Source organism: Ischnura elegans, chromosome 10 (genome assembly GCF_921293095.1).
Source record: "Ischnura elegans chromosome 10, ioIscEleg1.1, whole genome shotgun sequence".
Classification (NCBI taxonomy): domain Eukaryota; kingdom Metazoa; phylum Arthropoda; class Insecta; order Odonata; family Coenagrionidae; genus Ischnura; species Ischnura elegans.
Window position 1 is genome coordinate 14,027,001 of NC_060255.1, and position 72,089 is coordinate 14,099,089.

Genomic DNA, 72,089 nt, shown 5'->3' on the forward strand with positions numbered 1-72,089 from the left:
GTTGAGAGATACAGGGAAGAGATGGCAGAGGAAATGGTGTTGAATAAGAGGATGTCTACAAAAAAAGTCTCAAAAAAATTTCTGGGAGGATGAAAGACAGAATTTAGGTGTGTGCAGTAGTTGATTGTTACGAAAGGCGCGGCTGGGAATCTGAATAAAAAAGAATGGGAATATTTTAAAGGATTGTTATTAGACAATTTCAATTCATGACGAACCTTTGTTCTACAAGACATAAAATCCAAAGTAAGAGCAGGAATTGCGACAATCTACCGTTTTTAGATGTTTCATCGTTGAGAACAAGAAATCATTATTTTTTATGATTCGCTTATTGACGTTGTTTACGTTTTAATACTTTTTCTCCGAGTTTGTCGTCATGGGATCTCTTATCTCCCCCTAAGGCTATCGACTGTCGATACCAAGACCCTTTTGTGCACAGACGTTCATAAATTCACTTTTTATGAATTATCCATGCTGTCTCCCGTGCAATGCATTCTCAACATCTTCATTAGGCACTAAGTATAACGAGCAAATGAATACTCTCACGTATTATGTTTTTCTTTACCCTCAACACTGAAAAATACACCCGATTCCTCCATTTCATGAATATTTTAGCATTCACAAAAACCATTCACGCCACGCAGAACCCCAAAATTAAATAGTAATATTTCTCAAGCGTTTGCTCAAGAGCACCGCTCATTCTCCGCTGGCCAACGGAAGTAATCAGACTCATTATACTGCCGTAAGTATTATCGACATGAGTGACTTAAGCATAAGCCAGTTATAAAGACAACCGCCGAAGGGCACGGAGATCAAAGGCTTGCAGTATCGGCTTCAATCTTGATGTTGTTGACGCTGTCTTTGACGAACCGCACTTTTGGTTGACCCCAGTCGGTCACAAGAGTCGCTGCCTTGAGGGGCATTGCATGTCGTAAGCGAAATTAAATTCTTTGTCTTATGATTCAAGTATCTAGTCAAAATTATAATGAAATATGAGCGCACGATTACATGCCGATCAATGAGCGCTGCAACCCATGATGCACGGAGATGATTTTTATCAAAGAATGACGCATTTCGAGTGCAGAAATATTAATTTTTAAAATTTATTTTATGCATTTATATAAAATAAATTGATAAGGTATTTTTTGTGCATTAATGTGTTGTAATGACTATTTTTGAGTTACTGTTGCCATAGTGATGAAGGTGGGAAACAAAGATTGATCGTTGGACCGGACATGACAAAGGGGGAGAGAAGTAAAAAGAAAATTGTGGTGTAGGTTGTAGCATTTCGGTGAGCATTAAAAATTCATAGCTGAGAATTGAGAAAAATAAAGGGCAGAGGGACACCAATTGAATCGCTTTGGCACAAAAAGAGTTTATATGTAAAAAAAATGCAGTTAGAAGATCTATGATCGCATTTTTATCACTAATATGATTTTTTTTAAGCATCGCAATAGCGCTTATAACTGCATTACTTTAATCCTACAGGTCCTCTGGTGACCAAATCTCGATCAATGTATAACTCAGAGGTCTCTGTGTCCGTTGTAGACCACTATCAACCTCTGACGGGTCTGCGAGACTCGAGTCTTAGAGATTAATCTCAATAATGTGTCCACTGAAGGGATATTACTGAAAAATACGTCGCTATTAGTATTTTGAGACCTATGACCAGTCTCATAAGAACGAATAAGTTTAACCGATTCGGGCGTGATATAGTGGAAGCTAGACGTATTAAAATGAAAGGTAATTGGCACTTTACCACAATTATTCATTCCGTAGGACACACTTCTGCTCACAGAGCCATCACCTGGTACAAGAAATTATAGTACATGAGAACATTATATTTATATCTTTGAGGAAGAGGTGGTGGAGGATTTAATAAGGAGTGGGGAGACGTATGTTTGCCATACCTTCCTCAAACTTGACAAATCCTTCCCCACCTCTTCCACAAAGATATAAATGTGATTTTCACATTCACTGTAATGTCTTTACCTGATAATATCTCCGTGAACCGACGCGCGTCGTCACCATCATCATCATCATTATCACCGGTCAACAATCCTTGGATTGGTTTGACGCAGCCCTCCACTCAACTCTCATATCAGCCATTCTTTTCACACCTACGTATTTCTTCTCTTTCACATCTTTCTTTACTTGTTCCATGTATTTCGTTCGAGGTCTTCCTTTTCCGTTCTTACCTTCCACTCGTCCCTCGACGATTGTCTTCATCAGACCATCATGTCTCAAGATGTGGCCTACAATGTTGTTCTCTTCCTATGATTTTCATGAGGCATCGCTTCTCTCCTAATCTTCTTACCTATTCTATATATATTCTCTTCTAGTTACCAACTCGATCGGTCCAATTGATCCTCATTCTACTGTAGCTCCACATTTCGAAGGCCTCTTTCCTTGCTTTCTCCGCTGCTGTAATTGCGAACGCATTAAATAGTTAAAAGTGCAACTGCCAATATATAAATATCAAAAGCACGAAATTGTTTCGTATTCTGAGACTTTTCCACGAGAATTTCAAAGTTTGCATGTCTACTGGCAACAATTAAAGTCTCCCACGCTGACTCCGATAGTGGTATAACCCCCATTTCCGCTTGTGAATCGACCCAGATGCGGATTAGGCTGGGAGCCGCTAGAAACTTGGAGGCTGCGCGCTAGACTTAGATTCCTTGAACAATTGAGGGTAGATATATTTAGAAGCGACACGGAGAAAATCATCTTGGAGCCCAACTATATTTACAGGTCCGATAGAAGCGATAAATTAAGAGAGACATTTTTCCGTACCGATAAATATGGGGATTCGTTTTTCCCCCGAAACATAAAGGACTTTAATAATTAATAGTCATGTTTTTCTTTGAGTATTTGCTTTTTATGCGTAGACGGCTGGTGTCCTAAAACCCTCTATCAGACGCCTTTTAATACTTTCCATGCGGATGACTCCTTAAGCAGTCCTACTACCTCCGAGCCCATGGTATCGTAAATGACTGCTTATACCGTCACGGGGCCTATGACGGTTCTTTCGATTTTATAATATACTAGCTGACCCGACAGACTTCGTCCTGTCAAAAAAATTTGTAATGTGGCAGTGTTTTGTTCCTACCTTTTTTATATTCTTTGCAAAAAATTATCCTGAACAGAACCGTCACCCTGGTAATAATTCGGTGTGAATTAAAAATAATTAAATAAAACACTATAAGCATTTAAAAGTAAGTAATTTTAATCATGTAAATCATAATTATTAACAAAAAAAATCAGTGGATTCAATGGTATTAATTTCACTTTACCATTTGCGCAACACAATCCATTGGCTTCGTTTTTGTATTTTAATGCTTTACAATGTGAGCAAACCGAGTTCATAGAACCAATAACAACACATTGGTAGTTACTGTAGTCAATTGACACATCGTAACTGAAAGCAGCTCGATTCAAATTTGCGCGATTATTACTTGAAAGTCGTGCTCGCGCTTCACGTGTTTGTGATACCCTAATTCTTTCATGTTCATTTCGGTCGTCACGTTCTAGTGCAGTACGATTAGATCGGTAATTAGCTTGGTTTGTAGCATTTCGTGTTCTTCTACTTAAATTGCCTCGTCTTATAGGAGGCATTATTAAAATATTGTGTCACATGCAATAACTTTTTTTTCATAGGTAGATAACAAAACACTGCAAACAAAACAAAAGCACACTCAGTAGAGTATAACAGAAAATCCAAGAAAAAAAACACCGGCAAAGGCGGCAAATCGACATTGACAGTTGTTTTTTTAATTTGTTTTTTTTTTTTTAATCTGATATGACTTGAAGTCAAATCCTTTAAAGCCATACCAATGTTTTATTTTTTTTTGTCGCCTGCCGAAAGTAAAACAAAAGAAATAATATCGCGAATCCAACCAAGTTGTTATTATTATATTTTGTGACTATTCAATTTGGTCGGGTCCGCGATCACTTTTTTTTAGTTTCGGAACGCGACATTAAATCCTCCAACGACGTATTCTGTGCTCCAACGCACACACGCACACTGTTTTGATAGATATGATTGAATTTGAACTTTGTATAGCGGTAAGAAAGTGCAAATTTACTTTTTGACGTTAGGAACACACCTACATTTCTTAGATAACAGTGAGTGCTCGTAATTTAATATGAACTTTATATAATAGCAATAAAGCTCAAATTGATTCTACGTTTTAGTTAGTAAACGTTTGTATGTGAAAAAGAAAAGGGCTGTTTTTAGGGTTTTCCCGGCATTTATTCGATTTTTTCTCGCCGTAAGAACCATCCTTGGACTTCAACGAACATTTTAAAAAAAGAATTGGCCAAATTGGTCCAGGCGTTGTTGAGTTATGCGCTTACCAACACATTTTGCGATTCATTTTTATATATAAGATATAATATAATGTAAGCTATGGCGAATGACTGCTTAAGAAGCCAAGATTTTTTTTCGTAGAAATATAATTATATGACATAATTTTACGGTAATCAGTCTTTTAAACATAAAATTAGCGAAATAATATATTCGCCATTGAACATGAACTCAAAATTAACACCCGCACAGAAATTGTTAAGGCGGCTTGCGAGGTAGTATATAGATATAGACCCTAACGTCTCAATCTAGAGACTTTTATTCTCTAATGGACACGAGGCTTTAGAGTTGTACCTGTAATAATTGGGTCCGACCTTGGGTCCGTTCATACACCGACTATACACACCGTGCAACAGAGCGGTTGCGAACACCTGGAGCAACTTGCCTGCAATTAACTCTGCCGGGACCCGATGAATCGAGGCGTAATCTAGCGAGGCGGAAATATTGAAGAGTACTCGACGCGAGCGCTTTTAAATCAGTTTTTCGCCGCGCACAAAAGAAGTCATCTGGGGCCTCGTCAAAATATTCCGGCCCGCTATCAACAGCACCCACGTGTGAAATTATCCGCATTCAAATGTAAATTCGACCACTCAAGAGATGAGGAATGCAGAACTTGCACAAGGAAAGCCTCGTGGATATGAGATTCTTTGGAATTACTTTGTCGCTCCAACAAGGGCAGGTGGGAGACCTTAAACGCTCAACGTCAACAATTCGGATGTCGGAAACGTTTCCTAAAATATTTGGCGCATTTCTCGGCATGGGCTGAAATCCATAAACACTTGTAGAAAGGCTCATTGACATAATGCTTAATAACATTAATTTTAATAATGTCACGACAGAATAACTTCAGTAGGTGTAAAATATGCATAACTGAATTAATTTATGGCAATATCGGAGGAGAATGAACGGTTTGAAATCAGACTAATTTAATCTCATCATGAATAGGCATGTGAAATGTCGGTGGTGGGGTAGAATCGGTGGTGGGCAAAGGGCCATATTTGAACTTCATCATATGCTATTGTTATGTCTCCCATTAAGAGTCGCAGTGGGAGATTTAGTCGACTGCACGACACAATGATTATCGTGCATGTTTATTTTTAGAGAATGTAATCGATTAACTTATGTTTCCTTGGAGAGCTTAAGAAGAATTCCGGGAGCCTCCCCCTTCCATCATGCACATCCCTCTTCAATGCACAATAAGACCTACTCCCTTTCATTCTATCTAAAAATCCTATTATTTTCCTTCCTCTCCCTGGCTTAGTTACCATTTTTCCATCTAACACTGTTTTCAACATCCCCTTCCCGCTAAGTAACCGCTCCATCCATACCTTCTGCCTCCTCCGTATCTCATCTAAACGCTGCCTCTCTTCACCCAACATGTCCAGCACTTCGTCGTTTCTCCTCCTCTCTGTCCATTTCACCTTCTCCATTCTTCGCCATCGACCCTAATTTCACGGAGTTGGAACGCGTACAAAGAGAGCTACCTGGTACGTGAAAAGTCAGCACAATTGTCTTATTAGTGTTACTGACCTCTTAGATATACTCGGATGGGAATCTGTGTCAGACCCTGCACCGAAAACTACAGTAAACCTACTATTTATATTTAAGGAAGCTAAGAGCCGCAAATCGCGATTTGCGGGGCACATAATACGAAGAGAGCAAGAGGCCCCAGTAAAACAAGTTTGGGCAGAAAACCCTGATGGAAGAAGACCCTAAAGGAAGACCGAGAAAAATATGGAAGGATGAGGTGCTGATTGATATGAGGAAAATGGGAGTCAGCGAGGCGGATGCAGAAGTCAGAAAGAGTTGGAGGCAGACAGTTGGCGAGGCTAAACACAATTTAGGGTATAAATGGCCACGGGAGTTAGTGAGTGTGTATATTCTAGAGGAGTTTATTTTCCGACGAAGTTAGCCATCTCTTACGAATGTCAACATATTACGGTAGATCAGAACATAAAAATAAAATCAGAGAAACCACCGTCAGTCAACCAGTGTAGAACAGATAGATTCAGAATGCCGCTTTTTCCACGACCGATAAGAAACCATAACGGCAGCGTTGGGACTTAAAAATAGGCTAGCATAATTTTAGTTCAGCCCACTAACTTATGTATTTCTAAAAGTATGTATCTGAATTTTCCTAATATTTCTAACAGCACGATTTGCTCATATACCATAGGCAGATTGACTTCATGAGTAGTAGGCAAGTTTTACGTATAAAATCGTTTCAGGCTTGATTTTGTGGAATATTGATATATCCATGATAAAAAAACACAAATGTTAATTACCACACTATTTAATTTAAAATTTAACGACCGACCATGGTTTCAGCACTTTGTGTCATTTTCAATTTTTTTTCGGTGACTCTCAGGGTATATTGTAGCTGTAGATGCATATTTTGACTGCTGCGTTGTTTTGTTGAAAACCTCTCCTCATTACGAGTAAAACGCTCGCAAAAGGACACGCATAGTTGAACGGGTAGGTACGCAGCATCAAGGCAAGGAAGGCGAAATGGAAGCTCGCTCATTTCGTGCGTGCGAATGGAAGGGAGGGTGGGGGGGATGAGGGGAAGGCGGAGAGGGGGGAAGGGAGAGTGAATTCATGAATGGCGAGGGGAGAGTTAAAAGAAGCGATCAGCAGCATGGAGGCAGAAAGTGAATTCTATCGTAGAGCACTGAAAGGGAGAGTCTGTATTCTCGCTGCCAACTCTTTCTTGCCAAGGGCGAGGGAGGCTTTATAAATAGATACCACTCTGGCGTGTAAAATGGCGCGAAGTTCGAAGCTTAGGGGCCGTATTCTTAGTGGACCCTACATATCCGTCCCTACATAACAAAAGGCCCCTACATGCGTTTCTCAGTCGACCCTTTATAAGTGGTGGGGGGTGATTCCGTCGTCAAGTTCTCTGAGATGGCGTAGATAATGGTGCAGCGCCAATTTTCCACTTTGGTGGCATAATGGGAACTAACTATGAAACTAAGAAAAGACGTCCGATAATTTTCGGGCGTTTTGTTAGGGCTACGGCTCAAGGTAAATAAACAGTCGGCCAGCTCGTGTCGGTACCTTAATTATCGCTACAAATACTCTCATATCGAGCCAAAAGTAGAACCTTATTGTCTTTAAATTACTTCAAAAGCGGTCTGTACAAGATAGTAATAAGTATGGAGCAAATATGATCATTGACGTGGGAACTTACGTTGCATCATCAAGGTTCGCCATTCGCTTTCACCTTCCGTAGTTGACTTAATTATGTGGCAAATGGTGGCATGAAAATACGTTTTCTATGGCTTTACGTAAACGAGGTATTGGTTTCCCAAAAGTATACCAAGTGCCAATCGTGAAAAATATTATTATATATTCGTAGAAATAAGGCGCATGTATACCGCTATATTGTTCTTATTAGTTCAGTCAATTTTATAATTTATCTAACTTGGTGGCTATAATGTGGTACTATTACCTTTCCGCAGTACTACCGTACATTTTAAAATGGTTTGTGTGAGCTCGTCTCCCTTAATATCCATTTTAACGTAGATTGGAAGTGATCAGCAGACGATATTTGGCCGCCATGTTTTTGTAGGGTGTACGGCTGGTTCGGGTACCCTACATCAAGTAGGGCCCGTTTAGTTCCAAAATCGGCCATATGTAGGGCTTCATGTGGCGTATGTAGGACGAGATGGGTTTATGTAGGGGCTAATGACGTATCCAGGGTCGGTTGGCCCTACAGGGTTGTTTAAGAATACGGGGCAAAGACCAAAAATCTTGATAACTTCAGGGACGAATATTAAAAGGAGGATCCCCAAGTCGGACCCCAAATGCGTTGTCATCCACGGCGCATTGAAATTATTATTATTATTATTATTAAAGTATTCTGCCGATTAAGGTAGGTTTCCATGGTGTGCTTGAGAAGAATTCCGTGGGCCTCCCCTTCCATCACGCACTTTCCTCTTCAAATCAGGCTGGGTCCCGCGATTCCATCCGAGGCTCGTTCGAATGAACTCCATGTTTTCAGGGAAGAGATAGTTGGTAGGGTTTCCCAGTGTTTTTTACGTGACACCATCACGTGGACTACCTTTCGTCTGGCTCCTACCCTTCGCCCTATCTGGCATGGGTGGCCCTACCGGGAATAATTTAGAATTAATAATAAATTACAATTAATTATAAATTATTCCCTACCGCAAAAAATTTGTAATTATTTTAATTAAAGCCAGTGCAGCTCTAGGGGTCATAGGAACGCGCAAGCCTTTCCACAGCGACAAGGTCGTAGCCCAAGGGAAAGGCAAAATTGATACTAATGCATTTTTTTTGGATCGAATGGAATATTTGTATTTTGCAATGCATCGAAATATACGCACATTTTTGTACATTGTGCACCTGCCGATGACGGCCTAACGTCGAAAAAAAAGTCGTAGAGAAACCAATTTTACGTGGAAAAATAGAAAGAGTTTCTATACAAAGAGGTTTTTTAAAGAATGCAGAGAAAATTTAAAGTTATTCAAGATTAAGAGTATACGTGAAAGAGATAATCGGCCACTTTGTATGCGTCCAAGATTGAAGGGTAAATTCAGTGATCACTTGATGTGTCTGAAGAACTGATATCGATTACACCGCTCGTTTCCATGCTATTCACCATTCATTTTAGGTGTTGAATGTGGCTTGTTGATTGCCTAGATTGTGTCACTAAGATTTGGATTTGAAAATGTAGGAGTTATTTTTTAGACCAATCAGTTGACAGGAGCAATATCGCTCTTCATATTTCACCTCCCTGTACTTCGCAACGTTGCCACTATTTGCGCAGCATAATGGCTGCTCGCTCTACAGAAAACCAGAACTATGTTCTTTAAACTTAAATAATGACGCTAACATATTGGTAACCCCTTCTAAAAAATATATATATATTGGGCATTGATATCTATTCTATGCTGTGCTAATTTTTCAACGATATATTTCAGGCCAAATTTGAGATAAAATTGTTTTACAAGGGAAGGTCATCAATCTCCCATAAAGACAGTGTATTTCAATGTGAAAATCCATCATTTTCAAATCCATAAATCTTTTTTAAATGGCTGATCACATAGTAATATTTTTTCACTATTCAATGGGAAAAATAATGAGCAACAACATGTGTCAAAATGAGAGGAGGTTTTCGGACATGTCTGAAATTATGGTTCCTCCTTAAAACTAAGGCCAAAAATGCTCCAAAAACATCAAGCCTGAGTTCTCACACCTTTCGCTTTCATCCCAAGGTCATTTACCGGCAGAGAGGGCGAAGAATTTATAAATGGATTACTGATGTCGCGTATGACAGCGTGTAATCCCAAGGTTACATACGCCAATTTGAGCTCAGGCATGCCCGAGTTTCGCGAAAGGCTCGAACCCAACGACCGTGGGGAGAGCTGTGGGATTGGAGGGAGAATTAAGAGAAAGGGCGACCTTTTCGGGCTTAGAATTAGGGATATTATGATTAAACGTAATCAACCTGTTGGGTTAGATTTACATGCATCATTTTAAGAATACCCCGACTGTTCCCGAACCAGATACTATGGGAATTACTAACAGTTGGAAAATTTTGTCTTTGAAAATGCATGTGCACGTATATTTTGGCATCATGCGTAATATTTCTATGACTGTGCGGTGTGCATGTAGCGGTCCTCTAGCATGTTTGTGTTTGATCACCCCTTGCCAAACACCCTAGAGGTGGCTCTCAGGGTATTATCTAGATGTCCCAAATTTTGAACCTCCGCACAGTGGTCCGAAATCGGAAAACACCGGACAAAAGTACAAAATAGCGTTTTTTGAGGTAGAGACTTGAAACTTGACGCATATGCTCAAAAATAATTGATGATCATGAAACGATAAGTCATTTTTTCATAGATCTCATCCGTTGCAAAGATCAGAGGACAAAAGAGGAAAAAACTTAGAAGTTAAGCTGCTGGTAGAGTTTTTGAAGGATATTAATGAAGTAAAAAACATTATATTCCAGTAATATGTTATCTACCTTTTCCATTATTTTTAAATATTTTGGTTGATATCGATGCGGTATAATGTTGCAAAATGGCGGTTAAATTTTTATGGCAAAAGCTGACATAAAGTAGACATTATCTTTAGTTTGAGAAATTATAGTTCTCCAATTTTTACTGACAATATTTAGTAACTATAGCTTAAGAATATAAAACAAACATCTTAGAAAAAGTTTGCAGCTGCAAAAATGAACGCAATTTTTCAAACGCGCTTCACGTCCCGACTCCGCGACGTGAAAGCTTAGAGACTCGTTGATACAGATGGATATTTCATGTTGTTTGGAACTTAATTACTTAAAATCGTCGTTTTATGCACACTATACAGTCTCTATTGGCCCGAAATACTTCATTGAAGATATTACTAGGATATTGGATCGATATACTATAAAAGATACAGTGTCCAGCGTGATACGGTGGAAATATTTGATATCCAGCTTATTAAAAATACTTGTCTGTTTCCACACTCTTTTATTTTCACCGACCATGGTTTCGGCAACTTATGCCGAAGAATAAAAGAGTGAAATAGAGAGAATAAAAGAGAATAGAAGAATAAAAGAGTGAAAATAAAAGTGTGGAAACAGACAGGTGGTTTCAATAAGCTTAATAGATATACCTACTAGGTTACTGAACGCGTAAATCTGGTAAATATACTTTGGTTTCATGCCAAAATAGAGCCTCTGCTACACAGACCTTCCAGTTTTTTTGTCATTCCACTGCCCCCGCACTACGAACCATAAACTTCTTACAATAAACGATGAATATCAATCGGAGCAACATTCTTCGAATTATTGACAGACCAGACGCAAAACAAAATGACAAACCGCAGTTATACTGCAGAACTGCATGCGGCGACCCGTTGGCATTGGATTACTTCCTTTTCATATCCTCTCGTCCTTCCGTTTTTGGCTAGTGGTGTGCGTTGTTAATCTTCTCAATAGTTCAGTTTCCAAGGTGAGTTATTTTTCTCTATTTATTAGGTCGGGGCTTACAAAATGTGGTGCTACAAAAGAATGATGAGGATCAAATGGATCGAACGAGGTCATATTAAGGAGAAGAGTAGGAAAGAAGAGAAGCCTCATGAAAATCATAAGAAGACGGAACAACCTTTTAGGCCACATCTTGAGACATGATGGCCTGAGGAAGACAATCGTCGAGGGACAAGTAGATGGAAAGAACGGAAAAGGAAGACCTCGAAAAAATATATGGAACAGGTAAAGAAGGATGTGAAAGAGAAGAAATACGTAGGTGCGAAAATATTAGCGGATAGGAGAATTGAGTGGAGAGCTGCGTCAAACCAATCTTAGGATTCTTGACTAGAGATGATGATGAATATAATACCTACGATTCGCGCTTAACAGTGGAAAAGTGGAACTAGGTTTCATTCATTTCCACTACATCACGCCTCAATCGGTTGAATTTAAATAACTATCATAATTTTCCAGGAGAGAACATAAATATTGTGGAAATTAGAGGTTAGCGTAACGTAACGAACAGAAGCGTAATAAGTACAGGTGGCATGAATGGAATGGATAAAACTAACGTCCAGTGTTGTACACGTAAACACAACACTGTGGCAAGGGTCTCTAAATGAGGAGTAAGCGCTATCATTCCATCTCTCCCCAAAAAATTAAGACTTCCTTCCACTTGTCTTCGCTACTATATACACGGCCAGCAGTCCTAACAAATCCCTCCACGAAGAGCCGTAACCCCTGTTGTAACGCCCCAGCCAGCCGGAGTGCTCCGTGGAGGTAGGCAGCGCGCGGACGGGCTGATTAATGGGCTGGCGGAACGAGAATATGCCCAGCCGGCCCTCAGCCTTTGTCCAACTTCCAGGGCACGCGTTTATAGCCCCCGAGGGTATTTTTTCTACTGGGGAAGACGAGTACTTCAAGGCACGACACGCACCGGCTGGTCAGTAGGCGAGCTCACGCAAACATTGGTCGGCTGATGAGGGAAGCCTGAATGCAACGCCGGGGAACGGTGGACAGAGCAGAGTGCCAACAGGCTGAGCAAAAAGAAGCAGGGGATGATTTATCTTTCAATATGCTTGAGTTTTAACTGCGGGTATTCTACCAGGTCTAAGGTAGGCTCCCCCATGGAGCATTTTTTCGTATCCCTCGCCGGTCCTCCAGCCCCAAATTCAACTTCACCCTTTAAAATCACCTCTCTGCAAGGATTACTCATGTTACTATTAAAGTATGCTACCATTAAGGCCTATTTATACCATAGTCCTCTTGATTGTTGATAATACACTACAAAGACCCTATGAGGGAGTAGTGTAGAGAACCGCCATCCAGAGGACTCTGACTTGAACTATTTAATGAGTGAATACATGAAAGATTTTGGTGGACCGGAACGGGACAGGTGCGAACGCAAGAACCAAATTAGAATAGGTTCTCTTTCCTCTTCGTGCTTTCAAACAAGTCGGGTGATTACAAGGTGCATTTTCGTGATAATTCACGCGTTCATATATTAAACTCGTACGTGACATTAACTCGCACGTGTTAATCTATCGAGTAACCAGGCCTTTAGGATAGGTTTTATATAAGGCGTTTATCAAGCTAGGTTAGCGCGCACAGATTGGACCTCTTTCATCAATTCACCATAACCTTATTTCCTTACATTTCGTCTATAATTCCTATTCTTTTCATCTTCCTTCCCAGCATACGAAGCATTCTTCTCTCTGTCACTGTTTTTAACATCATCTCTCATCTCATCACTTGCTCAATGAAAACCTTCTGTCTTTTCCGTACCTCAACCTAAAATCTTTCTTTCCTCGCACACCATTTACAGCACTTCGTCGTTCCTTTTCTTATCCATTCACTCGCCACATCACCCTATCCATTCTCCAAGTTGCACGATGGCAACCATGACGACCTTAACAACCTCACTGCCATGAACGATACCCGCCCCTGAGGACCAAGTACCTACCTATAGAAGACACGGTCTCCGGCGTTACCTTGTGGAACTGCTTCATCATAAAATAAAAATACTTTCTTCCATTCCACATTTTATTTTAAATAGTACGACCCGGATTTCTGCATATCATGCTATCATCAGGTGATAGCACCTGACTTGTTTGATAGCACCTGATGATAGCATGATATGCAGAAACCCGGGTCGTACTATTTAAAATAAAGTGTGGAATAGAACAAAGTATTTTTAGTTTATTTTATGATACCAACCTAGTGTCCGAGGCTCATTCCATTGCACTCAATATTGTCTGAGTAGAGATATTTGATAGGGTTTCCCAGAGGGTAGAATGTTCGGTAAGCGGTAAAAGGAAGAGGAGTATGGGATGAGGATTTATCACAAGAAGACCAAGGTTATGCGGTTTTGTGATGCATCAAGAGCGAGGAATGTGAGACTTAAGATAAAGGTGGGTGTTGAAAAACTTGAGCATGTTTAGCAGTTCAACTATTTCGGCAGTACGTTAGAGGAAAACGGATACAGTAGTAAGGACATTAAGAAGAGAATTGCATTAGCAAAGGAGGCGTTCGTGAACAGGAAGGAGCTTCTTTAGTTTTGTAGAAGTAGTTTTGACTCCGATTTCGTTTCGACCCTGAGTTTAGCTTCCCGAGTTTAAATCTATTTCGTTTCGTTTCTAAATTTCGCTCCTGGGAAGGAAAACGTGGCGGATACGTATGGGGGGCGCAGGGGTGCGCCCCTCCTCCCCCCAGCGGGGCCGCCTTCATTGCCGAACATTGCAGAACCTTGATAGTAACTTTTTTTTATCATAAGAAGGCATTGTCTTGTATATATGTATAATCAGTTTGAATAAAACTTTGCTTGTAACTTCATTATTTTTCATTACGATAAAATTATAGGTAGCTCAGCATATCTTTTGCGCCCCCCGTTGAGTGATTTCTGTATCCGCTACTGGAACGAAACTATTGAAATTTTGACTTTCGTATAGTTTTTATTGCCATCCCTGTTAAAAAATCTCCGACTTACAGACCTGGCCCTCAGGAGTGTAACCACGTGATCCCGCCCTGGGTATTCGAAAACGCTGCGGGATGAGCGATCGGAAGTTAGTGGCGGAGAAGGAGGATGAGGGGCTAAAACTGAGGAGGGGATGAGGACGAAAACAAAAGCAGGGAGAGATGCGAAGGACGAACGGAAAGGGAGAAGAAAAATGGTTGGTTGACGGGCGATGACGGCAGGATATGGAGAGGGCGCGTGGAAACTTCTCAACGGGTTGTAAGGGCGAATGGTTTAAGCACCGGAAGCCATCGACGGACACGAAAGACCACGTGGGGAGGACGCATTGGATACGTGAAGTGTATTTGCTATTGAGATGCGAATGTGGGGATAATGGAGAGGGTGCCACGCATGAGGGAGGGCCAGATGAAGAGACGCAGCGCGTATTGCGAGGTATAAAAAAAGCGGGCGATGAGGAGGATATCAAGGCACCAAAACCATGGCCAGAAAAGAATTTTCGGTGAAGGAGGTGGTTTACCTGGGGAAGGGGTGTATTCTATGGATAGTAATTTAAACACTCCAATATATTACTCCACTACCGACCATAGTTTCGACATTCAATGTCATTTTCAAGATGTTGATCTGCTATTCTATTGCTATTGTTTCGACACTATATCATTTTCAAGATCAACATCTTGAAAATGACATTGAATGTCGAAACTATGGTCGGTAGTGGAGTAATATATTGGAGTGTTTAAATTACTATCCATAGAATACACCCCTTCCCCAGATATATATTTAAGTGTTGAAACTCCTATTCGTTTTTATATTTTATCATGGACTATAGCGGAGTCCACTACCTGACGGCTGTCCAATTAGGTCTTACACAAGTTGTACGGTGAAATATTTTTAACGTAGGTAGAAAAGTTGACGTAGAGAATGCAGCGATTAATTACATTGATGGCACCTGTTACCATACTTGACGTAGCTAGGAAAGCATGAAATATTTAACCTCTCTAAAATATGGTTTTATTCTATCCCGGCGTATGATACTGGTGTAATCTTTTCACGTTTTCCACCGGCTGTATGATACTGGTGAAATATTCTCAGGTTTTCCGCCGGGTTAGTTGCTTGTACAACGTTTCGATGTACTTGTTTCGATGGCTGCCTACAAGGAAATCATCCGGTGGAAACCCCGAGAAGATTTCAACTTTCATTTCTCTGTTCTGCAGTCTATTTCTTTTATCTTCCTCACCTGGGGCCGTATTCTGTATTTCGTCGGTACCGCACCGATCGGTTTCCCTTTCAAGCCCACCGACTGGACATCATTCCGTATCGACAACGGTTTCCGTACCCATCCGTACCGACGACGGCACTTTCAGCGATTCTGTAAGGTCGTCGGTTTCAAACCAGTGGGTACGGTTCCCCCTCCTTCTCAAACAGGGAAAATCCGAACATATCCGAAGTTAGAAGTCATCTAACGTTTCTCCACCAATGAAAGAAGGGTAAAAACAAGTGAAGACTCATTGGCACAGTTTGTTGTCGTTGTTTTAAATCTTTTTATTTGCGGAAATTACAACTTATTGTTATATTAAGATAATCGATGTTGGATAAGTTGTTAACAATGCTTATATAATGTGTGGTAGTAATGCTGTACCTACAGAACCGAAGGAAACAATATTACAACATCACAATATAGTTTGCATGTGATGGAGATTGTTGTTGCTGGAATGAATTATTGAAACTATCCTAGAGATCGTAGTTTCTTTTTTTACATATTGGTTCCGTATATTGCTATTTATTCATGATTTGGTAATATAGTTGTCATTAAGTAAGTTTCGTCTAAATGTTATCAACGGAAGGTTATGCCATTGGCACCGTAGCAGACGAAAATCACATACCATGGAACGTGAACGTAGGATTAAAAAGCAAATGTAAATGTTATTTTAGAGGAACAAGTAAGGATATTGTTATAAAAATATGGAGCTGGGTGTAATTAAAAGAAGTGTAATGACGAGGAAGTAAAGAAATTGTGATTGGGTGAAATACATATGTATAAGTTGCGCATTCCAAGTGAGAGAAAATGATAATATAGCGGCAAACCTCATACTTATTAACAAATATCTTCTTTTATCGTCAAGGGAATCAATGGCTGACGATAAAATGAAATATAGTTGCCTATTACAAATGAAAAAAAAACTGATACCGTTGCGGCACACTTCATATTTAAATAAACAGATCTTATTTCTATGTCGAGAGAAACGCCTAATAATAATTGAGTGAAATAATAGTTGCCTATTCAGAGTGAGATAAAGTGATAACATTGCGGCAAAACTAATATTTAATCAAAAATATCTTTTTTATGTCAAAGGAGCAAATAAATGACGATAAGGTGAAAGAAATCCTATTATAAGCGAGTGAAAGTGGTAACATAAATGAGAGAAAGTCATTATATGGTGGCAAACCTCATGTTTATTAACCAATATCTTATATTTCTGTCAAGGTAATCAATATAGATTATGACACAGTGAATTATAGTGGCATATTCGAAGGGACAGAAAAAGATAACATTGCAGCAAACCTCATTATTTACGCGGTGATGAGATAAAAACAAAATAAAACGTACAATGCGCACCGGGGAGTTCATGAAACCCACTAGTCGATGGCCGTACTGACACCTTTTTGCTGTCGGTAAGGCTACCGACGATCTCTCGTCCTCACGTCGCGACACCGACGCGTCGGTGCCGCACCGATCGGGTTCGTACAGAATCGCACCACTGCTTCCCGGGAGTCGGTGTGACGTCCCACCCGACGAATCGGTGCCGCACCGATCGGTTTGGAGATACAGAATACGGCCCCTGAACTCTTCCAACGTAATACGACGGTAGTTAAGTGTTGTGCCTTTAATCTCATCTGCGAGCAAGTCCTCTCTGAATCTGCTTAAAAGATTCAACCTATATTTCGTTCTTCGATCAAGTAACAACTCCCAGCCTAACTAAAAAACAATTGAGGAATGGAAGCGTCCAGGAAAAGGCGTCATTCTTCGCGAGGTAGCCATTGCTTCTACAATTAAACTGCCCAATCCATTGAATCAATTATTGAGAATTATAAAGTGAACAAAATTTTCAGTGCTAACAAAAATTAAAAAAATAAGAACATGTATCTGCACAGAGACCACTTTTGTGGTTGTGGCAATGGGAAAATGTTAAAAATCATTCGAAGAATTACAAAAAAGAACTCCTTGCTGAAGTATGAAGGAAATCAGGGAAGAATTAAAATAAAGTTGAGTAAAACAGGTCATTCCTTTATATTCGCCACACTTTTTCATCTAAAAGGGGAATTATGAGGACAAATTTCAACATTAGTCCACGGGATGATTCTCCACTTGCATGTCGGTATATATGGTGCATATGAATTATCATAATTCACCTAAAAACTGTGCGAAATCAGTACAGAAACAGTATACAAAAGCATAAAGTATAATAAATAAAAAGCTTCATTTATTGGTAAATATTTGTGCAGGTAACGACCAAATCAGATAGTGCACGAGGAAAATATAAGCTGCTAAAATTTATTCAGCTTCAATTTCACCGAGCTAGGATGCATCTGATTATTAACGCGTTGAAACAATGGTGTTTTAATACATATTTCCTATGAAGCGATGGGTGTTTTTTGTCAGTTGTACATCATTGGTCAAAGGCATGAAGAAATATCATCGCTAATGGGTCTAAAAATTAATTTTTCTCTGTTTTGAAGCTAATGCTGTCAAAATGACAACCTGTTCACGTCTCATTTCTTAATAAAACTCGGTCGCCGTCACCTGTGATGGTGATTCCATCGGAATTTAGTCACTATGTGGCCGGTAACTATAGCCGGCATGGCGAAGTGGGAACTGTCATTGCTGGTTAGACGCATAACCATCTTGAAAAGCCGCAGTACCACAGAGTAGATATATAGAGGGGACATTAGGTGGCTGTACCATAGGTTTCTCTATAGTGAAAATTCGCACGGCGGCCATATTGAAAATAAGTAAAATTATGCTGTAAATTCAAACCAAATAGTGCTAACGACTCACCATCCACCGAAAAAAGAGGGTTTAAAATTCAAAGTAGCCTAATCATTTCTTTACTAATAAAGGTAGAGCAAGGAACGCCAAATCGCTCACACGAATCCGGCAGTTATTATGTAAATAACTGACAGTCTTGTTTTCTAAATCCGACCGACGATATCGAATCACCCATTCCTTGGACCTGCGCCAACACCTCAAGTTCTTATTAAACTTTTTCGACAATTTCATTTCGCATGCAAAATAATACTCGATTATAAGTTTAGTTTCTTCGATCAGCAATGTAACTCAGGAAAAATATGAAATTACCTAATTACCTCACAGGGTCTTTAGGGAAACTGAAGAAACTCAACTTTGCTTCCGTCATGCCCGCATTGTTTTTGCAGTGACTGGCTGAACACCAAGCAAAATCTTTTCTTCTCGTCTTATTTTCCACTTCCTTCATTTTCCACGTTTCTTTAAAACACTAGCACACTACGTGAAAGCATTGAAGAGTGGAGGAATTAAAAAAAAATTGTGCGACAACACTCCACGCCAAGCGCGAATGATAGCAACGATAGCAACCAAATAGCAACTCAAGCCACGTTTCCTTATTTAGAACATGGTGAAATGCGCAATGAATGCGCAATGAGCTGATTACCGCCTTAAGCCGTTTTTTCCTCTCTGTATATCCCTACTCTGTGGCAGTACGTTTAAAAATACATACATTGTTGCGAGTCGATGGGTATGAGATTGCAATGATTGAAATGAGCATGTGCAATTTCGAAAGATGCAGGAGAGAGGATAAAAGAGCTTAAAAAACTGGTTTAAGGCTTGACGTGGAAGAAAAGCGATATAACCATGATGAAATATTAACAACTACAGTAATTTACGCACTTTAAAATATAAGTAAATTCACATACATATTATATAAAGGATAAAAGAATTTTTAAAATATCACACGGTTCACAAAGCTTTCCAAGATCGGGTGCTTACCAACTGCTCCGTTATAAAAACGTGTACCCAAAACTCTTACGGACCCAAAAATCTGCAGCGTGAAACGAAAATTTCCGACGCATTGGCGGCACACACGCATATATTTATTCCGCCGACCTCGAGATCAGGGAAATGCGCCAATCCCAAGAAATAAATGGGATATTTCACGGGAGAAACTCGAGTGATTTACGCGAGGACCATCGCCGGGCTTGAGTGTTGATATTATTCGGCAGAGAGAGGGAGAAAGAGGGTCGGTATCCTACTCGATAGAACTGGAAATGGGCCCTCCGTGCATTCGCCGATTCGGCTTCCGTCCCAACCGTCATATAGCCGTCCCTCTGACTGCGCAATCGACGTCGGAGTGGGTGCTTCCAATTCGGAACGCATTGACAGCGACTTCCAGCGGGGGTTGAAATCCTGGCGAGGTAGGAAACCTAAACAATTCCATAGTCTCTCGCCCCCCTTCCCTTCCGCGAATGCTCGTCGTATACACACGTGCCCGCCTCGCGAATACGCTCTCACTATGTGTAGTAGTTTTCCGGCGATCAGTTTTAGCATTTGAGTGACTGCCTCGTTTCGACGACTCGCCGCGAACCACTAATTTGGTCCACTGTCTGCATTCGCGGCACTATGGTTCGTTTAGGCTCGTCACCGGGTAAACCGCATCGCTCGTATAGTACTGAGAAACGCTACACCGCAGCCATAAAAACCAAGTCCTCCTCATCGAATTACCGTGGAAAAATGGAATGTTGCCGAAACAGACCATGGATTTTATCCACGCTGAATCAATATTCAACTGCATTTCTGCATCGCTCTGTTACCGAGGGTAAACGAATTTTAATGTGCTTACGATACGCTTAAAGGAACGTTTACACTGTGTAACATGTTATATAAAACAAGTTACTTACATATAAAAATTTTTACGAAAAGTTACAAATCCGTGTAACATGTTCCATGTTACATTCGATTTTAAAAGGAAACATGGTGTTATACAACAAGTTTTTGGTTTCCCACACGAAGCGGTTGCGTGTAAAATGTTATACGGATTTGTAACTTTTTCGTAAAACATGTTATATGTATCTGGTTTTGTACAACATGTTACACAGGGTAAACGCACCTTAAGAATCAACTAATGTGATCATCGCTATAGAGATAACTTAGATAACATAACATAGAGAGATAACATAGGGTCCGATAGATAAAATATTTCGCGACAACGGCTTTCCACACACGAATTTCGGTGACGGCATAAAATAGATTCTATTGCAAATCTCGGTCAGAAATAAAATATTAGGAAATCCTATGAAAGATCACGCGTATCACCAATACTGCCCCTCATGATGATGCACTTAATTTAGCTGATGATGGTGATTCAGCAAATCGGCCAGCATTACGTTAATTAATTATCAGTGGAGAATTATTGACCAGCGATACACTTTGACTCCATGGTGAGGATACCACAAAATCACGTGCATACCGCAAGCGTGTGAGAGGTCAGAAAAATTCAAGCTATAGGTACGTCAGTTTCAGGAAATATTCTGAGTTAGGCTACAGCAGTCTCCTGACAAACACTCAAGAGGTGGCTCGCAAGGTATTGCGTAGATGTAGTCACACAAACAAAAATCACTTGATAGATCGCGTGAGGCCTCAGCAATGAAGTTTCCTTGGATTTTACACTGTTAATTATAACACTTCTTTTTTACATAGCGGGACCCGGGTGCGTCAGTGCTCTTATAGATGAATATCATAACCCGTCCTTTTCCCCTATTCTGGCGTCCGTTTTAAAATTCATGAGGTAACTAGGCAACAATAATAAGATAAACAAATCATAATTTGTGCCTGAAGATATGATAATTCATTGAAACCCGGGCCGCGCTATGTAAAAAAGAAGTGGTTTAAGTAACAGTCTAAAATCCAAGAAAATATATAATCGAATGCCACAAAGTTAGTAATGAGTTAGCGAATTTTGCCTCCGAAATAATTGTATGGAAAAAAATGTTCAATAAAAGTTACCGATGGTATTCAAGAAGCTGTAAAAGTAAAAAAAAAAATAAGATCCGAGTTTCTAACAGTGATTAATTTTAATAAAGACTGTTGAGTGGTTCATTGGATTCGAAGCTGTATCTTCATCCAAGTTTCCAGACAAGAGTATTCTGTATTCTCAGGGTTGTAATGAAGAAAGAGCTCGACTTTCCCTCGTTCTGAATGCAGTTGAAGAAAAACTTAACCGCCTTTGCTGTAATATTTTACCTAAGTACAGCCGCGGAGAAATCAAGGAAGACCTTTGAAATGTGGTGTTACAGAAGAATGGTGAGGATCAAATGGATCGACTAAGTATGTAATGAGAAGTTCTAGGAAGAGTAGGAGAGAAGAGAAACCTCGTGAAAACCTTTACAAGAAGAAAGAACAACCTTACAAGCCACATCCAGTAGCGGATACAGAAAAAACTCAAGGGTGGGTGGGCGCAAAAGATATCTTGAGCTATATTTACTATTATAGTAATGACATACATATAATTAAGTCACATGCAAATTTTAAGGAAGTTTTATTTAAACTGACTATACGCATAGTATACAAGACAATGCCATATTATGGTATAATGAAGTTACAACTGTGATTTTGCAATGTTAGGCAATGCGAGCGGTCCGGCAAAGGGGCCCCCTGCCCCACATATGTATCCGCCATTGGCCACATCTTGAGGCATAATGGCCAGATGAAGACAATCGTCGAGGGACAAGTAGATGGTAAGAACGGAAAAGGAAGACCTCGAATGAAATATATGAAACAGGTAAAGAAGGACGTGATAGTAAAGAAATACGTAAGTAGGTGTAAAAGTATTAGCTGATAGGAGAATTGAGTGGAGAGCTGCGTCAAACCAACCATAGGATTTTTTAAACGTGATGATGATATTGATAGCCCCGGTCGGCCGAACTTAGCGTGTAAATAGCGCTGCGAGCAGTTTTTCTTTCGAATATAAGGTAGTGTGTAAAGTGTTTACATGCATACAGTTGTGTTCTCACATTCGTATCCAAGTACACCCATTGTATGTGCATTCCGTGATCATCATCGAACGCTCAAGCTCTTAAGCATGTATCGTAACGCCGTTCGGCCTTGTATACGGCCATATAATTGTTTAAGCTCTTCTGCAATCTCGGGCATTCATTTCCACATGCTCCGCCACCTATCGTCCGCAGCCGAAAAACAGTCGCGATGTTTTTAATTACGGCATTCGTCGAGGGAGGCGCTATTCCCCCCCCCCCGAAATGAATAGCCTTTTGTGTCACCAGCATTCGATCCATAAACTTTTTCTCTCTTTCCCTCTCCAACCGTTTCCTTTCCATCCACTCCCACTAAAAAAAGCCTCCTCTCGAGAGGTTTTTTTATACTCTGCACTTCCCTCTTTCTCCTGTCGACGAATTTTCTGCTCTTATTATTCCGAAAATATCCATGTTCCGTAGAAGCGATCGGCGGATTTGAAAAGGAGCTTCGGGGAAAGGGGGGAGGGAGGGAAAAAAGGGATTGGGTCTAACTTTTCCAGCGAAATTTTCATTCGCAGCATCTGCAGTGGAAAACAAAAACATGCTCGCTCGATAACCACGTCAGCAAACACACTCACAATGCGGCGGAGAGCGTTTGCAAGTGGAGTGGTTGGGGGTGGAGTGTCTTTGAGATGCGGGGATATTTTCCCTCTTTATAGTTCGATCCGCGATTTCCCTCAAAGGGAAGTGCATTTTTTTACGTCCCAGGATTTTCAATCAGAGAAAACGTCTAACAGAGAGAAGGAGAGAGAGAGAGAGAGTTCTGCGAAGGACGCAACAATAATTGCAACCAATAGCCCACGAATATCGTCAATGATTCCATCTCGTCTCGGGAAAAAAACAGGCGTGGCCATTTTCCGAGCGTTTTCAGCGATTAAATTTGCAAAAGAGGGAAGTTTCACAACCATCCTCAGCACTAAGAGCCTCTTCAAAGGCGTTTGGAAGGTCATCACCAAGAATGAAGCACATATTTATAGGATATGAGGTATGTACTTTGCTCTTATCCATAAAAGTATTTACTTTATAAAGATTCAATATTTTCACTTCAAGCAGCATTATCAAAAAATCATCAGGATATGAAATAAAAATACTTTGCACTTTTCCACATAAATGCTTGTTTAAAAAAGGAGTCAAGATGTTTCCCTGCCCTGCAGTATCATCAGTACTATGCAGTGTGGCATGTTGACTCCTTTTTAAAGAAATATTTATGTGGAAGAGTGCAAAGTATTTTTACTTCATATCATACAATAGGTTTCCAGGGAGTAAAAGCCTCCACGATTCATTTCACAAATTTACGGCTCAAAAACGGTCTGATTGAATTGAAGCACAAAATACGCCGTATTAACTAGGACGCCATTGCACCTGGATGCACAAAGAGTTTTTTTTAGCAATTAAAGACCATATGAGCATGAAGGCTTCACACTTCAACTTATATCTCCGTTTCGCTTCGAACAACTCGCGAGAATTTTTAGCAATGCAAGAAGTGTACAAATGGATCAGCTTTTGATTCACTACCCAACGAAGGACAATCATGATAAAAATCACTGAATTTCAAGGTTTAATAATAATATTTATTAACATTAGCAGTTGTAAAACTACAATTTTTGTTTCAAAGAAAAAATGTAAATTTCTCCTGCGTAAGAACTTCCTCAAATTATATTCATAAAAGCTAGGTATCCCTCTTTTTAGCAAGCCATTTTATACATCCCTTCCCTTATACGGCCTCAGGAATTTACAACTGAACGAGGTCCAATACCTCAATACTAGTTCCAACCACAAATTTACTCTCATAGTCATATGGTTTAACACTTTGTAGCCCTCCAATACTACCATCAACTAGGAATGTAGGTAATGCCAAAGATGTCCTTCTTAAAAGGAAAACGTTACCTATTTATCTGTAAACGTTTTCCTTGAGTTGCTTTCAACCCTTTCCCCATCTTGCTTCACTCACGCGTGCTTTTGACTTACGCCAGTGCTTCTCAAGAAAGACTTTAAACTCAGATCGCAACGTTCGGATCAGCGATGGATCGATGCACTTTAATGAAAGGGCAAGGGAATTGAATCCTTCGTATCTATACCTCCTGTTCGGGAAGAACTTCCGCCTTCTGTCCCAATCCGCGAAATGATCTCGCAAAAAGGATGTTCACTAAAAAAAAAAGACGAGACATGGGCAGAACCTTAAAGCGTGGCTGCACGCATGCGGGCTGGGGCGAAAGCATGAATTGAAGCTAAAAAAAATGGCGAAACAAAGAAAAAAAGTGAGACTACATTTTTTTTCCAGTCTTGAACGTTTCCGTCTCCGTTTAAAAATTCAACCACTTCCGCAGTTCAGGAGAGATAAATATTTTCCAAAATTTTTTGCTATTTTTCACTTTTAAATAGTTGTACAAGAGATCTAAAAATTAGAAGTTTCTACTAATGTCCGCGGGGAAAATTTTCTGAACCGGGAATCGAACCACGGACCTATGTAAATAATAAACTGTCAAGATCTCTCTGCGGTGGAACCTCGTTGCGATAATTGGAAATTACTTTACCTTGTACTGCTCGACAGAAATATATATTCATCGACCACCTCCTCTGTGTATATATTAAGATGGTGGAAGAAAGAAAATATCCCTGCTACTCTGCCCAGGTCCATACATTCTGCCAATCTTCCAATTAACTTTCACAGCCATCTTCTGGGTCTTGTAAAATTCCCTAATCAGCCTCATATCCTTACAGTCTATTCTTTAGAAGAATTGTTTTCATCTGTCTAATGGCTTTTCTGGTATAGAAGGTATTTATGAAGATTTTTTTTACTGATAATGGAGCCCTTCCTAGAGGAAAGCCTTGGACAGGAGGAGGTGGAGGCAACGTTGATGTTTGGGATCTGCCAGTGTGCAGAAAACCGGTTGATGATGACCTAATTACAAAACACCATTCGAATCAATATCAAGGGCCTTGATTATGACTCACAAAACGTTGAAAAATATATAATTCGGTTATTTCCAAATATCACGCATCGTGAGCTTTCCGAGCAACTGCACAGACCACTACGCCATCTTGGTAGTTACATTCAATGCAATGGTCACGGGAATTTAGGAACCTAAATAGAATACAGGTGCTGAAAAGTAAAAAGCTATTGATTCCATTATCGGTAAAGGGATTTTTCTTCCCATTACAATTTATGAAGATTTCATCACTGTTTGATACGAATCACAAAGAAATTGTCAGAACCACTTTGTCTTCCCAGAGTTTCATCTGAAAACTAAATGGCTGGCATCTCTTATTTCTATCTATATTCTTAGCAATGTCTGTCTCATACGCCTACAATGCTTTTGCTAACTTATTCTTCTTACAAGCTTACAATCTTCCACTTTCACAACCTACAGGGCTCCTTCGCCATGTCACAGATGTTAATGAATACTGTCCAAATTTCTTTGAAATGCCATTGCCTACTGGCAAGTTGTTTATGACATCTGAATCTTACAGTTGCCGCTAGACATTTGTAGAACCAGTTATTTACCAGTATTTGGATATACACAGTGTCTCAGTGTCTGGCTTATATTGGTATACTATTTTCTATTGATTGAAGCCTATGAAACTATATATTTTCTTTGAAGTTAAAATGTTTCACCTTCGCCGCCAAAAATGAGTGACAGTTATTCTTGCTAAATTAAAGAGTTAAGCGCAAGTAAGTTCGTTCCGATTTGTTTAACGTTCTGATTATATTGAGTGTATAATATTGGAAACACGTGGGATAGGAAGGAAGAGAATAGGATTTGGAGATGGAATGAAAGGGAGTTGGCCTTATTTTGAATTTAAGACAGGAGTCCATGAAGGGAGGGAAGACTATAAGAATACTTCTTATGCATTCCATGCAAATATACCTTAATCGGTAGAATACTTTAGTTAATAAAAATTAATGCCGTACAATACTACTAAAATGCATCAATTTTCACCGTAAAGTCATCATCTAGTATTTATGAATTTATATGTTACTGAATCGTAATTATTTTTATCTCTCTCTCTGGAAATATTCTATCCATGGAAAATTTCCGCAGATAGAATATATTTTCATTCGGTATTCCCTCGTTTCAAACGGCCACAACCAAAAGCAAGAATGCTGTTAAAACAAACGAGAGACGTGTGTATGAAATCTCATTTCGCGGAATCCTCCCACGGCCATGACAGCAGAAAATTCCAAGCGTGGGAAGCGGTGGGAATTTTAACGACGACACATTACTCAACAGAGAACGTACAGATGAATGAGGTCGTTTAGTAAGATTAATTTCGGACAAATCCGCGGGGAGTGCTGCGTCTTCAAAACAGTGAATGGCTGACACGGGAGAATTGCACAATGAATGACCGTCGTCGACAATCCGAAAAGAATTTGTTAATACGATAAAATATCATTATTGCAGTCTCGATTGTTTTCTCAGAATTAAATAACTATAATAACTATAAAAACTGTGGCTAAATGTAAGCTTACATATTTTCCTGGGTTTAACCATTTTGGATAACTTCACACACCCATAAGTTAATCATTCACTCAAACCCAGGATTCCAACGTAAGTATAGACAATAATTATCTGAAAATACATGAATGAAGGATGAAACGAGAACAGAGAAAAATATATTCCGGTATAAGAACACAAATTTAAACAAATATGAAAATGGATTAATGGGAAAATCGTCAACATCAGAATATTCACCTTGATTTCACTCTGGCATGGTTGAGAAAAAAATCTAACCGATTATTTCAGGCTTAACTTGTGAAACCTTTCCATCGTGGAAAATGAAAGAATAACATTTGTTAGGTTCACTGATGCATTTGAAAAAGCACGGCCCGAGTTTGATAACATCGTTACATCGTCAGGTTCATCTATCATGCATGCAACTACTTTTATATCAAGTCCGGTGCGACATTGAGGAAATGAATCTGTCGGAAAAGAGTGTTACCGTCGCACCGGACATAATATAAAAGTAGATGCATGCTTGATAGGTGCCTCTGACGATGTAACTATGCTATCAAACCCGGGTCGTGCTTTTTCAAATGTGCGAGGGGCACTCCAAAAGTTATTAAGTATTCTACCGATTAAGGTAAGTTTCCATGGAGTGCTTAAGAAGAATTCTGGGAGCCTCCCCTTCCATCATGCACTTCCCTCTTCAATTCACAATAAGGCCTACTCCCTTTCAATCTTTCTAAAACTACTATTCTTTTCCTTCCTCTCCCTCGTTTACCTAACATTCTACCCTATAAAACTGTTTTCAACGTCCCCTCCCCGCCAAGTACTCGCTCCATCCATACCTTCTGTCTCCTCCGTATCTCATCTAAAAGTTGCCTCTGCTCACCCACCAAGTCCAGCACTTCGTCGTTCCTCTTCCTCTCCGTCCACTTCACCTTCTCCATTCTTCGCCACACCCACATCTCGAATGCCTCCAGTCTTCTCTCCTTCCTAAGTGTCCACGTTTCTGCACCGTAAAGCGCTACACTCCAGATCAGACTCTTCACTAACCTTTTCTTTAAATTCTTACATAGCGAACCTCTCAGAAGCTCCTTCCTGTTCATGAACGCCTCCTTTGCGAATGCAATTCTCTTCCTAATATCCTTACTACTTTATCCGTTTTACTCTAACGTACTGCCTAAATAGTTGAACTGCTCAAGTTTTTCATCACCCACCCTTTTATCTTAAGTCTAACATTCCTCGTTCGTGAAAAGCCACCCAAAAGGAAAAAAATTGCCGCTCAGTATTAATGTGCCAAACACAAGATGGATATGTGATAAAAATCTATCATTAAGAAAAAATGAGGAGGAAAGTAATAGTAAAAAATATATTTTTGAGAAGTGTACGTGAAGGTGACCTCGCCCTTTTCACAGGGGCAATCATGAACTTGAATGAAAATGCGTTCCTCCGTCTCGTTTTCGTCGTTCCTCTTCCACTCCGTCCATTTCACCTCCATTCTTCGCCACATATACATCTCGAATGCCTCCAGTCTTCTCTCAACCAGTTACATAACCGTGTCTGAAATCCGGAAACCCGTGCTCGATTTCCAGACCAAATGATTTTTGATGGTGAATTTCTACCTAAGTGTTAATATCTGTTAGCATATTATTTAATTCATTAGCAGTTAGTTAAGTAGTAATTAGTTGCGTGATTTGTCAAAACTGCTGAGGGCGTACTAAAAGCATTGCACAATTGTTAAACGAATTAGGTATGTAGCCGCTAGAAGCTCGGAGGCTGCGCGCTAGGCTTGGATTGCTTGAGCAAATGAGGGTGGATATCTGTAAGAATCACACGGATAACATCATATTGGAACTCCAAAATATTCCCAGGTCCGAAAAAAACGATAAATGAAGAAAAATATTTTCCCGAACGAATAGATATGGGAATTCGTTTTTCTCTCGCACGATAAAAGACTAATAAATACCTGTCGTATTTCGTTAGAGCATTTTATTTTTTGTGTAATCGGCTGGTGTCCTGACACCCCCCCCCTCCACTCGTCTATTGACGTGGATTGCGGGGTAGTGCGTAGATGTGGTTTGTATGATATTTAAAATAATGTTGCGGAATAGGGTTTCCATGATTTTCCCGTGTTCATAATCTTCCGCTCCTGAAAATTATTCTTTCTTATCAGTTCTGCCATAGGCAACCAGAAGACGCAGAGACGCACGACAGAAACTTCCCAGCTTTTTTTCATCAGCCTGGATGGCGAGGACTTTGGTCAATTCATTGAAGACCGCTCGACTCGTTAGTGTGATGACGCAATAGATGACGGAATGGTTGCACTCCTATCCCGGAAGAATTCATTCGTCCCAAGTGGACATCTCCCTTATCTCACATGGTTGGTAAAACAATTTACTTTCTTCCGTATGAATGCTATTATCGAGGTATTCTACCACACTATCGTCACTTTTTAATTGCTTTTTAACACGAAAATAAAATTTTCAAGCACACAATCCTACACTGAAGTGTGCTTCTTAATTACACATTGCATAATTCGGTTTACCAAGGAATAATAAATAATTTATTTTAATATTTGCAGGTGTATTCAAATATTAAAACCTAGTACTATGTCAACACTCTTTCGCCTAACGTAGATAGTAGAAGTATTTCGTTTTTTCGATGTATTGGTGTGTTCTTACTGGTATGCCGTCACAATTTAGTTTTAATTTCAAGAAAAAAATTAAATAAAATTTGTGGTTGATGTGGCCTTAAGCAAAACTATAAAAAATCCATTATATATTGCATAATATGTTCTATAAAAGAACATATATTGTTAATGTAAATATTTGCATGTATATACGGTCAACCCCTAACCTACAACCTGAACGCAGATTTGCATCTTAATTATCTTGAAGACTTATCATATAAAAGATACAGTGTCCGGCGTGATGCGGTGGAAATCTTTGATATTCAGCTTATTAAAACAACTTGTCTGTTTCCACACCATTTTATTTTCACCGACCATGGTTTCGGCAACTTGTGCCCTTGACAATGGCACAAGTTGCCGAAACCATGGTCGGTGAAAATAAAATAGTGTGGAAACAGACAAGTTGTTTTAATAAGCTGAATGACTTATCATATGTTCGCATGCTTGTATAATTCCACTGTTTGACAACCGTTCCAATCCCATTTGCCGCGCGAGGCCTTTCCATCAATTAACTTCACGTCAATAACTTGTTTATACCGGATTAGTCTTCCCTGGAATCGCGATAACCCGGTATTTAAAGCAAGCAAAATTGGAAGATACACAGTCTCTCGTTTGGACAACGCTGAAGGGGAGTGCAGGAAAACACAATAAGAGCAGTCTACATAGGCCAGGTATTTTATTTGCGCGGGAAACAGTGATTCGGATACCATTCATCCGCAACGGAGTTCTCCAGCAACAATGCCTATTCCTGAACTTGACCTTCTCCGAGCCTTCAAAAGAGAATGCGCTGTGCGATAGGGGGGAGGGGAGGGTTAGGTTGCCGCTCAAATGAGTGCAAACAGGTCTTTCCGCAGTGTAGCTTCCGCACAATACGTGCTCCCGCGCCCGACACAGCATCCTGAACCATGTCAACAATATCCCCCACTCCTTTCTTCCCAGTTGTGAGGGACAATTTGCATAGGAAAGGAAGTGGAACATGTTAACTCATTTTTTTCCTCCCTACATCTTCCCTATAAATAGAATACCGACCGCAGAGGATATACAGTAGTACCTACTCACACAGCTCGCAAGGGAACTTCGCGTTGCGTCTCGCGGAGAGAGGAATTTCCGACAACCTCACGAGGGAAAAAATTAATGGTCTGCCCGTTTTTTTTACTCTGTGCAGCGGCGCCGGTTCCGATTCGCCAAAGTCGCCCTTGCAAAGAGCTGCTGTGGGACACACTCTGAATGGACTCACCAGGATCCCGCTCGTTATTTCTAGAGAGAACTTTCCAGTGGTTAGCTATGCTGGATTTTTTTTTGTTTTTGGCCAAAGTCAATAGATACTATACGGCTATTCTTGAGGTTTTATTTTTAGTTTCATGGATCTTGATATTCCAGTGGTTAAGTATATTGTTTTTTTTTATGAAAGTATACCGGGACTAGCCACGGTGAGGGACAATTTGCATAGGAAAGGAAGTGGAACATGTTAACTAATTTTTTTCCTCCCTACATCTTCCCTATAAATAGAATACCGACCGCAGAGGATATACAGTAGTACCTACTCACACAGCTCGCAAAGAATCCCGGTCAAGGCGAATGATTTTTCCTCTGTGGATTTTCCGCACTATTGTTTTTTTTTGTTTTTGGCCAAAGTAAATACACATCATACGACTATTCTTGAGGTTTTTTTTTAGTTTATTAAAACCAGGGGTCTAAATATTCCAGTGGTTAGTTATGCTTCTTTTGTTTTAGGACAAAGTCAATTGATATCATTCGAATATTCTTGAGATTTTTTAGTTTATTAAAACCAGGGGCCTAGAGATTACATTGGTTAATTATATTGTTCTTTTTTGCTTTTGGTCAAAATCAATAGATATCATACGAATATTCTTAAAACTTTTTAGTTTATAAAAACCAAGGGCCTACATATTGAGAAAAAATTCGGGTGGTCAGTGATTTTCAAGAAATCAAAAGCATGACCCACGATGAGAAAAAAGGGAGGCCTGTTGACATGGGAGTACCCAGCGAGGGGCAGTAGCTGCCCCCCCTCTATAAGCAAATATCGCAAAAGTCTTTAAGCAAAATCAGTACTGAATTGAAACGAAAGTATTCAACAAATTTTCTATAAACCCACGAAAAATGACATGAATTAATATATGTAACTAAAATAAAAATATTTTTTCAAGGAAATAATCTCATTGACTAATAAAGCGCTGTTATAATTTTCTTAAAATGTTGGTTGCATTCACCTTTTCCATGCTGAATTGTCACAACTTGGCTTTCCCCCCCCCCCCCCTAGACCATGACTTGCCCCCCCTAGTTATGGTCCTGGGTACGCCCCTGCTTGTTGACCATGCCCTGGGGAATAATATTGATTATCAATGGAAAGGACAAAAAACGAATGGGTATTTACGCAGAGGATATGGGGAAGAAAAGCTGTCTGTGGCACCATACCTCGGTTCAGTGCCTGAGATGAACGCAAAGTGAGTTGGTCACATCATGATACACCACAATCGAGCGGGAAACAAAACACCGAACCTTTGCATGAAATAACACGGATGGATGCCAATGTTTCCACGTTAAGGACGACTACCCAATGACAAAATCATTCAGGATATTTAGTTTCAATTAAAAACTAAGAAGCCAAAGCCGAATAAATTTTTCCAGGATGATTTTCATCCTTAGAGGGTACAAGATGAGCATAAAAATGACCAAAAAGTTCGCTGAGAAATACCAATTTCAATAAAATAGAGAAAGTCTAGAAAGCAACGATGAAAGTAATATCAATTAGTATGATCAATTATGCATAAATAATATTCATTAGGGTGGAATAAGAAAAAACATTCTCTGTGCCATGTAACTTCTCGTCAACAATATATATGATTACGTATCCATTCCTGCTAAAATTAAATATTGATTATTATTAATTGAAAGTTTTGGGGGAGGGGTGAATCATCAGGTTTATGGAAGATGAATCAGAATAAGATGAGGGGGAAAGACACCCCTCAAAAATTCCTATGATATTATGAAAAGGCCACTTGAAAAAAATTTAATCTTACAAATTCTTAACTCAAAATGAGAAAGACAGTCAGCCTTTGATATAATGAGTAGAACATCCTACATTCCTCTCGATTTAATAGACCAATTGTAGGTCCCAACATTAGATAGTCACTAATTAAGTATAATGGTTGCTTTTTTATACTTGAAGTAAGGAGAAATATCCAAGGTTTAGATTAGTATTTTGTCTATGTGAAAGGACAACTCATTTCCGCCCACCGTAGCCGCATGGCTACATCCTACGATGCTGAGCTTATGAGACTCAAGTTCAGTTGAAGCACAGCATAATGTGTTTACTAATCACCCCCCTGTTCCAAATCCCGCAGTGAATATTCCTGTTCTATTAAAAAATGACTTATCCCTAAAGGGGCTAAGAATGAGAAACTGGAAAAAATCAAAGCTGGGTTAAAAAGGGAGCGAGATAAGGAAAAACTGATGGTAGTAACAAACCATTGCTTGCATTGCAACACGAAAGACGTCGTAGTTTTCATATTCCTCTCTAATATCATGTGGATATAGCAGAATCGCTTATGCTGGTAAAAACAAACCACAATAGTGCTTAATATTTTTCGCCACAAAGCTGAACATTTCCGAGGGACATGCCTTTTTCCGCGTATTTCCAGATACAGAACATCACTTTATAAAGGTTATATAAGGAAATATACAATATTTAAACATATATCTGCGATTAGGAAGGAACTAATATTATGCTTTTCAGTAAATTTACTAAGTTTGATGCACCAAATGAATTCTAACAATATGACTTAGCAACTAAAAACAAATAAAAATAACATTCAGCAGCCCAAAATGTCGGCTAAAATGAAGAATTTAACCCGTTGGTAATTAGTAATAATTAAAAAGAAAGCTTTACCCAAATAATTCGCCAGGAAAGCATCAAATATTATTTCATCCTAGATGCTTCTTTAAGGGTACTAATTCGACATATATGTAAATGAAGCGTATACTATATCCTCATGTCTTACAGTAGCCTGAGAAATCTTCCGTTGATCATAAAATTCCCTCAGAGAGCCTAAATTTTCATTAAGAGACACATTTTAACGCTCACGCTCCGGTTTCGGATTTTGTGACGTTGATATCGGTACGTCCGGAAAGAGATTCATTCGGGGAAAGAGGTTTGTGACACCAAAGGACGCAATCCTCTCACGAAACCGTCGGGAACCCTACGCGTTAATTTCGCAACCTCGTGTATGGTCTTGATCTCATACCTTCGGAAAGCCCTAATATTGTTTTTTATTTCGAGAAATTAAACGTTTATTGCATCGGTTGATTGAGATTCCCTCTTTATTTACAATTATATGATATTCTTAGAAGATCAAATAGATCGACCTCGTCAGTAATGAGGAAGTCCTAAGACGAGTGGAAGAGAAGAGAAGCCTCATGAAAACCTTTATAAGAAGATGAAGCAAACTCTTAGGCCTTATCTTGAGACATGATGAAGACAATCGTCGATGGACAAGTAGATGGCTATCATGGAAAAGAAAAATCTCGAGCAAAATAGTATATGGAAGAGGTTATGAAAGATGTGAAACAGCAGAAATACGTAGGCGCGAAAAGATTAGCTCATAGGAGAATGGAGTGGAGAGCTGCGTCAAACCTATCCTAGGATCGATTGTTGACCAATGATTACGATGATGATATTCATTACGGATAGTATGGATTATATCTTTATACCTATTAGTTATAATCAATCTGATTATCCTAGAACTCTCAAGGAAAACGAACGCTGTTAACGAATCGGCCTAAAAAGAAGACAAGTCGGGCCAAGGTGGAATTTTGAAAAAGGAAATATCTACGAACAGAAACGGTCCTCCCTCTCTCAGTGATTCAACCCTACGATTGGTTTATTTATGCGAGGGTAGGGCTCACCCCGGTGTAAGCCGCGAGATATACACGCAGGGTAGGTGGCGAGTTCCTTTTCTAGGGTCACCTTGCACCTCGAGAATTTTTGTGCTTGGGAGTTTGCAGGCTTCATCTGGCATTCGTATCCAAGATACTTGGATCAGAACCCCAACGCCTTGCCTATGGCTCACTAGTCTCCCCTGAAACCTTTATGTATACAATTTAAAAAAAACTAAAATCGAATAAATTTAAAGTCGTATGTACTTTTCTGTGTGGAATTAGAGCTGGCTTCATTTCCCGTTCATTTATTCCTCCAATGCGTTCGTAATATGTAGTTTTTCTCGGCAAAATTAAATGATTAGTGTGGCATTAAAGCGATTGCATTATTTTCCAGACCACTACTTCCAATTTATTATCTTTCTTTATTGTCTTCGGAATATTTTACGTACGAAATTGTGAACTTCTGCGTTCTTTTCGTTCCTCCGTCAAAATCAACAAAAAATCTCAACATTGTTTTTTACATGGCAATTTCGAGATAAAATGCATCTATGATTTTCTCTATCATTCGGACCATATGTCAGCAGCACGGGCACACGCAAGTAATGGTGAAAACGTATTGATTCGGCTGATTTAAAACCATAAATAAGCCCCATTAAACGTTCTATGCCTTTCTTTTTGAACTACTTAAACTATAGGTATTAATATATGAAACCATTCTATTTAAGGCAATAAAAATTATATTTTAAAAGGATTCTGTGTCCCGGAATAAAAATCTACTTTAATTTCAAATGAGTGCATGCAAAAAATGGCCATAACGATGGATAGAAAGGACTGATGAAAATTTGGTGCTTTCCGGCGATAATAAGGGGAATTTGATGAACATTTTGAATGAAAATCTTAAGCTTTGTTTTTCCACAGAAATTTTTATTTAATAACGACCATAGTTTAGACGGTTAACGTCATATTCTGGTCGTGATTTGATAAAAAAATCTGTAAATAAACACAGTTAAAGTATTCATTCGAAAAGACTGATGAAGAGCCGAAAATGAAGGTCTGAATCATTGCTGCATTGTATGGAAAAGTAAACAACGAATATGGAGGCGAATGGATTATAAGGTTTTGAAACGTGGGCGTGGAGGAGAATGGAGAAGATGTGATGGACGTAAAGTGAATTAATGCCTGGCATTTAAAATGGACAGAGGAGGTAGTTAATTGTTGAGTGACATAATGAGATAGAGTCGAGAGAGTTCCCAATCGAAGCGAGCTCTACCAACTATACATGCACCAAAATATCTCCCATGTTTCCTTGTCAATCCAATTCACTTCCTGGTATCTTCCACGCCACGTATCACTTCGTTTTCTCCACTAATTTAGAATTTCCAACGGCTAACGGATTTTGAACATTTGCTCCCTTTCCGAGCCCGTATTTGTGAAGAAAGTCTTCCAAAAAGCCTTCTCGTGAAATTTCATTCATTCTTTCTCATTAATTAACAACAAAACAATAGTTAGAATTTGAAAATAAGATTGGGATAATACTTTAACTGGAAAAAAACTTGACCTAGGGAATGGATTCCAGAGGTTACCGATAACAAGCATCGATTTCTCTTGACGAAAATCATTTAAGAATCCGACAAATTCAGGAAAGCTTGCCTCTTCAACAAGGAAGTGGAGAACTTTATGGGGCTAATATGCATGGAGTAAAAAAATGAGAAAAATGCATGAATGAATACACCAAATAGTATGGCATATCATCTCAAGATATTTTTCATCGGCGCATCAATATTACACGGGAAGGGTTCATTATTTTTTCGTTGGTTGTTCGACTTCATATGGAAAAATAATTTTAAATTTAAGTCGAACTCTTATCGTAGGATCTATCATATATCAAGATACCTTAGTACGAAAGAGTTTCTCATAGTCTATATAATGCATACTATTATACATTATGCATAATAATATGCATGCATAATATTTGAGTTAGAAACAACATTAAAAGTGTATCATCCTGGGCTAAATTAAATAAAAAATTCCTCATAATTCACAACTCAAACTGCTATTAATTCTTTGGCAAAGCCATTGATTTATTTCTTTTATATATTTAATAATGATTTAAGGTCACTCAGCATGAAAACACAATAATAGAGTAAACTATTTTCACAATTAATCGTAATTACAATCACAATGCAAAAAGAAACGAAAACACTTATAGTGCACTTAATTACCAAAACAGTAAGGACCAGCTGAATGCCACATAAAAAAGTCTGCACAAATTAATAATGTCGGTAACATCGACGATATATGTCCGCGAAACATTTCTTTTGTTAAGTTTATATTTAATTCACTTGGAAGCCTAAGAAACATATTCTATCGATAGGTGCATTTATAGAGTAATTTGTATTTAAACTTCTTGTATGGAATGTCCTTTTTAGCCTTACTTATTTACAGGGGCTAAAAAGTTCAACAAACTCCATACAGTGTCAATTATACATCCTATGCGTGGCAGGAGCGACTGAAAGCTAATGAAACATATGAATTTCCCTCTCTTTGCCCGCAGGAATATTGCGTCTTGCTGTTTCCTTCCCTTCATTCGAATTCCTGATATCGGGGTCTGATAACCGAGGCAACGGAAGTGATTGACCTCGAAAGAATAGGGTATTTACAGGCTCGGCTATTCATCATAAGAGGGCCGCTTTTTCAGTCGTCGAGTGAAATAGCTTTTCCATATATATCTACAGGGAGGGCTAGAACAATGAAAGAAAGGGCTCCAATGGGCGTAGATAGCGTAGAAGTAAAAAGAATTTAATGGTAGGGTTTTGCTCTCGCCCAACTTTCGTCGTCGGCAATGCGCTCATGACACGCGATGCCCCGATGTTCCGATAAGGCGCGATCGATATCCCGGTCGGGAAAAAATTTATTTGAGGAACGAGCTCGAACAAATACCTTTCCCTTCCTCTCATTTGGGCAACACGGCAAACACGTGCAACAACGAAGGTTCGGTAAACTCGGTGCGGGACCGTGTGTCGATTGGAATTAAGCACCAGACTCGGGAAATGTTAGCCCTGCATACTCTTAATCGTCGGAGCTGGGTGACCGGGGAAACCGCAGCACGTACGGGGGGGAAAAATATTGCTGGCACACAGTACAAAAGCATTCACAGGAACAGCACCACTGCCGCGGTTTAAGACATTTGGCACCCTAAAGTAGCCAATGGTGAGCTGGTAAACTACGTATGTAGAATGCTTCCTTTGATCTATGGGGCAAAACAACCCCGCTAACCTTGGTGCGAAATACGTCGACATTACTATGTAAAATACGAAGAATACTCGAGCACTAAGTTTTGACGAGCCAAGAAAACGTGTTGACAGCTAAAAAACACTATAAAATCATACATTCCAGCATTGATGGAGGTGGAGTGTGTCCTTGCCTGTCACACAAGAGGTCGCAGTTCGAATCCCGCCAGGGAAGGTTGCCCCTATCCAGAGCATGGTTATTCGAGTGCGTTAAATTGTTAAGTAAAAGAAAACGAGATGTTAAAGGCCAATGGAGCTGAATTCAGTGATATATTCGTAAATAGATATAGATATATAGATGAAAATATTCGTGTGGATTATGTTCCTGTCAAATATGCAGTCCTTAAATGCCACGAAAAGTTACGGAACGGCGGCAAAAATCGTACACGCAGAACTCTTTCTCCAAGCAGCTGTCTGATAGGTAAGCAGAAAATGGCAGAATGATTACTATCATTAACTGCACGCCAGCTATCTCCTAACTCATTCATCGTTTCACCATACCTCTCTGGATTCCATTCATAAATAGTATTGCCTATCAATATTGTTTCCCAAAGTTGTGCTTTCAGAGGAACACTGAGAATGAATTTGGTCTGTTCTCTATTCATGAACCTGAGATCATCATCTACATCATTACACGAACTACCCCGCAGGGTGGCTGAATAGGCGTGTTGAGGGGCTGCTTGGACATGGTTCATATTCTTGGAAGAAGTTAATGGATTGTTCTGCAGGGGTTTGACTATGGCCCAATTTTTATGGAATTGCTGTATTGCTCAAGAGAAAACCAATTCTTACACCCATCTTCATACCAATCCGGCTGAATTTGTTGGTGTAATTAAGGACAGATTACTTTGAGAGCGACACGGAGAATATCCTTTAAGAAACGCACTATTATTTTAGGTGCGACGAAAACGATAATTTAAATAGATATATTTTACCAAAAGATTAGTTGTAGGCATGCGTTTTTACCCGCACAACAGCTGATTGTAATAAATGATAGGTTGACCTAAGACACTCAAAAATATCACAGGAAAGGAATCTTAAGTTTTTTTGCGTTCTTGTACCGGTCTGTTTCGCTCAGAGTGTGTCAAATCTTTAGTTTAAAAAAAAAACGTGACGAAAGATAAGGTAAGATTCTCGGACGTCATGCATGCGACAAATATTTATGAAACAAAGGAAAAATTTTTTTAATGTAAGTAACTATAACAGTATTTAAATGCACATCCCTTAGTCAGAATTTATTAATTGTATTAAACTTGGTCGTCATTGCATTTTGGCACGCGATCCGAAAGGCAGCGTCTCCATGACGACGTAACGCAAAGGATGAGAGATTTTCAAATTCCCCGGACAAAAATGCGACCCAGAATTTTTTCAGCGCGAATCCGTCATGGACCGCCAAGAAAATCACGATTGGGATCCACAAAGAGATCCCTAATGGGCAGGCAGCTCGGGAAAGATGTAAAGATTGAGATGTGTATGAGGGGTCTGGGAAAGATGGAGGAATTTTTGCGGCCGACAAAGACGTTTCGAAAGAGACGCGAATGAGGTCAAGGTAGGCGGGGAGCACGGCCGGTAAAAAGATGAATAGCACATTTTTTTATTGGAAAACGATAAAAGAGACCCTTTCGGTCAAACTGTTAGCAGCAGCGTCAGAGCTTGGAAGGGCGGAAAAAGAAAGGTTGCAAGAATTTTTAGGCCACGGATTTCGGAGTGGACTCTAGGCAAGAATGCGAGGGGAGCGACTTCATTTCCTCGGTTCGGTGGGAGAAAAGACTAAAAAAAAGCAAAGTTTGAAAAGCAGAGCAAAATACGAACTAACTAATATGAAAGATATGTTAGCTAGAGACGCTGAATAGACGGATGTATTATGGGTGAGAAACATGCGATGGAAATCTTCGCTGAAGCTCTCACAGGTCATTGCAGCTATTGGTAATTGGTACCGACAATGAGCAATGGGGCAATAAAATGTAGCATAAGACAGTAGATCGCTGGGAGTGAACTAATATCAGGTATTTCAGCAAGGAAGAATGTTTTTTCTTTACAATTATTTTGCTTCCGCACACCAATCGCGAGTTTTACTCTTTGCCATCTTAAAGTTGCAAAAAAACACAGTAGAGCAACATATAGTGTGGAAAAGTACGGAGCCAGAAACCTAGTAGAGTTTGGCAATTCCTTTATCATACCATATCCAAGGTATGATACAATATTATCCGTCGCGCAGTTTGTTTCCGGATATGAAATGAAGCTATATCTTCTTGCCGCCTTGAGTACTTTTTCCAATAGTATAGCCCAAATCGATTCAATAGCTTTACAAGGAAATAATCACTCACTAGGAAAGCATGGGTTTTTCCTATTAATTGCTAATTGGAATTCTATTACTTCTCAAACGATTAGATTTAGTCATACATAAAATACGAATAAAAATAATTTTTTAAATACTTCTTGTTCGATGGGTGTTCAATTTTACACTCATAATCAATCTGGAATTGTTGCAAAGAAGCAGGCGAAATATAATGGAATGACATCCAATTAGTATTGAAAGAACAGAGAGATGGCATTTTTCACTGGTATATTACTGAAAGTACGACGCGTGTGACATTATCATGTACAAGTTGTACTTGATAATGACCAAACGCGTCGTACTATCAATAATAAACCTGTGGAAAAGTGCCATTTCTCTGTTCTTTCAATACTTATTTGGATTGTTATTTTTAAAAGGGCATTGTTTCATACTTAAGTTGAAGGAAATTATCTTCCATGAAAAGATGTGAATAAATGCGAATGGTTGCAAGATAATAAGGTCTAGTGTTGCTATAACTACCTCCTTCAGCGGAAACAAATCATTAAATCATGGTCATTATCAAAAATAAATATACAACCGACTGTAAGTATACCAAGCAAGCGAGAGGAACCTTCCTTAGACACATGTTCTACGACTGAAGGAAGGCACCAGCAGCAAAGATTTTTCTTCTTTTCCTTCGAAGTTAAACAAGCAATTTTAAACTTCCATTCTGTTCCACGAAGCAAAGGATCGGTTGCATCTGGAGTATTATCAGACTTTCTCGCTTCATGGGTTTCACTGAGTCTCCGGGGAAATTACCCGTCACACGCGAAAGAGGTATTGGGAGCACAAGATTGCGCCTCCACTTCGTTTATTCGCACCGCAATCAGTCGTTCACCACGCGGCGTTGCATTTCCTCGCGAGGAAACCTTCTGAAGGAGAAATTGGTCCTTTGAAATCTCCGCTCCCGACCAAATCTTCTCCTCAGCGCCCGCTCTTTGCTCTGATTCGGAAATATCGTGAGCACACTTCAAAGCATCCCCCATTTCACTCAAATGCAAAGATTCACATTTTTTTTATGGAGGCCACGCAGAAAATTTCCCAAATAGCCTTCATTAACTGATGTTGTGTACTTAATAATGTTGGAATGAGTCGAACAACAATTTTTTCCGAATGAGTGAACGCATTTTTGAGGGCCTAAAATCCACATTTCCTCAAACACATCTCACTGAATGAATATAAATAATAATTTATTTAACTATAAGTGGTAACCCCAATTACGAGTGTTATAATAATGTCTAGTACAGGGAAATACTAAAGCAAATAAATAAAATAACAAAACAAAGACACAATAGAAGTCAGTCTAAGTAAAGTAGTAAGTATTAAGACTTCTCTACGATTCAGTAAAGATATAACTACCTGGATTATCCTCTAGCAAGACATTGCCTGCGCATATCACCCGGTTAAGTAGCTGGAACCGCGCGACGTCCACCCTTACGAATATACATCGAAAATACAGTGTATCTACTATAGTTCTACGGGTAGGGACGTTAATGTAAGTATATTAAACTTAAGACATGGATCCAGTCAACATCTCCAGTCAAAATATTTTCGAGGAAAATAACGCAAGCCATATTTCTCCTTGCGTAAAGGATAGAAATATTGACAACTATCTTCGTGAGACGTTTATTACTAGTAACTGAGGGAAGACAGTATAACAGAGTAAAAACCAGCAAAATATAAACATAAAATAATTATTATCACAATTAGTAACTCGAATACATCTAGATAATGAACTGGTATTGCCTATTTACACATATATTTATATACATTTACACATGTGCCAACATAAACTAATGAAGTAGAAATATTAATGCGTTTTACAAGGATTGTAATCTTTTAAGTGTTCTTTAAGGCGTAGGTACGATATGATTTACTGCAGATACCAGAACTTATTCAGGCAAAAATATGCGGAAATACTTTGCGTAATTTTCATCTTCTATCAGGGTTTATTTGGTTCTCGCTTTGGCAAATATATTAACTACTGCTACTCGTGGCTCGAGGAATTTAAACCCAAAATATCACCAGTCCTTACTACACATATACATGAGCTTCATCATTATCAATCCTAATATTGGCTTAACACAGCAATTTCCCCATTTCACTTTACCCAACTTTTTCTTTACTGTCATAAAGATTGGTAAAAAGATGGGTCCCTTGATAATAGATGAAAGTGAAGACAAATTGTCCAGTTTGTTTTGTTTATAATGTGTAGAACGATCAAAAGTATTACGCCCATGGCGTAGGATAACTTATTACACTAAGAAAGAATGATTTGCTTGGGAGATGATTTATGATCAGGGGATAACTTTCGAATAGTCGGAAAAATCTTTCACTGATTGAAAAAATGAAATTCTGCCGCGAAGTATGGAATTCATAATTCAAACGGAAGATAAATTAAAACTTTTTCTCATTTTCAATAGGTTGGTACTCATTAAGGTGCCTTTGTGAATATTTCAAGCCTTTACGCAGGAAAGAGGTAAAAAATGGACTAATTTTACATGGGTTTCTGGTTAAAATGGCTGTATAATGTTGTATACGTACAATTATTTCAAAACGAAGGTAGCTGATTGAGAAATATAAAAATATCGTTGAATAAGTCGATAATTTCGTTCTGCCTTTATCCTTAAAGGTGATTTTTCTGTGAAAAATATTTGTCTTTTGGACCCTTTTCGAAATTCAGAAAGATTTGATCGCTCTCGAGTTCGGTACCACTTTGCAAATACGTTATTTTTCAATATATGAGGTATCGGCGATACGAAAGATCAAATGACATTTGATACACGAAAAAAAGAAGCGATCGGCAATGCATATTTTTTCTCCGGGGTCTGCAGTGCTCATTTTCATTTCAATTTCCATCGCTTCGATGAGCTAGTCCGCACAATCAATATGCAAACGTCCCCGTTTCCATCACGGCAGAGTAAGATGCAAAATGTTTCCCCAAGACGAATCCAATTATTTTCGGAGGCTGAGGAGAGGAAATCTAGCTCATTTGAAACGGGGACTACCTTCCTTTGGCAAATATTTTCCGGCGTTTCATTACTTAAACCAAAAGACTTCCTGGAGTGCATTCCTCAAAGCAAAAACACGACTGTACCGCTCCTCACCATTCTGCAGAATAAGCATCGTTTCCTTTAACAACGCTAACGAGCAAACCGATCGCATATCTCGACCTGCGACCCATACGTTCGACTGAAGTTAAGGGAAAAATAAATGAAACACGCCGTGCGGAAACCCATTTGATGGTTAAACATCGACTAGCGGAGGAGCGGTCGGATTGTTTGATGTTTCAATCTCTTGAGCAAAGATAGCAAAAAGACAGGACTCGGTGAATTGTCTCCTTATGGCACGTACAATACTGCTGAAAAGCAAAGCTTTCGTAACCTCCCCTTCCACGCTCCACCCGACTGAAGAATTTGCTTGCAAAAGAGCTAAAAGCGAGCGTCACAAAAGATTCCCCTAATTAAGATTATCCCGTGTGCGCTGTAGAGGGGGAGGAGGCCTTACAGATCCCTTGGCCTATTTATCACTCCGTTTCAGAAACCTTTTTCGGCTGACGAGGTCGAATACGGAAGATTATCGGAACCAGCAACTCTCCGGAGCACACTACGGAATCTACGCAAGATACGCTAACGAATCTCACATTTCGCACCTAAATCTCGCATTCGTTTTGAAATTCCACGTCCTTTTCACCGATGATGGCCGAGGGATGGTTCATGAAAACGATCGGGCATATTTTTCTGTCTTCGTCACGCATTACTTGCTGAAGACTTGCTCTAACATCTTGAATTTTCCATGCTAACAGGGGTGGACTATTGTAACATTTTCCAAAATCTATTAAATGAAAAAATTACCGCAATACAATGCAAAAGGTAAAATATTTTACGAGATACATGCTATTTACGAGGCTATTTGACATGACTCTTGCGAATAAGTATTTCGGCTCCAAAATATCTTCGATGGATTTAGAACATAAATATGAGGTTGTTGCCACCAGGAGAGAAGAGCATTTTTATATGCTGAAGTATTCTGCCGGTTGATGTAGGTTTGCCTGGAGCATTTAGAATTACTCCGGCCATGTTCATTTCCATCATGGACCTCCTTTTTCAATAGACAATACGGGCTACACCCTTTTATTCTGTCCACAAATCCTATTCTTTTCCTCCCTCTCCCTCGTTTACCTAAAATTCTACCCTCTAACAGTGTTTTCAACATCCCCTCCCCGGTTAGTTCTCGCTCCACCCATACCTTCTATCTCCTCGGTATCTCATCTTAAAGCTGCCTCTCTTCACCCACCATGTCCAGCACTTCTTCCTTCCTCTTTATCTCCGTCTACTTCACCCTCTCCATTCTTCTCCACACCCACATCTCGAACGCCTCCAGTCTTCTCTCGTTTTCCTTCCTAAGTGTGATAGCATATTTCAATATTAAATTTTGCTATAAAAATTGAGAACGATTGACCGCAAGTGATACCACCCCATTCTCGATATCTCCCATGCCTATTCATGAGGGTATTAAATTAGTGTTATTTCAAATCATATATTCTCTTGTCATAATGCTATAAATTAGTCCATTTATATATTCTGGCGATTTTTATGCCAACCGAATTCATTATGTAAAGGCATTATTGAAATTAATGATTGTAAGCATTATGGTAATGGGTCTCAGTGTCATTATACAAGCTTTTATGGATTCTTTCATGTATTCCAGTCCATGCTGATAAATGTGCCAAATATTTGAGGAAAGGCTCAGTCATCTTTCTTTCATACTGTCTAAATATCCTAATCTCTTACCCCCCCTACCCGTATACCAAGCATTTTTCCTTCTGGAACTGTTTATAACATTCCCGCCACACTCAGTACTAATCCAAATTCTACCCTTTCCGCATCTCATTTAAAACCATTCTCTCTCTGCCCACCATCTCTAGCACTTCGTTGTTCTTCTTGCATACAATCCTCATCATCTTTTCCACATACGCTAATGACGGACGCTTCCGGTATCATTTCGCATAAAGGCGATAAAAAGCACCGGCCTCAAAGTGTCAAATGACGCACATTTCAGGCACCATTTTAATGGTCAATCCTGTGTAGTACGTCAGCAATCACTCAAGTATAGCTCCAACTCATGCGTATGGCACTTAAGCCTAAGATCTGGACTTGAATTTTAAGTGACTCCTAAAACTACGGCCAATTCCTCATAATTATACAACGTCCTGACCGTAAAGTGAATCTTATTCAGTTTTGTGTCGTGTCGGAGCTCTTAGAGCCATATATATAAAGCGCAATATGTTGGTAGCACTTGAGATGAAACGGAGCGGTCTCTTAACCCCTTCCACTCCAATTTATTTTCTGAATATCGTGCTCCTATTCTCTATTTATTGTTTAGTTATTTTTAAGGCAATGAAAAGATATTTAGTAGTTAGTAACCAACGTAGAACAGTCAAAAAAGTTATTATAATTTCATATTGTGAAGTATCTAGTTAAATACATCGAGAACAAGCTATCGCTACTAGCAATATAATTTTGTTACTTCACTTCGAGCTACACTCGTCCTTGCGCGATTTGGGATCGACAATTCACGACCAGCTAGATTCGTCATTTCAGGGGTTAAGGAAGCAATCTCGCACCATTAACATTCTCAAAATTGTGGATGAGCGGAATATATTTTTTAAGACACTTCTAATAGGCATCGGCGAGGCGCTACAGCGGGAAATAATTCCACGGGCGTTTTCAAACTGTCCAAACGAGTTTACGTAATTTCACAGAATTCAATTTATACGGTGGAGAATAAATCATATTGACTGATATAAGCTAACAACGGGGTATTTCTATTTTACCAACAATTAGAGCCGAAATCACGATTCGTTATAAGATTTGGTACATGATTGGATAATAAGAGTAGCGACGCAAGACAAGCATCGTTTCACAATCAGCTGCCCTCTCTCTTATTTCAAAATAAAAAAACGCGAAAGTTACCGCCCAATTTATTGTAGTTGGTGACGTAATCAAAATTTTTACCTCAATAAATCGATTAGGTGTAGTCTTATATAGAGGGAAGGAATCAATCACAGAGATGTGAACAACAAAGAACTAGGTGAGGGGGTTGTAACAGGCTGAGGAGTATTTATGGCGTGATGACGCGCCTGGTAGAATATTATGACGTCATCAACTGGTCTGCGAAAGGTTCGTCGCGTCGATTTTCCACGGTAAATAGCTCGATAAACGAACCGGATACATAATATTATCATATCTCTTCATTTTTCAAACTCGCTTACAATCGACAATGAGACAAAAATGGTAGTCATCGCGGTCATTATGTCAGTAAGCCATAGCTGACAGCCAGTCCTCATACGCTCGCTAAGAAGGAAAATTAACGTGGACCCCATGCTAATTTTCATTCAAACAGGACAGGGTGTAAGCATACTATGTGAAAAGCAAATGTGAAAGTTTTCCCTATACGCGATGACCTTTGCGATAAGTTATTTGCTTTAAAAGTGGTTCACAGTTCACAATTCGGCATTAATGTATTATGATAAGTGCTTACAAATAAGTTACTATTCAAATAAGTTCCGAGTTTTACTGATATTATGTTTGATACATATTTTATTTTGTTTATAAACCCAATGTAAAGGCCTTAGTGCTGTTTTTGGTGTGATATAAATAAATAAATAATATCAACAATTTGCGAGAGGAATCTCTTAGGCCTAGTGAGGCAAATGTGAATCATAAGAAACTGGTACCTTTGAAGAAATTCACATGTGGTTGGAGACACTGATCCATTGAGAGAATAGAAAGAATTTATGTTTTTAATAACTATAATAATAATTTATGTTTTTTACGCCACTTCAAAGTGAAAATTTTAACAAAAACATACACAGGATAAGGAGAAAAAATACTCTAGCAATATCAAAAACTAGGTAACCTAGAAGAAAACTGAGGAGAAATGAAAACTTTCAACTAGCTGGCAGATGGCACATAGGCTGTACGGAGGTTCAATGGAGAGAGGGAGTGAGTTTAGAAGGTAGGAGAGGCGATATCAAGGCAAAGGGCACTTAGTTAGGGAGATCTTGGATAGAATAGGAAGATGAGGTAGGGAGAGCGAGCGGTTGAACATAGTTGGCATTCTAAAAATCAACAGAGAAAGGAATTCAGGGCAGTCAAAAGTTGAGTTTCGGGTATCATGCGTTTGGACGAGTATGAAGATTCACGGTCAGAACTACGAAAGAGATGTCATTCATCAAATGTCGGTGCATGCTCGAGAGATTTGCGAGCATTTTAAAAAGGCATTAAACAGTACTGACAATATAGAAGTATAGGTCTGTCGCAAACCTTTCCTAGGATCATAACTAAGACTTATATAGGACCATTGGCCGTCATAAGATACTATTATTAAACTATTCCACCGATTAAGGTAGGTTTCCATGGAGTACTTAAGAAGAATTCCGTGAGACTCCCCTTCCATCATGCAATTCCCTCTTCAACTCACAATAAGACCTACTCCCTTTCATTCTATCCAAGAAATCCCATTCTTTACCTTTCTCTCCCTCGTTAACCAAAAATTCTTCCCTCTAACACTGTTTTCAACATTCCCACCCCGCTAAGTACTCGCTCCATCCATACCTTCAGTCTCCTCCGTATCTCATCTAAAAGCTGCCTCTCCTCACCCACCATGTCCAGCACTTCGTATTTCCTCCTCCTCTCCGTCCACTTCACCTTCTCCATTCTTCGTCACACTCACATCTCGAACACCGTCTTCTCTCGCCCTCCTTCCTAAGTGTCCACGTTTCTGCACCGAAAAGTGCAACATTCCAGATCAGACTCTTCAATAACCTTTTCTTTAAATTCTTACATAGCGAACCTCTGAGAAGCTCCTTCCTGCTCATGAACGCCTCCTTTGCTAATGCAATTATCTTATTAATATCCTTACTACTGCATCCGTTTTCCTCTAACGTACTGCATAAATAGTTGAACACCCCTACCTGCTCAAGTATTTCACCTTTATCTTAAGTCTCACATTCCTCGCTCGTGGAAAAGCTACCTAAAAGAAAAAAATGCTATTTAATATTAATATGCCAAGCACAAGATGGATGGATGATAAAAAGCTATCATTAAGAAAGAATGAGGAGGAAAATAATAGTAAAAAATATTTTTTTGAAAAGTGTACGTGAAATTTATATTAGAATGAAAAAAACTTTGTAAATTTCACATTAATTTTATTAACACGACCAGTTTCATCGCTGCGCGACATCATCAGGTGCATATACAGGAAAGCACGGTCTTAAATACCCTGGGATACATGGGAACGGGTGCTGGACAAGAGGGGGTGGTTCCCTCGCCCTCTCTCAACACCCGTTCCCATGTATCCCAGGGTATTTAAGACCGTGCTTTCCTGTATATGCACCTGATGATGTCGCGCAGCGATGAAACTGGTCGTGTTAATAAAATTAATGTGAAATTTACAAAGTTTTTTCATTCTTATATGAGGCAATTTCACGAAGTTACGCCGCAAACCATTCAATTGATAGTGTACGTGAAGGTGACCTCGCGCTTTTCACAGGGGCACTCATGTACTTGAATGCAAATGCCCTTTGCTTAAAAACTTAACGTTGGCTTTGTCACGATTTCCAACGCCAGTGGAAACTATTCAAAAAGTATTTGATCTATTATTTACTCGGGCTCATTTTTCCAGGCGAGGCATAAATACCGCAGAAGTTAATGGAAAAATTGAAAATCACCTCCAAGTAAAGTGTATTTATCCTATTTAAATAACATTCTATGGGACCTTGGTCGTGTATAAGTTTTGCCCAATCCCTAGTTACGTTGGAGAAAATGGAAGGGGAAGTGATGGTCCCAAATGATGATCGTATCCTGACTCTAAAATTGCGGAGAAAAACTAACAAAATGCGAATACATTTCACTGATAGTTCACAGAGTCTACGTTTGTCAAAGTGAGGTATGTATGGAAATGTGACACATATATTAATTTCAAAAGTGGGAAGCAAAATATGGCTTATTGGAACGAGAGTATTGACTCGACCCGTAGTTTTAACCTCTATCATGTACATGGTCATGTCGACACAAATAGAAATAAAGCCGATGAATTACAGGTTAGAACCCTTTAGAATGGTAAAAATTCGCTTAGGGAACGTCTCCTGCGTGGAGAAAATATCTAGTAAAGGGCCCTTTCTTGATATTAGATGCAGAAAAATTCCACAATCGATTCTCTGTGATGATTGTAATAAAGACTGACCTTGGTAAGCCTAAGGCTATGTACCAACGGTAAAATTCGACATGAAGATATATATATGTGGCTTAGCCGGGGTTCGACCCCGGATCTTCCACTTGCTACTAGGTATGCTACCATATACTGCACTAAGCCGCCTTCCTCCAATGCGAATGAGGCTAAGACAAATATTTTTTCATGGCAAATAGTCGACATATTTTCTCAGTCGAAATGTTTCACTATAAAGGTTAAAACTATCCATGACACAGAGGGAGTGATCATCAAGTTGAGAGCAAAAAAAAGTATCCGTTGGAAAACTTAGACACAGGAACCCTAAGCAGGTCTGTGCACGTTCACACGAATGCATGCGTATTTTTTCGTGAGCGTGACTCCATAGTGCCACTTAATATCAACAGAGCGCCTTCAATTATTCTCATTTGGCTCACGTCAACTCGAGAGAGTCGAAAAAATTGCCAGGAGTTGGAAATGTGCGCAGTAATACGGGAGAATATCGTCATCGCATGACGAGGAACAAATGAATTATTCAGAGGGACGTGTTGGTCCACATTGTAAACAGTTACGCTCCAAGGATACGGGAAAACTGCATCGGGAGGAGAAAACATGCGATAATACGATATCAGATAACATGTGTGAGGTTCATCCCTCGATTCACACCTATTGAGGCTTGGATATTGAAATGTATGCTAGCAAAGCGTTCTTTGTGATCCCTAAGAACGAATTTATCCGCAAAATGCTCACATTTTTATCTGTACTTGGCTAGATTCACTGGTTTGAAACTTCTTGTCTAAGATGCAGAAACCTATGTGCGTCAATATCAAACCATTGGTAAAAACTAACGTGAAATCACGAGCATAACGAAGCAGATGCCTCCTGCCATGCACCCGAGAGGTAGATAGTATGATACGAAGTCGTTGTAGAAAACGCACGACCGATGAAAGTGTAGCAATGGTTTAGAGAGAAAAAAATCCAATTAAATTGAAAATTTTTGCGCAATAGACTAAATGAGAAGTTTGACATTACTCCATCAAATAGCCAATATATTTCGAACTAATAGGCTGGCTCATTAGACGCACCATAAACCAAACGCAGTACAACATGGAGATAAGAATATGACTTGATGGGTTTTTTCTAAACTCAATCAAGCAGTTACAATCATGAAAAAAAACATTCATCTTACCGTTGCATTCCATCTACTCTACTTATCAAAGTGCAATGATTGTTTAGAGAAATAAAATCCAATTAAGTTGAAAAGTTTTGTGAAATAGATAGGAGAACAGTAGTTATTACTCCATCATGTAACCAATAAAGTTCGAACTGATAGACATATTCATTACACCCACTGCATACTGTACAGTATAACTTAGAAATAAGAATTTGTCTTAATGGATTCTTACGAAACTCGATCAAGCAGCTGAAATCATGTAAACAAAACCATTCATCTAACCGTTGATTTCCATCTACTCTCAGGCATGGTTTGTGAATTTCATTTAGAAATCGTTTCCCGTGAGGAAATTATTCCTTCCAGTAATGAAGGGTGATAATCTTTTTCCAAGTGTTAACAGATTAGGCAAATATCAGGAAATAGATTCAACTGCGGCAGCGTTAAAAAAACTCACTCTCTCCAAAACGATAACAGACCGCAACAGAATTCACGGTGGTTTAAAACCTTATTTTTTCCCTGAATAGTTTTGTAATTTATACGATTTCTTCTTTATTATCACCAGAAACTATGCCCAGTAGTGCTAACTGGAACGTAGCCACGAAGGTTTTCTGAAATGTCCTTAGTTTGCGATACATGTAGACTTGTGCCTGTATACTCTGCATTAAAATACTTGAATAGTAATGATTGGGGGTAGCAAGCCTATGTCACGTGTCAATGCTGCAACGCCTACATGTAGCCAATTGCAATTTTTGATGAATGAATCACCGCCTGCCAAACACCCCCGAGGTGTCTCGCAGGATGAGAAGTATTGAGAAGTACAAGAAACGGGTTTGGCAAGGGCGTGCGGCTAAAAAACTATGAATGAATACTTTGACAATTTGATTGACATGATAAACGATAACGCGATAAAGTGATACTAACAATGAAACGATAAGTATGGACTCAAAAATTTGTTTTACGAATAATATAAGAAATTAAAATCTTTTACTAAGGGTAAACTAAATACTTGCAGTGGTAGTTAATTTCACATTTCGTTTCAGTGACAATTTTCTTCTACGACGGCAAATTACTACAGTCAGCGAAATTATAGGTATGGACCATCGATGTAATTATATTAACCGAAAGAATGGACATAGCGCTTGGTTTTACGAATCAAATGCGTGTTACAATCTCACAGAGAGAAAAAACTACTTAAACTCTGTAAATATATTCACACTTCGTCTCAACGACAATTTGCTTCTTCCTGGATGAGAAATGCAGACTATGCCAAAAAAATACACGAAAGAAAAAAACACACTCTTTTGAGTTTGCGGAATTGAAGGAAAGAAAAGAGCATAATGAAGCACGTCAGTGGACGCGATGAGTTTCCATCACGCATCGTCGGATGGCGCCACCGGACGGCAGCCATCGGAGCGGAAGGCCAACACGTCCCGGAGGTCACTTTTTCCGGCGTCGCAGATGTGTCGGCATTAGTTTTGCAAACGGTGCGAGAATTATGAAAGCATCGGACACAGCTAACAGCGGCGCGCGAGCATGGAATACCGTCGCCGTGGTCGACATGGCGGAGAGTCGCCGGACGACGGAATCAGCAATTCATGCACGAACTGGAATACATACACTTCGAACCAGGGCAAAGAGTAAGGTTTCGTGTAAACTTTAGCATTTGCAGGGGGTGTTCCTAACATGGCCATCGTAGAAGCCGGTGCAGAGAAAAAAAATTAGCGATTAGGGGTGAGAGAACACCCTCTGAAACCTAAACATAAAAAATATTGGTTTCACTGAAATCCCACAACCAGTTTGAAATACGGTTATTAAATGTTTTTGGTGTAATTAGGCCTTTCAAAAACGAATTCTAACAGGTTACTTTAATCATTGCCTCGCTTAGCCCAGTTATCACTAACAGATATGGTGTGGTATTCAGCATGGGTAGATTTAGGGGACGGGGCACGTGCCCACCCCCCCCCCCCCCCATATGCTTAACAAACAGACAAGATTTCAATACGACCATCATGGCGTTCATTTTATTTATTGTATAACGGAGCCTCAATCATGAATTACGATATTAATAACTTGCATATTAAAATAAAGGGAATATTTCGTACAGAGATACTTGTGTGTTGTTTTTAATCTCAAATATAAGAACACCGTTTGCCTGTGAAACGCGTGTGCACCCACCTAATAAAAATATCCTAGATCCACCGTTAGTAGTCAATATGATCCAACAGTGCTCGTTACATCACTGGGATAAAATTTGCGAATTATCTAACCTTACCTCTCTCCCATAATTGGCTTTTATCTTCATTTTTCAGTGAGTTGTTAGTATTCCCATTGGTTATCCCTCTCCTCATCCTCCCCACTCCTCGCCTAACATGATTCCTTCTCACAAGGTTTAGGGCGGCTGCGCAAATTTTACCTTGCTCGGTAGATAAGAACATCCATTTTCCAAACAGTGCCCAAAGCTTTCCATGTGCCGCAAATTACCCCTTTCCTGACCGCAAGCACAGAATAGAAACCTTACGGAATAGTATAAGAGTGAACTACACGGAAGAGAAATTCTAGGAAAGAGGAAACTTCTTCGGGAGATGCGGAAGAGGCGGAAGGCTCCGGATGGAGCGAGCACTAGGCGGTGCGGGGATGCCGAAAACGGTCGCATCCGATTCCGAATTAACGTCAGAAAGGGTCGAAAAAATTCCAGTAATCCGTACATCCATATTCCGCAAATGACCAATGGCTGTTCCGAGCTGGGGTCGGGTCTGGGCGTGGGGTACTCCTGCTAGGTGCAAGGTCATGTGGAGGCGAAAGAGGGAGAGTGGGGTGGTAAAACCAATGGTGCGAAAAATCCACAGAGAAAAACATCATTCGCCTTGATCAGGATACGAACCCGGATCCCCCGATTTCCGGTCGATAAGATATTCCCGCTACACCTTGGAACGTGATTTTTTAATGAAAGAATGAAACGAGAGAAAAAGGGAAAAAATTGGTTGATAAATCAAAACAGTGAATAAAAATCCCATTCCAAAGAACGGTGTTTGCAGTACATGAAAATCGGAATTTAAAAGCAGCCATGTTAAGGCGGCGGAAGTGTGCAAAGTTGCATTGAATTTGCGATTTTAAGAATCTATAAAAAAAATTCTGACGAAATGTAAACTAAACAGTGCTGACTCAATCACATGATGTAAACACAATATTTATATCGTAATGGTCACCTTCGGAACCACATCCAAGTTCATCCCACGGGCAGCATTCAATGATTGGCTGGCATCTTAACGACTGAATGGTCTAACATAATATTGCGACTATAGGTGATGTTTTCCAATGCTCTAGCATAGATGACATGTAGGTTCAACATATATAGCGTTAGAAGTGGCTGCGCAGCAATGTAATGTTGTGCACAGCTTTGAAATCCCAAAATCAGTTTTGTTGCAGAGAATGGAAAAAGCTAGCCAATGAAATCGGATTTTTTTAATCCTGATAAATGTCATCCGACATGAGTGAGATATGAAGTGAAACACTTTGCACTTTCCACATAAAAATGTATCAAACTAGAGTCGACATGCTTCGCTGCACTGCAGCATTATCAAGACTAAACCAAGAAATTAACCATACCAATATATATACACAAATTGCACACTCGCAAACATTTGAGAAATGGGGGTGGAAGGTGGGGTGGAAGGGAGGGTTGAGAATTTTAAACTGACCGTTGGATATATTGCTATGGTTATTTTCTTGGGTTAGTCTTGATAATGCTGCAGTGCAGCGAAACATGTCGACTCTAGTGTAATAAATTTTTATGTGGAAAGTGCAAAGTGTTTCACTTCATATCTCATAATGGATCTCCACAAAGTATCCGTCCAATTCATCCGACATGAGTATTGAATCGAATAGAAACAAAATTTTCTTTGAAAACGACAACATGTAAACGAACGCAATGGTTATTAATTATGGAACACAATTCAAATATCTTGCTCTTTGTGGAAAAAAAGGTTGGCGTCGATCCTTGAATTCGACGTATTCGTTTTTCAATGGGCCTACTCGCAAACCAAGTCATTCAAAATTTGAGTCGATACTCCTATTTTGTGAGTAGAAATAAGTTAACTAATATTTAATATGAATAGTATCAGAGAGGAGATAGTATGCACTGTTAAGATCGGTCACATATTCCTATTACAAAGGCATTCCTATTTTATATTAATGAAGCCATCTTTCGTCTACCCACCTAAGCATATGATTTAACACAGAATTTTCTCCGAATTCTATTGAGAAATCTCTATTCACCAAGGTTTCTCAACCTAACAAAACGTCTTAGCAACGTCATGGCAGTGAGTATGCTTCCTTGACTACTGTTGAAAGGCTTCGTTTCCAGAACGATACAAGAGGCTCTTGGCTCTTAAATCGGTTTCAAGTTCCACGAACAACGACCTTATTACTCTTTCAGAAATTCACATGTTTCTCGAAAAGAACTCGGGTTGACGAGGAAGGAGAAATACAGCTGAACACCACAAAGTAAAATACGAAGAACATATGTTCCAAATATAAGACTTTTGCCCGCCTCGGTGGGGTAAAGTCCTCACATTCCAAACCGAAGGTCGCGGGTTCGAGTTCCGACAGGGTAGTTTTCCCATATCAGGTGCATGAGTAATTTTGATTGCCCATCGTTGATATTCGTTACAATACCCATTGTAAAGACCTTAAATGCGCTGATTTGGAGACGGTGACGATAAAAAAATTAAAAAAATTAATTAAATTAAATTTCAATGTCTATTTCTTCTGTGTGAGTGGCGTAAGCGGAAGCTTCGCAAACCTGAATGTGTGTGTGATTGATACCTTCGCGGAAATTTGTTCCTTAGATCAAATCCGCGAGGTGCGTGAGTGTGACCGTGATTTTCATGATTTTTTATTTTTGTCTATTTCTTGTGTGTGAGTGGGTCACTGGCGTAAGTGGAAGCTTCGCAAACCTGAATGCGTGTGTGAATGAGACCCACGCGGAAATTTCTTCCTTAGAATAAATCTGCTCGGTGAGCTGCGCGATTGTTTTGTTTCATAGTGTTTTAAATTAATTTTCGTGGTTAACCCCACTGACAGTCTTTTAGCTTCCCACCCCCCACCTTTGCCCAGGAAAGAGTATGGCCTTGGGGAATTTATTTTCTTTCAACTAAATTAAATTTGTTTGATGAGAAGAGGAGTGATGATTGACATGACATCTTTTTTAGGCGATAATTGTGAATTACTTACTTAGTAATTTATTTTCCTGGAGCTTTTCACGTTTAGGTGTTGTGCCTTTCATGCCATCGATTCAATAAATTGCGCGTATAGACTGTTATTACAAAAATTCCCCATCGAGCATTGTACAACAGTAGGGCAGGAAAGGGACCAACCGCATTGACTCACCAGTTCCCGTAAAATCACCTGTATGATATGATAAACACGGGGTTAACACAGTGAATCTAGAGACGATTACGTATTAAAATAAAACGTAAGTGCACTTTTCTACAATTATGTTAATGCGTACGTTACGTTTCGGGTCAGTTTCGTTGCTTATCTATACCATAAAGAAAGCTTAAAACATGCTTCCAAACATCAATTGTAGATGTTAGTTAACAATCTTTTGGGCTATGTCACCGCGTCAATTTGTTGGTAGCCCCAACGTTTCCTGACCGATTCTGGCCGCTTTTTCAAGAGAATGTAGTGAAATAGGAATTTTAATTCATATTTATTCCGGTGGGGGCTGGAGGTTGGTGGAGTAGGTTGTTGGGTGTTTTTTTTTCGGATTACGGGTTACCAAGTACCTACGACGTATTTTAAGGCCGTTGTCCCTGTTAAAGTTGTTCTTATCCTCTTTTGTTGTTTCAATGGCTTCTCTGACGGGCTTTCTGATGGAAACATAGGGGCCACCCGAAAATTGACGTGGCGATATAGCCCAAAAATATTTTTAACTAACATGACGTGTACCCGCGAAATTTCGAAGAATCAATAGTAGAATGAATAGGTAGATTGCACGGCTGGTGGGAAGCTTCGTCAGGTTCCTGCTTATAAAGAGGATGTAATATTTTGAAGCCTACCGGTTGAACGGCGGTGAAATATGGTATACATCACACATCTGATATATTTTTTCATAAAATCTGGGATATACATGAAAATACCTGGTACATTTCACCACCGCTCACGCGGCAGGCTACGATAAATTACACCTATCGCAATGCGCGGTTTTAGGCACGCTTGAGGCTCCCAACTGGTAGTGGATTCATTGAGGTTCTCCCTCGCGTTGCCATCCTTGACTGACCGCGAGATCCTAACATCTAGTACCACGAGCCTCGGTAAAGTTGCCACAATAAGGAGAAACATTTATAGCGCAGTGGTTAGCACAATGACCTGCATAACCAAGTTTCGTGGTTCGACTCTTATTCCAGGGATTTCTTTTTCTCGTGTACTGCATAGAGGATGTTCGAGTGATAAAATAACATATATTACTGTCACACAGCGCTTTCTCACCGTTGTTTAAATTAAAATAATCATGAGCAAGTACTATAACATGATATTTTAATATGTCGAACTTCCACTATGAAGGCAGGAATCTAACAGAGCCCCCAACCAACGATGCAGCATATCCATCAATTCTACAATTGATATCTGGAGGCATGTTTTAACCTTTCCTTATGATATAGATGATCAACCATGGAGATTTGTTGGAATCCCTTTCAAATCATTACTACCAAACACTCGCGAATGCGTAGGCAACATCACGAATAAGCAATCACTCCCAACAATATTGATTTTAGACTATATCATGCAGAGCGTGAAATTCGGTTAATGAAGTTAAATGATTTCCCAAAAGAGAGATTTTTTCCTCTGCCTCAGGAAAAATTTATGAACCCCAAATGCTTTTTTAAAAGCTTTATTGATTAATTTTCGCGGGAGTGCAAATGCCGTTTTAAAATAAGATTTATGAAGAAACAACTCTAAATTTTTGGTCATAATAGGGATATTAATGGCTTAAATTTTCCGTAAAATGACAAAAAGGTAAATAAATTTCACTATAAAAATTATCATTAAGAGATTACTAATAAATTCATATTTATCGGGGTACGAGTGAGAAAAAACAACGGAAATTCTTTTCCAAACGATTCTTAAATTTAATTAGTATCTAGTGCACCGTTTCCAAAAATGTCAGGCGAGTTAAGTTGGAAATCTTTACAGGAGTGCAGAGCAAAGTATAGACTAAATTTACTTGGTAAACACGGTGAATACTGTCATACTACAGAAGACCTAGTCATGAGAAGCAAATAAAAGAAATATATTGCGAAACAGAGAGATTAAAATGCCATTCTTTCCCCGTGCTATTAGGGAAAGCAGTGGTGTCTCCATTGATCAAACGAATAGCGTCACTCGCTAGGACGACTCATTGCATGTTTTTGTATTTCCAATGTGTTAACCTTGCATGGATTTGTGGAAGGATATACTAACCATTGGCATGTTTGCTTTTGCATGAATGCGGACATGCATTTTGCTATTATACGTATTTTATGACCGTAATGTGAGCATTTTGCACGTAGATTTAGAGTTTATAGCATAATAACATTTTTGAATCACCAAAGACCCAAAAAGTTACTCATGTAGCTCATCCCCCTTAAAAACTTAGCGTTCCCAGAGTAAGATTTGATTGAAGGTTAAAGCATAGCACACCCCAAACTAGGCCTCAAACTAACAAATTTTATCACACATTCGTCCGTGATGGTCGTTCCTTAATATGTGCCACATAGATCCAGACGGATTTTCATTGGCTTTACTAGGAACTCTAAAAATGAAATTTCAAACGCAGCGCGCAAATATTTTTTGAAATCGTTGTATTTCACTAACAACAATCGCTCCAAAAATCTCAGCATGGCTTGTTTCATGTTCAATCTCCTCAGATGTGGAAGCCATATGTATTTCTAGGATCCTTTCTCTTAAGTTGTCAAAAATACGAAGGTCATAATAAGATAAGATCCCTGTTTTGTGTATACCCTGCAGTTCCGGACAGCTATAGTCCAAAAATCATTTACAGTTTTTGCCTGAAAGCTATGGAGTGATTTGCCGAAACAGGTAAAAGACAGTGCTTCACTGGAAATACTTTAGAGAAAGACTTACTTTCCATTAGCCCATAAATGCTGACTGAATTAATTGATTCATTTATTTATTGATACGTTTAATGTTCATTCAATGTTAGAAGAAGAATTTCAATTATTTTTTCATATTGTTGTATGATTCCGTTTTTACCCTTATGTCTATTGTCATCGCACACCGTGTAAATTGATAAAATGTTCCACATGAGTTCAGACTACCAGAACAATAAATGAATTTATTGTTATTTTCGTAGACAAACTTGCAACACTTGCGCATATGGGGAGCGGTAGGTGTAGAGGTTGATGGCTTGAATGGATTAGAAAATTGAGGCTTTCGTATTACCGCCATGTGTTGAGGCAAACATTTCTATACGAAGAGAGAGAGAGATGTCTGATAATGAGTTTTTGTCCCCAATCCCGCTAGCGCGTTAACAGTGGGAGTGGGGAGGTATCTTGGATTTCGATTGCGGTAGTACTTGAATCGGAAGGTTTTTTGCAACCACCCAAAAACCTCGAATCGCTCCAAACTCACTCCTACACTTTACCACTCTCGAGGCATTAATCATTTTAAGGCTATCACCAATTTACGGAGGCAATTACCCCGTGGCTGCTTGTCGTGATGGCCCGGGATCGTAAATCATGACGAAAAAAAATATGAATTCGGCCGGGCAGCAACACCGGAACAAGCGATTCCTGAGTGGACCGAAATGATGAAATTGCGGCGATGCAGTGGGAAGAAAAAATTCGCCCGCGAGAGCGCCACTGCACTCGAAAAGGAGGGGACGAAGGCCTACGCTCATCACGCGCAGCTTAGTGCGAGGGGATCGCGAGATATGTATATCGATGATCGGTTGCGGTGACGGGATCGCAATTCCATCGCCCAAATCTGAACCCTCACTCAGCGTCGGTACTATCTTGCAAATTGCTCATTGTGTTAGTTGTTTGAGCTACTTTGTCAAGGCCCCTTAGCCCTACGCACACAAGACGCACTTACATTGCTCAACGTTTAGGTGGAGGACTTGCGTATTTATTTATTCCTAAGTATCCAAATTTGTGAAGTAAATAATATAGTAGCGCTTAGCAGAGCGGAAACATTGAAACTTAGGAAGGAGGACGACAGAATGGTTGAGGCGTTCGAGGTGTGGGTATGGAGAGGAATGGAGTTGGTTAAGAGGACGTAGAATATTATACGATAATTAAAATACGTTAAGTCGCAGGTGAATTTATCATAAACAGTAAAATAACTGGAATGGAAAACCTATTATTGTAAATAAATTCAGGTTGTTCTATGATATCTGTCGGGGAAACTTTGGAAGGAGAACGACAGAAGGCTTGAGGCGTTCGAAATGTAGGTCTGGAGAGGAATAGAGAAGATTAAGAGGACGTTGAATATTATATGATAATTAAGCTAAGGTAACTCGTAGGTGAATTCAAAATAAACGCTAAATAATTGGAATGGCAAACCTATCATCGTAAATAAATTCAGGATGTTCTATGATGTCTACCGGAAAAGGCAGGTAAAAACTGAGCATTTCGATAAACATACCGGTCTGACTACCCACCCTCCAATGAAAGCTAGTTTATCTGCCACTTAAAACAGCGTCACTTCGTCGAATAATTACGTCATATTTCATGCGAGCCTCCTTCGACTGTCAACCTGTATATTAGGTCCCTCTCAGTGCGCCAACGTCAAGCAACTCCCAGTTATTAGTCCTCTGTGCTCCTGCACTTAAAAATCTCAATCGAATACAGAAGGCTCGAAGCATTCATTCAACTCAGATATTTAAAAGTTCAACCATTTTTCTCGTCAAGATGTCGTCCGGACAAAATCATGGACAAACGCGTAGTAACATGAGGAAGTTAAGTTAGTTCTCTAGACAATTAAGCTCGAGGAAGAGTGCAAAACGATTTGAATCCTATCGCGTAACAGATGCAGCGTCCAATGACTTTCGCTCCGACCCTTGCGTGAACGGCCGACGGTCTGCGAAACCCCGTGTTGGAATCATCCGCGACCGGTTTTCGCAAATGAAGAGGTTTTCAACGGACTGAAAACATGATCGTGCGCGTAATCATCCGACAATGAAGGGACATCGACAGAGAGAGTGAAACGGCGCAATAAAACCTATATGGATTGAAAAAAACAAATGAATGGGAAAAAATACACGAGAGGGAGAGGGGAGGGGAGACCGCTGCGGCATCATTAAGAAAGCAATGAACTTCCGACCGAAATGGACGCTGACTCGACAATTCACATCCATCAAAAGCCTCCCTGTCGTTCGACCGGAGGGGCGATTTGATTTCCGATGCGGCCGCATTTTACGCGGGATTTCAGCCCACTACTCAACCAAGCGATCCCTGAAGTATGTCCTAAAGTGATGAAGAGCTTGAAAATGTACCATTATTCAATACTCTCAGAGTAAATACCGATGAAATAAAGCGATTTCCGGCTTCTGCAAATGCGACCTCGATTGAAATGGCCACGATTATCACAACATAGGATTTTCCCGTCCGCTATTAGTTGTGCTGTCGCCCACCGCGCATTAAAATGAGTTTATAATAGATGAAATCTTCTCGGGTTCTCAGCCAAGTTAATTCTTTCACATAAGCCGACGTTTCGAGAGACGACTTGTCTCCCATCTTCAAGGCCGTTTACTCTATGGAAGTCCAATTTCACACTGTAATTTGAGTTTATAACTGTCTGCGCTCGCGTCTCTGACAGCAGAGCGAGCCGAATTTGATAGGTAAATATGTTATAATTAGACTTAATGAAGATTTAACTTTCTCCTCGCGAATGGCTGACGTAAATGGGTCTCGGGTTTCCGTCCGGGTTAGATCTTCCATATTTGCCGACGCTTAGATGAAAGGCTTAATCGTCGTCTTCAAGGCCGTTTATTCCGGTTCTCGACTAGCCAGATTTATATAGTGTGTATGATTAGGGTTATCAATTGAAATATATTTTGAGGTGATACAATCTTTCAAGTGCATGAAATTATAATGCATCTATATCCATGCCAATGAAAATACTCTCTTCCAAATATTGAGAATTAATGGGTCTCTCTTCGCTGCGCAAGGGCCTATTTTATAAACAGATTAAATGATGAAGTTCTCTCCCAAGGAATGCACTAAACATAACAATGGAAAATCAGCAGTCGCAAGATTCGTACCAATAATAGTTACTCATTGAAGTTGATGGCTGATCCTATCAACCCCTGCCACACTCCTATCGATTGCGGGATGATATGCAGATGCACGAGCACGTCGGAATGAAGGCATTGCGCTTGGAGTTAGCTCCGTTATTTTTATCAAAATACAGTCCACTCTCTCCCTAGGCATTTTTCCAACATGACAATGGCAACTCCCCAGTCGTATCGCAATTTTCGCATCCAGGGTGCGTGCGGGCACAATAATTCATGCCGGGCGCGGCACGGCACCCCCCTCCAGTCACCCTACGCCTTTGAGGACCGCTGCCGGCGCGGATTTATGGCGTCAGGGAAGGGGGAGCTTTTTTCCTTCATCCCCCGAAAGCCCCATCTCTCCCGTGCATTCTAAACAGCGGGATAATATACGATCTGTTCGGATGCCACGCGAATGCTGGGGAAGGAGTGAATCAGAGGCTCTCGGGGGGAGAGAGGGAAAAGTCGCAAGTGCCGAGTTCAGAAATGTACGAGTGGGTGTAAAAATATTGATGCCAAATAAGGCTAGGACTGGTTTAAAGGCTCTTATTGTTTGTACAAATAACCGAATTGCGTGAATTAAGATTTGATGGGTTGTGTGGTGGTCCAGAAGTCAGAGATTATGAGGACTCGAAAAAAGTTTATTACGAAAATAATTCAACCATTTGGGCAGCATACTAGAGGAAAATGGATACAGAAGTATGGACATCAGGAAGAGAATTGGATTAGCAGAGGAGGCATTCATGAACAGGAAGGAGCTCATGAGAGGTTTGCTATGTAAGAATTTAAAGAAACGGTTAGTAAAGAGTCTGATCTGGTCAGAAAAGGTTAGTGAAGACAAGGCTAGTCGTCCGGCCTTAATATTATCGGGAGTTCGGTCTTATATTATAAGAGTTCGATCTTCAGAGTAGCGCTTTAAAATGCGGAAACATGGACACTTAGGAAGGAGGACGAGAGAAGACTGAAGGCTTTCGAGATGTGTGTTTGGAGATGAATGATGAAAGTGAAGTGAACGGAAAGGAAGAGGAACGAAGAAGTACTAGACATGGTGGGTGAGGAGAAGCAGCTTTTAGATGAGACACGGAGAAGTAAGAGTGTATGGATGGAGCGGGTATTTAACGGGAAGGGCATGTTAAAATAGCGTAAGTGGGCAGAAAGTTGGGTATATGAGGGAGGCGTAGGAAGAGAATAGGATTTGTAGATAGAATGAAAGGGAGCAGACTATATTTTGAATTGAAGAGGGCAGTACGTGAGGAGAGGGTAGACTGCCGGAATACTTTGAAAAGCTCCATGCATGTCTACGTTAATCTAAAAATAATAAATATCAGGAAAATAAGGCATTGCAATATTTTAAATTCATTTTAGTGGAAAAAGTGCAATGTCTTATTTGAGTAATAAAAAATGAGAGATTTATAGCTGCTTACCTTATATGGTGCTTGACTTTTGGGAATTTAGCGGAAACGTTTCAGTGACTTGTTTAGCTAATATGAATTTATTTCACCGCATCTTGCCACATATCATACAAGAAGTTGAAGAAGACTGTCAAAGTTAAATTAGGAAGTAAGAAATTAAGTATTGAACGATTACGATGAGGTGTTGAAGATATTTTACCGTTTCTGATGATAAAAATCGTCGAAAATCATCTTGAAGGAAAGAGGGCGAACAATACGGAAAAAGGCTCTGGACAAGGGAAAAGCAAATGCAGGTAAACCATTCGAAGTCATGAGTTGTCCGCAGTATCCGGCAACAGGGCGAACTCGCGGCCAATCGGCGCGCTACTATAGAAGTTTATGTATTTTCAAAATGTTGTTTTTTCGGAATTAAGGAAATAAAACTTTGTAAGGTTCACTGTTGTTTAATTAAGGGCACGACCCGGATTTCGTAACTTAGTTACATCGTCAGGTGACTGAACGATGTAACTAAGTTACGAAACCCGGGTCGTGCCCTTAATTAAACAACAGTGAACCTTACAAAGTTTTATTTCCTTAATTCCAATATGGAGAGGTTTCACAAAGTCAAGCCTGAAGTTATTAGTTATATGTTGTTTTTTCGACTTAAAAATCCGCAGTTATTTTGGTTTCTACTAGCCTCAGCTATTTAGGGCTAATATTCTGTAGTATTATATTTTCCACCCTGTATACAACCTATTTTCTTCCTTCTCCTTCCCTGATCGACTGAAATTCCGCCGTAACATGATTTTTAAGTGCTCTACGTACTTTATCACACCATTCCGACCTTCTCTCTCCTCTATGCATCTTCTATAGGCTCAAAATCTGAGGTAGCATATGGTGGAAAAACATGATGAACTGAAGGAAATAAAACTTTTTGTATTCTCTACTCTGTATGGTGTCGAAAATTAGTTCAATACAATGACTATTAAATTTATGATTATCATTTACTTATATTTATTAATTTTACATTTAATTTTCTTCTTTTAATTATGATTATTATTTTAAAAATGACCATTATTTTCACACATTGTGGTAAAATGTGTATTTCACAAATTTTAACGCATTGTTTCAAAATGCGTTGTAAATAACTTCTTCTTTATTTCTATTCTCGGTATTATAGCTAATGGTATTCTTGACATTGTTGCCCGATCAAAATAGACATTCACCCTTGTATAAATTCCCAACAAGCTGAAAATATACAGGAAAGTTTGCAATACTGCTCTAATGAAATCCTGAAAAGTTCCCATCGATCCTGTGTGTGCAAAATAATTTATTCAAGGTCAAAGGTCACAGAAATGGGTTTATTGCATTTTTTGGCCAAACGGTTAGTTTCATGATAAAAATTGCTCAGACCAAAATTACACATTAGGTAATTATCTACAAAATTGTTGCCATACTTTTTTTTATCTAGGATTTATAATTTCTGAGATAAAGCCATTCGAAAGTTAGCGAAAACGATGTCCTAATCACATCTTTCCAAGTCATACGCTGAAGCTCTTCTCTCCCTGATGTTATTTTTCTGCCTGTTTTCCTATGAAGTGCTACTCAAGTAGTTCAACTACTTTCACCAGCGCAATTTGGTACCCATTCACTGTAAGTTAAGTCTCACACTCCTTACTCGTTATGCTTCACTAAATACCACGCAAAAAATGCAAACATAATGGAGTAAATTGAGAAAAAAATTGCATACGTCTTCGCAAAGGTAAATCCATTTTAAAATGAATTACATTATATAAATGCAAAACATAATTTTTATGGTACATTTGATCGCGTCAGCAAATTATTGATTCAATTAATCAGCCAAAATTGTAAATAGTGAAAACAGAAATAATAAGTAAATTTTACAGATATCTCAACTAAAAATCAGGACGACATGCATTCGCGAATATAAGTGGCATATCGGAGAAATTGCGTCATGGCATCAGCGATTCGTTCTTACGCTGTTCTTACGTTATTTCATATCGAAATGAATACTTGCATTTTTCCATGATTATAAAATTTATTACGACCTAAGTTTCACTGTTACTACATCATCTTCAAGGTAAAAATGGTGTGTAGTGCATTCGAATTATACAATGATTAACTGGAGTGGGGGAAACTAAGAGGAGGAAGCGGAGAGGAAGGAGATGAGAAAACCTGAACAAAAGTGAAATTTTCTTCAGGTTTTCTCATCTCCTCCCCCTCCTCATTCATCTTATTTTCCCTCCCATATAAAAAGTTGCATAAACTGAACAAACCATTTGTACCTTGACTACGATGTAATAATACTAGAACCTAAGTGGTTACAAAATTATTTATTTCATTATGGAAACATTCCACTCCATCACCCATAAATCTACGGATTTTATTCAATGTTATTTCCCTCCCCGAGCTGGAATATTGAGTCCTTAATTATTGCACGATTTTCAAACCATTTACATCTATACATCTATTAATGAGAGATGAATGATTTCAAATAGAATGACATGAGGAATGATGGTAGAAAAACGGTATATTTAAGTGTCATTCGGTTTTCTAATAGAAATAAATGAGCGCAAACCAGAGATGGAAAACGGAAACATAATTAAAAAGAGGGCAAATAATCGTAGTTGTACCTCGGTAGTCAACAAATCGAGTCGCTAGAGGTGCACTGAATTTAAAAGGCGTACAAATCCATGTCACAGCCTTGAAAAGCAAAAGCTCTGCCTCACTCATTTATTCGCGTTCTCGCTGCTCATATGTTGAACATATCAAGAGAAAACTCTTGCAGGTAAAAAGAGCTAAAACTCTATTTATAAAATAAGTAACTGCACCTGGGGGAGAAAGGTATTGTTATTTGGACCAAACGCTGGATACAATCGTTCATCAATGAGAAAGTGAAAGGTTGAAAAACCAAATTACTGCCATCTAGGCGAGAAATATAGAGATAATTATTATTAAAGTTTCCATGGAGTACTGAAAAATAATTCTGGGAACCTCCACATCCATCGTGCACTTCCCTCTTCAATTCACAATAAGACCGAATCCCATTCATTCCATTTAAAAATTCTATTTTTCCTTCCTCTTCCTCGTTTACCTAACATTCTACCCTGTAACATTGTTTTCAACATGCCCTTCCGCTAGGTACTACCTCCATCCATATCTTCTGTCTCCTCCGTATCTCATCTAAAAGCTGCCTCTCCTCATCCACCATGCCCAGCACTTCGTCGTTCCTCCTCCTCTCCGTTCACTTTTCCTTCTTCATTTTTAGCCACACCCACATCTCGAATGCCTCGAGTCATCTCTCATCCCAAGATAATCCTCCTCCACTGCACTTTCCTCCTCTAAAGTCAATTTTTCCGGTCTGTACCATCCGTCATACAGATCCTCCACGTATTCCTTCCATTTACTCTGTACCTCTTCTCCCTCGTTTAACATCCCTCCATATTTAGTCTTAATTTTACATATGGCTTTCCCTCTTTTGAGCCCGATAGCGAGTTAAATTTGGCTTATAACGCGCCTACCTCTCCTTCCTTCTGAAACTTTTCCATTTCCTCACACTGCCTTTTCTACCAAGCCTCCCTTGCTCTCTTAGTTTCACGCCGTAATCGATTATTGATTTGTCTATACATTTTTTGTCCCTGTTCTGTGCCCACGTTCTTCCACTTCCTCCTCTCCTCCGCTTCCCGTTTTCTCAGTTATCCACGTCAACTTTATCCGTCTTCTGCCAAAGTAGGCAATAGCCTTCTCAGCCGCTTCGATTATTTCAGTTTTAATATTATTCCATCTTTTCTCTACAGTCTGTTAAATTTCAATTTCCCCAATGCTTTTTTCTACAAGTTCCTGATATTTCCTCCTCATACTATTTTAAGAAATTACGAAAGAAACATTAAATAAGCCTCTCCTCCGCGAAAAGGTTGCAGCCCAAGGGAAAGGATATAAAAATTAGACCTAAGAAATAAAGCATCGGTTTTTCACTGCAGTCAATTTACAAGTGTTTTGTGAAGTTTTAACACTTACATTTATTAACAATAATTAACCAAATTTAAATGTTATTTGTGTAATATGATAAAATAAAAATAAATACTATTGTTAAAATACGTACCGTATATGTGCAGTTTTCTAATGACGTTTGTTCCGGTTTTTTTTTGCCGTGACGTCAGTAGAACGTATAAACGCATCATCAACACAAATTAGCCATGACGTACACCCACCTGAAATAAGGAAAGTTCATTTAGCAGAAAAAAATATTAAAAAATTGGAGTTAGCATGAGGAAAAAGTAGTGGGTCAAAGGTCACGCTTAATATTTTAATTTACCCTTAAAACGCCAACGTATGACTAAAAATGTAAATTAATTGATATTTATTTATTTATTTATTTATTTATTTATTTATTAAATTATTCAAACACAGCCAAAATGGCCTTTACATTGAATACAAAACATAAAATCTGCAGCTTTAACAAATGTAAACTATAAAAAAAAATATACAAAGGATATAAAAAAGAAAAAAAATGGATTCAGTAGATGGCTTTACGAAGCTGCCTCTTGAATGACCTGATGGGCATTGAAAGATCCAGGGAAGGGTGAGTACTCGAAATGGCATTGAAAGAGGTAGGGAGTCTGTAAAAAAGTGATCTCTGAGAGAGAGAAAGACGGAATTTAGGTTGGTGTAGTAGGTGGTTATTACGGAAGGAGCGAGAGGGAATGTGGAGTGAAAAGAAAGGCATCATATCTGAGGATCGGAACTTGCCATTTAAGGCATTGTAAATGAAGGAAATATCATGGAAATTCCTACGGGAGGATAGTGGGACCAATGATAGGGCAGACATTACTTCAGAGCGAGAAGAATTACGGAGGTGAGGAACACGGTGTCGGACTACTGAAATAAAGAAATTAACTGGGCGTTCAAGAATTTTAAGGTTGGAGGGGCTGGCAGTGGAGTAAATGACGGAGCAGTACTCGAGGATTGGGAGAACGCAACCGGTGAAAATAGCTCTCATGGCGATTGGATCGGTAACAGAAGTGAGTCGATAAAGAACTCCTACAACTGACATGGCCTTGGATTTCATTTTGTTAAGGTGCGGAAGAAAAGTTAGTTTGGGGTCGAAAGTAACACCCAGGTCATTGATGGAGGAAGCAATCGGAACAATTTCATTAAAAATAGTATATTTATGAGGAGTGGGGGTGCGTTTTAAAGAAAAAGGTATGTATTTTGATTTGCTTGTATTAATTTTGAGTTGCCACTGAAGGCACCAAGCCTCGAGGGAATGAAGGGAAGACTGCAAAGACTGAGAGTCAGAAGTATTCTCAACTCTTTTGAATATTTTGCAGTCGTCTGCAAAGAGGAGAATTCCGCATGCGTTAGTAAGTGCACAGCTCGTAATATCGTCAACGAAAAGGGAAAAGAGAAGAGGTCCGAGAACGCTGCCTTGGGGGACACCTGAAAGGATGGGGATGCTCGGAGAAGACGCTCCGTCAAGAACAACTCGCTGAGTGCGGTCGGTTAGGAAATTCGATAGTATAGATAGGAAAGAGCCGTGGATATTGTAGCGATGAGACAGTTTGTGGATAAGAAGGGTGTGGTTGACGGAGTCGAAAGCTTTAGCAAAGTCAATGTAGCAAACGTCTAGTTGAGAAGAGGCTTCGAAAGCAGCGGTGATATGCTGATGTAGGATAGATAGGTTCGTAACAGTGGAGCTAGCAGGAAGGAAGCCATGCTGCTGGGGTGAGATGTAAGCGATAGTAAATGATAGAAGTCGGTCATGAATAACACGTTCGAATAAAATAGAAAGAATAGGGAGGATAGACACAGGACGATAGTTACTTACATCATCTTTTTTGCCGGATTTTAAAATGGGAGTTACAAGTGCTGTTTTCCAAGTTGAAGGAAATGATCCCGCTGAAAAGAATCGGTTGAACAATTTACAGAGGGGGATGTGGAGAGTATCAGCTGTTCGGTGCAGAAAGAGTGATCCGAGGCCGTCGGCTCCAGTGGCTTTGTTGGGAGGCAAAGATTTAAGGAGGCGTAGAGTCTCCTCAGGCGTAACAGAGACCACGGTAAGTGAGTGAGAGCAAACCGGATTAAGTGTTGGAAGTTCGAACTGTGGAGTGGGAGGGGTGAAGTTTGAGGAAAAGTATTCGTTAAAAGCCGAAGGTCGCTCAACCCCCGAGAAAGACCCTTGGCCTGATGTAACGATGGATGGTATTCGGGCTGATTTCCGTTTCGAGTTAAATAATGACCAGAAGCGTTTAGGGTTAGAAGCCATGTCATCTGTAATTGATTTTATGCTATTACTATAATCGCGGCGTAAGAGGTTCCGCGACACTCTACGAAGGGAAGAAAATGAGGCATATGTGTGGGGATTGGGAAAAGACTTCCAAAGCTTCCAAGCAGCTCTTTTGTTTTGAAGAACTCGGGAGGTTTCAGCTGTGAGCCACATGGGTTTTTTCTTCGATATTCTTCGGGAGGGAACGAAGTCATTGGTGACACCGTGCACAAAGTCATAAAATACTTCCATAGCGTCATCCGGGGACCCGCTCTCCAGGAGACCCCAGGGCAGGAGGGAGAGGGTGTAGTTGATGGCTTCCCAGTCGGCCTTCTTCCAAGATTTCACTGACCGCGCTGGTGGCGAAGTTTGGGCAGAAGTGCGGTGGGGGAGGGACATGGGCAATGAGAACTCGAGCGAGGAGTGGTCGGAGTTGAAAATATTCCTGCATGTGGTGGGAGAGTTTACACTGAATGAGGAAAGGATGAGATCCAAGGTTGCCAAATTTCTGGTGGGGAAAGGGTTGCACTGGAAAAGGCCCATGCCGTCTATAAAATGATCTATAAGAAACGTGCCATTGTTGTCGGCACTGATGCCACTAGTCTGGGAACTCCATGTGATCGGGAGGTTGAAATCCCCAAGTAGGATTAGGTCACCATGGGTGTGAACGCGGAGGACCGACTCAAGGCATGCCTCTAACACTGATACATCACTTGAAGGGGGACGATAGAAGCAGCCAATGAAGAGTTTTTTCTTCCGGATTCCACAACCATCCTCAAGCCGAATTTCTACCCACACTATTTCGCACTCAGTTTCGAGATCGAAACGTCGAGTGGCCGGGATGGTGGAGTTAATCGCCAAAAGTACACCCCCACCACGTGAGCTCCGATCACGTCGAAATAACTGGTGACTGTGTGCTAATTCCAATTCACTGTCGCCCACTCTATCGCTGAGCCAGGTTTCACACAGGGCTATCACGTCAAAAAAGCAGAGGTCGGAATAGTGGGAGGAAAGTATGGAGAGTTTGTTCTGAAGACTCCGAACGTTCTGGTAATATAATTGAATATCAGGGCCAGGGTTGAGGCTGACGTCCCCGGCTAAGAGAACAAGCAGGGCGAGTAAGTTCCACACAGAGAATGACTTACTCAAGGCAGCCCGACGGGAGCGTCGTCTCGGCGGGCGGCCCAGCGGCTGCCGGCGTAGTTGGAGATGGCGGACGCTGAAGCCACATGCGTAGAAAGCGTTGAAATGAAAATCACCATATCTGACACAGTTGTTGGAAAAACCAATCGTTTCGGAAATATACGGGAATGGGCTGGGTACACAAGACGATACACACACTGAGAGCACCACAAAAGAGAGAATTACCACTGAAAACACCACTATTATACTAGACCTAGGAGTGCGTGGGTGGATACCGGCGGCCATCTTAGAGACCCTCCCATGATATGCATGAATTGAATAGATATTAGAGACATATGATACGCAGGAAGTAAAAATAAAACTACTTCAATAATGAGATTCATGAAAGTCCCCTCAGTATCGTTTGTAAAATTTAGCGGCATATTTTCAGGTATGGAAAACTGAAAGAAGAGATGGAAATCAGAAGAATCTAATAAATTAATGAAGGCCAAGGTGTAATGATGCATTAGAAGCCACAAAACTAGGTGTAAGAAAATAGATAGGTATGCTATCACAATTGTAGGAATAGAAAAAAGGGGCAGAAAGCAGTGCAAGAAAAGTTCACATTCCCATTGAAACTAGATAAATGTAATTGCAGAAGTTATAAAAAATTCAGCGGAAAAAAATACAATTTTTTTACCTGATCTGTATCCTGGTGTCCTCATATTACACCGAGTTTTTATAGATTAACCTCTGTTAACTGTTTACGATTTACGTCCCAACGGGTGCCTCCAAAAATGTACACTTATGGCTAGTCCGCGATTATTCCCTAAAATAATGCACGGCATTGCTTCCGTAAGTATGCTTATGAATGTTGTGAATAAAAGGGAAGGACTTCGTAACTATAGCTAACAATAAGCTCGAAAATCATGGTGAAAAATAATATGTTCAGATATATTATGCATCTGATAGATAAGAAATAAAACCGTTTATATTTAAATCCTATTCATTCTAAATATCAGTGTAGACAGGAATAAATGGTGGAGATAACGGTAAATATAAATCGCAATATTTTATTTCTCCATTCCATAGAGGAATGGCACAACAGGCACCTGAGGATTAACGTTCAAAAGAAGCCTCTTGTTCCTAAATGAATATAAAAAAATGCCAATAACGGCCGTTGTCTCCACCCTTTTAGTTTCGCTGGAGACTGCTCACGTCCCTTATTTCTCCCTAAGAAGCCGGGAAAGACGAATGCTACGTAAGGTCCCATGTGACTGGACGGTAGGAGCTGACATGTCAAGTGATTTTTACACCGCTGTTTTCTGTTGAGGGATAAGAATTTCTATCCGATATGTCTTAAAGAATGCAAGAAATTAAAAAGAGGAAAACAAAAAACCAAACATACAGTATAACGGCTAAAAAATACCTTTCGACCATTTCGTTATTTATGATGGGAGCACTTCGTTTTTTATATTATTCTTCTTAGCTTTTTTAGTAGGTACTTTAGACTGAGATATTATGAGAAAGTAAAAAAAGTTAATAATTCTATTAGAGTTGCTAGTTGCCTTCGTCGGG